The 72,089-nt window shown below is 45.4% G+C and overlaps 1 protein-coding gene across 1 annotated transcript; it reads right to left on the reverse strand.

The window, feature by feature from the left end:
• Positions 1-7,007: 7,007 nt before the first annotated feature.
• LOC126418848 (4-pyridoxate dehydrogenase-like) lies at positions 7,008-54,921 on the reverse strand. The gene is made up of 9 exons (XM_050085836.1): positions 54,508-54,921; positions 51,766-51,925; positions 39,195-39,358; positions 32,361-32,465; positions 25,818-26,033; positions 18,998-19,240; positions 15,582-15,718; positions 7,350-7,416; positions 7,008-7,298 (listed from the first exon to the last, which is right to left on the reverse strand). Exons 1-9 carry the CDS (start codon positions 54,919-54,921, stop codon positions 7,008-7,010), a joined length of 1,797 nt encoding a protein of 598 aa, XP_049941793.1.
• Between the last annotated feature and the right edge of the window lie 17,168 nt (positions 54,922-72,089).

Consider the following 72,089-nt stretch of genomic DNA (forward strand, 5'->3'; position numbering starts at 1 on the left):
TCGGATTTTAGTCTTAACATGAGATGTACCCGCATAACGTGAACATGAGCTAGAGCACGAAATGTGCAGTTTCACTGCAGTTATGCTGACATATGATGTGACTGATGCTGCGTTCGTGCAATTTATTGTTCTCAGAGTTTTAAAATGAAATGTTAGGCAGTAAAAGACCATTTCTTTCTTGGAAAATCTATGCTCCACATAAATGTAGCGGTATCAGTTAAAAAATGTAAAGTCCTCGTCGCAGTAGAGCCGAATAGCAACTAGATAAACGGTTTCGATTGAGCGACAATCCTCTTCTGTTCATACTTCCACTGTAGTTGATTCCTAAACATAAGACAAACTACCACAAAACCGTTGCTATCAGTAACTTGCCAAAACATCCAAAATATGACCCACAGCATGTCTGTCGGCGTATAGTACCAGATCACAAATGTTACAACACAGTTGCGTCAACAGCATCCGGACACTCCATGTAACGCGGAATTGACCACTAGATGTCGCGAGAGCCGAACACGTCAATATAATACAGAAGCAACAGCAGGAAATTGGGTCGGTAAGAGTAGCCCGGTGACTTCGAACGTCGACTGGTCATTCGGCGGCTGCTGAATAACAAGTCCATTAGTGAAATTTCAACCCTTCTAAAGCTGCCCAAAGCTGCTGTTGATGTGGCCGTGAAGTAGAAACGCAAAGGGACGACCAAAGTGAAACCAAGGCAAGGTACGCCTCATGTACTGGCGCACACAGGCCGTCAATCATGCGGAGGGCGGTTGTAAAAAAAAAAAAAAAAAAAAAAAAAACAAAAAAAAACACTCGAAATCAGAGGAAGGAACCATTTGTGAGATTCGAAGTGCTGCCAGTACTTCAGCTAAGACACTGACTGTCCGTACTGAGCATTTATGTGATCAGTGCTAGGCGACGCTTGGGATGATGTAAAGAGCGGCGAGACTGCACAGTGACTGGCTGGACTTCTGAATCACGCTATGTGTGGCAATCTGATGGTAGGGCATGGGCCTGGCGAACACCTGGAGAACGTCAACTGTCATAATGTGTTGTGCCAACAGTGAAGTACGGAGGAGGTGGTGTTGCGGTTTGCGGGGGCGTTTTTCGTGGTTAGGGTGTGGTCCCGTTACTGCGCTTAATGACGTGGTAAATGCAGGACTACATTAATACATTTTACACCAGCATTAGATACTGCGTACAGTGGAGGAACAGCTGGGACACGACGGTTGTATCGGTATGACAGTGCGTTCTGTCGCAAAGCAGCGTCTTTCAGGCACTCGCTTGTGAACAGTAACATTCTTGAACAGACTGGCCTACCCAGAGTCCCAAATTGAACCCAATGGAACAGCTTTGTGATCAGTCAGAATGTCCACTTCGTTGCAGACCTTAGCGTCCAACATCACTACCTTCTCTAGTTCCGGCGTTTGAGGAAGAGTGGGTTACCGTTGCTGCACATGCAGCCAGACACCCAACAGAGTTCAAGCTGTCATAAAGGTGAGGTGTGGACAGACCCGATATTAATGTCCACTAATAGGTGTCCCGATACTTATCACCATATGAGGTGAGGTGTGCAAGAAAAGTAATGAGACTGACAGCACAGAGAGCGATCTGGCAGCGCTGTGTCCTGCTTGTGCAGACCGCTCTGTTCGTCCCCCAGTCCGAGTTTCAGCTCCGTACTGCCATCACGCTATTTTTGTGAGCGCCATCAATGAAGTCACGTTTTTGTTGTGCGTTATTAAAATGGAGCAGCGGAATTTAGACCAACGTTATAACATCTCATATGCTTGGGAAATCCACGGGTGTGACCTTTGAAAAGTTGAAACAGGTCTGTGGGGGACATTTCTTGGAAAAGCACAAGTTTTTCGCTGTCACAAATCCTGTTTGGAAGGCCGAGAACACGTTGAAGATGTACCTCGCTCAGGCAGGGAGATCTTCAGCTTCAAAAACCAACGAAAACGTTGAGCGTGTGCTTGCTGTTTTGAGATCAGACCGATGTTTAACAATAAGGATGATGGGTGATCTGTTAAACTCACGCTTTCACCGTACATCAAATTTTGACCGAAGACTTGCACATTCGATAGATTTATGCCAAATATGTGCCAACAAACCTCACAACTGAGCACAAGTACAGTCTTGAGAGGGTTGCCAATGATCACGAACGTGATCACAGGTGGTGAATCCTGGATTTTTAGTACGATTCTTAGACAAATTTGCAGAGTCAGGACAGGCACACTGAGACATCTCCTCGACCGAAAAAAAGTTGGATTTAGCAAATCAAACATCAAAACAATGCTCTTTTTTTTTTGACAGTAGGCGCGTCATGCTTGAAGAATTTGTTGCTCCAGCGCAAACTGCCAACCGAGTGTTTTACAGAGAGGTGTCCTGGAAAGGCTCAAGTCAAGGGTGACTCAAGTGAGACTGGACATTCCAACAAGTGGATGCCACACCATGACAAAGCCCCGTGTCACACGGCCACTTCCATCATGGAATTTTTGACCTCAAAAAACATTACTGTTGTTTCACAGCCATCCCATTCACCTCATCTGAGTCCGTGATTTTTTTCTTTTCCCGAAATTAAAAAATCTCTCAGAAGGACGTAATTTTGGGACTCAGGAGAACATTCAAAAGAATGTCATCGACATGCTGAAGGCTCTGTCAGTTGTCTTTCAGAGCTGCTGCCAAGACTACTCCGCCGGTGTATAGCTGCCGGAGGGAACTACTTTGAACTGGACAAGGTAGCTGTTTTTTTTTTTAAAAAAAAAGCCTGGTAATCAAAAAGCCGGTGTCTTCATAGCAATGTTGCGAGTATTCAGCCAAGTTGTCAATCGTGTAATTATTGCCAAACATGTTTCGGAACAACATTATCCCATTTTCAGGTGCTTAATGCCATTAGGCCTCGTCACAAGTTGAAAACAAGCTGCATACGTGCATTTTCATCTCAAAACATAAACATAAAACAATGCAAGACGGAGCATGCATCGTTCACGAGATCCAGTTTGCAACTACTAAGTTGTGACAAGGCGTAATGACATAAAAAAACTTTTTAAGCACTTGAAAATGGGATAATGTTATCCCGAAACATGTTTGGCAATAATCGTACGATTGATAACTTGTCTGAATGTCGTCAATATTGCTTGAATAACAGTTGTATGATGGCTGCACATCAGTTATTGGTGTCATGACGTTTCTCACACCTCCAGAATGAAATATTCACCGAGCGAGGTGGCGCAGTGGCTAGCACACTGGACTCGCATTCGGTTCAATCCCGCGTCTGGCCATCCTGGTTTAGGTTTTCCGTGATTTCCCTAAATCACTCCAGGCAAATGCCATGATGGTTCCTTTGAAAGGCACGGCCGGCTTCCTTCCCCGTCCTTCCCTATTCGGATCAGACCGATGAGCTCGCTGTCTGGTCTCCTCCCCCAAACAATCCGATCCAATGAAATATTCAGTGTGCAGCGGAGTGTGCGCTGATATGAAACTTCCTGACAGATTAAAACCCTGTGCCGGACCGAGACTCGAACTCGGAACCTTTCCCTTTCCTGGGCAAAGCGCTCTACCTACGGAGCCACCCGAGCACGACGCATGTTCCCTCTTCACAGCTTTACTTCTTCCAATGCTCCATGTCCTACTTTCCAAAATTCAAACTTCACAGAAGCTCTCCTGCGAAACTTGGAAGATTAGCACTTCTGGATGAAAGGATATTGTGAAGACGTGGCTTAGCCACAGCCTGAGGCAAGTTTCCAGAATGAAATTTTCTCTCTGAAACACATTGTGTACAGATATGAAATTTCCTGGTAGATTAAAACTGTATGCTGGACCGAGACTCGAACTCGGGACGTTCGCCTTTCGCGAGCAAGTGCTCTACCTACGGAGCCACCCGAGCACGACTCGCGATATATCCTCACAGCTTTACATACGCTAGTACCTCGTCTCCTCCCTTCGACATTGTAGAGAAGCTCTCCTGCGAAATTTGCACGACTAGCAATCCTGGAAGAAATGCCTGTGCGCATACACGGCTTAGCCACAGCCGAGGCGATGTTTCCAGATTGAAATGTCCACTCTGCAGCGGAGTGAGCGCTAATCGTAAAGGCCGGTTCCCACTAGAGCGCGGCGGCGCGGCGTGCGGCAACGGCAGCGGCAGCGGCAAGCGTTTTCCGGTTCGACGCGGCGGCTCGCGGAATTGGCGTTCCCATCTGGAAGCGGCAGATTTCACTGGTTGTATCAACCGCAAATTTCGTAAACGGTTCAAGAAATCGAAACGTGGTTTTTTGTAAACGATAACTTGTAAAAAGTCATGTATTTCGTCGCAAGATGAATATCCAAAATCTGTTTATCTACCGAGATATGAAAGTAACTACAGTTTTGAAGGGATGGATGAATTTTTGTAAACGGCATTTAATAGCATGTGGAATGAGAAGTTAAACCGAAACTAATTTGCTGATATGTCATAAGATGTAGTTTGCTAAGTATCTACAGCTATTTATTATTTCCTTTCGTAAGTAACAAACGTTTTTATCTTTATCCAGTGTACTTTATTGGTTCAAGACAAGTTTCGCCTTTTACTTTAAGGCATCTTCGGTGGAATCTAGAATGATTGTTTTGATATGTGATACTTGCAGATTATAAAACAGTTCACATCTTTTTTTACATGAATAACTGATTACTTACAGTGAATCGAGTTTTTGGCGGACATCTGCGTTTCGCCTCACCTGGTCTCATACTGGAGGTTGAACTGAAACTTAGTTTGTGGAACATGAGCACATTTTCATGTTCGCTCTTTTTTCTTCTGTCACTAGCTGTAGGCATTTTACCGAAAACACTGATTTGAAGTCGTAACTGCAGTGTGTTCACCTCATGTCCCTTCCTGTTCGTTTATGTACATGTTGCCAACCTAAAGAATTATATGCTGAATAGTAATGTTTCTTTATTTCTGTTCTCCTTATATCTGTATGTGTGTGTGGCTAGCCAGTGATAGTTATAGATAATTTCCTCTGCCTCCTCTAGTTACATGATCCTCATATCCAATCTTCAGCATTCTTATTGATCACCACATTTTGAAAGCGTCCATTGTCTTCTTGACAGAACTGTTCATCGCCAAAGTTTCACTTACATACAAGGCTGCACTCCACACAAATACCTGTGTAAAATAGTACCCAATCATTAGAATTTATATTCGATGTGAACAAATTTTCTTTTTCAGAACGCTTTTCTTACTATTCAGTCTTCATTTTATATCGTCTCTACTTCTGTCTTCTCAATTACTGCTTTCAAGTCACTGAAGTCTTAGAAATGCAGTTTGGTTTCTGTACAAGTTGTAGATAATCTTGTGGCCCTGTGTCCTATCAATGACATCACCAGAGCTTCAAATAATATTTTAATTAAGATTGTCAAAACCTTTCTCTAAACATGCAAATGCTATAAGCACAGTTTCGCAGTTCTTCAGTGTGTCTAGTTAGCTAAGTGGTAGGATCAGTATTGCCTTGCGTGTTCAGACATCTCACAGGAATCTAACATTGTGCTTATGTTAGTTTGTACAACCCCTCCCCCTCTCCTCTCTACATATTGCTTCCACTTTCTAGCCTTCTCTTATTTACTTAGTTCTGGCTTGCCGAATGAGTTCCTGACAGTTGCTTCTCCTTTGAGCAAAGTTTTCTTTGTTCTTTCTCATTTTCATTCCCCTATGTTTTCCAAGTGCAAAATGGCGTTGCAATTTTGGACTTTCTGTCGACGTCATGTATAGACATTTCTATTTCCCATGGCCTACTTTATTTGCTGCATTTTTATTTTTTTACCTCTTGTAAAATGTAATATATCACGTTTTATCTAACGATTTCTGCTGTGCTTTCTTCCCGTTCACATACTCTGCTGCATTGACCACTTCTTCTCTCAAAGATATCCATTCGTATTCTACCGGATTCCTTCCTCTGTTGCAGTCAGTCATTGCATTGCGGTAACTTCAAGATTATCGAAAAACTGCGGGTCTTGACTTATTCAAGTTCCATATCCTTAATTTGCTACCGTTTACTGTCTCTTTGGTTTTAAACCGCAGCTCGTAACCAATAAATTATTGTAGGTTTGCGTCTGCACCGGGAAATGTCTTACAATTTAAAATCTGGTTTAGAAAACTTTGTTCCAAGTATGTATTATTCTTTCATGATTCTTAAGCAAGGTGCTGGCGATGATTATATTATTCTCTGTGCGAAATTCTATCAGGTGGCTTCCACTTTCATCCCTTCCCCCAAGCCTTTGTGTTCTTACTGTTTTCGTGTACCTGCTACGGTATCACATTTTAAATTTTTGTCTCGCTTAACTATCTGAATAATCTGTTCTGTCGTACGTTGTTTCAATGTGTTAGGAGATAGTGAACTATCATCATGAAATGAGAAAACATGAAAAATGAAATATGTGAAAGAGTACATTGCACAGAAAATGAAAAATTTTGTATGTCTTCACGCGACTTCGTCTTTCCTTCATGTAGGTGTAAGATATAGTTAATCAAACGCACAGGGCGTTTCAGTGGGTCCCGCCCCGTACCTCAGTGGCTGTCCGTCATTGGCTACCGCTATCGTCTGCCGCTTCCAGATGGGAACGCCAGTACCGCGAGCCGCAGCGTCAAAGCGGAAAACGCTTGCCGCTGCCGCTGCCGTTGCCGCACGCCGCTCTGCCGCGCTCTAGTGGCAACCGGCCTTAAGTCGTGCTGCGGTAGCTCAATCTGTAGAGCACTTGCCCGCGAAAGGTGAAGGTCCCGAGTCCGTCTCGGTCCGGCACAGAGTTGTAATCTGCCAGTATGTCTCACCTCGTATACTGTATTTTGTAATACACTAAGTAATGGAGATCGTCGTGTCATCTTCGTGTGACGGTGTGTGGCATCTGGCGTTATTGGCATCTGTGCGATTGTCACAGACGATACGTCGTCGGTGTCGGTTGAAACAGTAAAGGAGACGAAGGAAATGTCTGAAGGCGTCGCACAGTGGACGGTGAAGCGGTCAGCGGCGGCCGGCTGCTGGCTAGGCCCCCTGGTGGTCCTCCGCGATGAGGTCCGCGGCGCGCTCGGCCAGGGCGATGACCGGCACGTTGGTGTGGCCGGAGGGGAGGAGCGGCATGGCGGAGGCGTCGACGACGCGCAGCGCCGCGACGCCGCGCACGCGCAGCCGCTCGTCCAGGACGCCTCGCGGCCCCATGGCCGCCGTGCAGCACTGGTGGTAGATGGTGAAGGAGAGGTGGCGCGCGGCGCAGCGCCAGTGCGCGTCCGAGCCGGCGGGCAGGCGCGCGCACGCGGGCACGGCCAGCGGCAGGGCGCGCGCCCCCAGCCGCCGCAGCGCGCCGCCCCCGGCCACGCGCTCCGCCGCCCGGACGCCCGCCACCACCAGCTCCAGGTCGCGCGGGTCGCTGAAGTAGCCCATCTCCAGCACCGGCCTGCGGGCACGCCGCACAGTCTGCCACTGCTAGCTCCACAGAGCCTGTCCACATGTCACGACTTCCACTACGGGGAAAAATTGTCACTGCTGCATTATTCCTCTAGATCTATACAGCGTGCAGGGACATCGTAACTGGATACACTGCCCCACATTTGGCTCCCACTACGGGGAGAAAGTGCCACTGGTGCATTATTCGTCTAGGTCTATACAGCATGTCGACATGTCACAACTGGATATGCTGTGGCCCACATTCGATTCGCAGTACGGAGAGAGACTGCCACTGCTGCACTGTTCATCTAGGTGTATACTTGGTGATATTGCTAAGTGGAGTGTGAACTGTAGGAAACTATCTCTGAGAGCATACGATGCTGTCAAGACCGTAGAAAATGTGGTCAAAACGTGCCTGCGAGCACTACATTTGACATCTTGCCAGCAGCGCCGAGGGTCGGGGTCGACGGAATGACGGGGTACTGTCCAGCGTGAATAAGGGAAGGATGTCGAGTTCACTTTAGAATGATAGTCAAAAATAAAGACGATGACGTGTCGAGGAAAACATCGAAGAGAAAATCCCCGACAGACATAGCAGAGATGGCTATGTGCACCCATAACCAATGTAGAATGGAATAAAACCTCAGAGAGGGGCTGATTAAGAGAGACTAGGGATTCCGTGAGTAATCCGAGCAGCTGGAATGCAGTGAATGCCCCTCAGCAGCACCTGATGGAGCAGTAGGCACGTCAAATACGAGAAGCTGGTGATAGAGACTCTGGTGCACGCTTTGCAACTCCAAGCTATGTAGCTATTTTCAATATTGATTGGAGAAAGCATTCCACAGAGACTGCCTGTCTCTGTCTCAAAGAATTAAGTTACAGGAATTTCATTGAAGATCAAGAAAAAGTTACTCATTGGATTTTGTATCGTGTACTATAGGGTAAATGGCTCTTGATTGATAGTGAATTACTTCAAAGTGTTGATAATTTATGATGTAGGACAAGTAGCCAGTAGGTAGCACACTGCGTCGCAGTGAAAGAATGTCTGAAGAAGGTCTTCCTAATGATTATTGAACGAATCCGACATTCTTTAATCAGTTGCAGTCTGACATCCCAATAAACCAGTGTGTTGACAGAAAAATAAACCACTTAACTATATGTAATAAGTTGCTACGCCACTTGATGAGTCCTCTCAATTTGATGAAAATTGACAACCTGTTGTAACTGGACATCCATCCCACCCAGAGACATTTCCTCTCTTTGATCTCTGCTCTAAAGGTTGACAAAAAAAACCACTAAACCCATATAATCGTTAACGTCCTGATTGTGCTGTGCAGATAACATCGAAACCAAAAGAAAAAAATAATTGGTGTAGGGAAAGTGTGCTGGGATATGACAAAGCTAAAAAGGTCATACGGCTTATGGACTTAGGTCCAGAAATGCGTTCCGAGAGGGGTACGCCCACTTGAAGATCTCTGCAGTGTATGTTTCAGTAATCTAAAGCACTCACGAGAACGTCCAAGGCAAGTGAGAATTCTCTGTCTGTACTGCTGTTCCAGGTCCACACTCAACAGCGTAGTGAGCTGGAGCACCGTCATGTGGTAGCCACAATCCCTGTGTGCCACCAAAGGTGCTTCTTGCAGCAGAATGTAAAGATATCAGTCGGCCCGTAAGGTCTTGTGGAAGGATGACTGGTCCCATGACGCATTCGCCTGTAATCCCCGCCCATACAGTGAAGTTTAATCAGTGCTGATCGTTTGCTACCACAGCACCATCGGGATTATCCGTAGCCCACAACTGGTTGATCTGAAGGTTGATGATATTGCCCCTCCTAAAGGTAGTCTGCAACAAATTTCCGGCCCTATGTCCAAATGAGGCTCTTTTTTTCTCCTTATCCTGCAAGTGCTGGTCCCCTGCAGTATGTCCCCATTTAACAAAATCACGCTGCATATAATCAGCAAGTAGACTCGTAAAACTACGGTAGGCTACCCCTAGACTATCACACTAAGTAGCTGTAGCCTGCTGTAGTTTCCCTAATAGATTTGGTTGGTTAAGGTCGTACCTGCGTTACCTGTATGTTAGGTATGTCGCATACCTGTAAGGCGTTACGTCATAACGATCGATTTGTTTGTGTATGCCATCACTGACTTACTAGATTTCCCTAGAAACCAGAAATCCTGAACTGTCTAGAAACAGAGAGAGGATGCATAGGTGATCTCGCAACCTAAGGACATTTTTGTTCTGCGTAGTTAACTTCGTGTCTGTTACTTAAAAATAAACAGTATTTGTAGCAAAATTGAAAATTTCAATGTTTAACTCAGATTTTTATTCGAAAATTCTTTATTTATAATGTCAGACAGGGGGATAAGGAAAACAATACAGTTACATCACGTAGTGCTAGAAAACGCAATTCCCTCAGAAACAAAGAAAAGGTAAAGTAAAAAAATTCAAACAAAAGATATCAAACATCGCTTCAATATTTCGTCGAACTTACATAAAACATGTTTTTTTTGTTCATAAACGACTTTCGCATTTCTTAGTAATATAAGGAAACTCTTGCCATTTATTATGTTGATGAACATTCTGTTGAGTACAAAATAGCAACCGGCCGTTGTGGTCGAGTGGTTCTAGGCGCTCCAGTTCGGAACCGCGCTGCTGCTACGGTCGCAGGTTCGAATCCTGCCTCGGGCATGGATGTGTGTGAGGTCCTTAGGTTAGTTAGGTGTAAGTAGTTCTAAGTTCTAGCGGACTGATGACCTCAAATGTTAAGTCCCATAGTCCTCAAAGCCATTTGAACAAAATAGCAAATATGTTTGTGCGTGTAAACTCTACTTGCATCAAAAGTAATTGCTTTGGTTACATAAAAGTATAAGAAGAAGAAGAAGAAGAAGAAGAAGAAGAAAAATAATGGGTATCTTTGAGAGATGAAATAGTGAAGGCAACAGAGGATCAAGTAGGTAAAAGGACGAGGGCTACTAGAAATCCTTGGGTAACAGAAGAGATACTGAATGTGAGTGAGGAAAGGAGAAAATATAAAAATGCAGTAAGTGAAGCAGGCAAAACGGAATATAAACGTCTCAGAAATGAGATCGACAGGAAGTGCAAAATGTCTAAGCAGGAGTGGCTAGAGGACAGATGTAAGGAAGTAGAGGCGCATATCGCTAGGAGTAAGATAGATAATACCTACAGAAAAATTAGAGGGACCTTTGGACAAAAGAGCTCAGATGGAAAACCAGTTGTAAGCTAAGAAGGGAAAGCAGAAAGGTGGAAGGAGTACACAGAGGGTCTATACAGGGGCGATGTGCTGGAGGGCAATATTATGGAAATGGAAGAGGATGTAGATGGAGAAGAAATGGAGAAACAATACTGCGGGACGAGATTGACAGAGCACTGAAAGACCTGAGTCGAAAGAAGGCTCCGGAAGTACACAACTACTGATAGCCTTGGGAGAGCCAACCCTGACAAAATTTTACCATCCGGTGAGCAATATGTATGAGACAGACGAAATACCCTCATACTTCACGAAGAATATAATAATTCCAATCCCAAAGAAAGATGTTGACAGATGTGAAAATTACCGAACTATTAGTTTAATAAGTGATGGCTGCAAAATACTTAAACGAATTCTTTACAGACGAATGGAAAAACTGGTAGAAGTCAACCTTGGGGAAGATCAGTTTGGATTCCGTAGAAATATTGGAACACGTGAGGCAATACTGACCCTACGACTTATCTTAGAAAGTAGATTAAGGAAAGGCAAACCTACATTTCCAGCGTTTGTAGACTTAGAGAAAGCTTTTGACAATGTTGGCTGGAAGACTCTCATTCAAATTCTAAAGGTGGCAGGGGTAAAATACAGGGAGCGAAAGGCTATTTACAATTTGTACAGTAACCAGATGGCAGTTACAAGAGTCGAGGGACATGAAAGGGAAGCAGTGGTTGGGAAGGGAGTGAGACAGGGTTGTAGCCTCTCCCCGATGTTATTCAATCTGTATACTGAGCAAGCAATAAAGGAAACAAAAGAAAAGTTCGGAGTAGGTATTAAATTCCATGGAGAAGAAATAAAAACTTTGGGGTTCGCCGATGACATTGTAATACTGTCAGAGACAGCAAAGGACTTGGAAGAGCTGGGGTTCGCCGATGACATTGTAATACTGTCAGAGACAGCAAAGGACTTGGAAGAGCAGTTGAACGGAATGGACAGTGTCTTGAAAAGAGGGTATTAGATGATCATCAACAAAAGCAAAACGAGGATAATGGAATGTAATCGAAGTAAGTCGGGTGATGCTGAGGGAATTATATTAGGAAATGAGACACTTAAAGTAGTAAAGGAGTTTTGTTATTTGGGGAGCAAAATAACTGATGATGGTCGAAATAGAGAGGATATAAAATGTAGACTGGCAATGGCAAGGAAAGCGTTTCTGAAGAAAAGAAATTTGTTAACATCGAGTATAGATTTAAGTGTCAGGAAGTCATTTCTGAAAGTATTTGTATGGAGTGTAGCCATGTATGGAAGTAAAACATGGACAGTAAATAGTTACGCAAGAAGAGAATAGAAGCTTTCGAAATGTGGTGCTGCAGAAGAATGCTGAAGATTAGATGGATAGATCGCTTAACTACTGAGGAGTTACTGAACAGAATTGGGGAGGAGAGGAATTTGTGGCACAACTTGAGTAGAAGAAAGGATCGGTTGGTAGGACATGTTCTGAGGCATCAAGGGATCACCAATTTAGTACTGGAGGGCAGCGTGGAGGGTAAAAATCGTAGAGGGAGACTAAGAGATGAATACACTAAGGAGATTCGGAAGGATGTAGGCTGAAGTAGGTACTTCGAGAAGAAGAAACTCGCACAGGATTGGGTAGCATTGGGAGGTGCATCAAATCAGTCTGTGGACTGAAGACCACAACAACAGCATAAAAGTGGAGAAGTTGTGTTATCAACCAATTTTTATTAATCATAAAACGTAATTTATATTGTGTAAGGATATAAAATATAGAATGGACTAAAACTGAGGTGTGTGCAGTTCTCTAATTATGTGCAAAACAGACAGCAGACAAAGAGAAGTCGTCAGCTTCCACTTCCTGTCTTACACATTAATTTTTCTTTCCCTACCCAGAATACCAGTAACCCTACCATTTACTGCTCAATTTAATTACTCAACCAAAAGCACGAAACTGCAGTTTTGGTAGAGCGCGACTCTATCCGGAAGCCAACACACAGTGTGTCGCAGAGGGTGCAGTAGTGGACCAGTATGAGTTTCGCAGACTATGAAAGATTTTCGGTACCCATACATGCTGAAACTTGTCTTACTTTCGTTTTCTCGCAGCTTCCGTCGTGTCGAGCCAAGTGAGAGTCGCGGCCGCGGCTGGTAGCGATGTGCGCGGCGCCGGCAAATCACGGCAGGTACTGCTCTGCAGATTCACTCGGAAGTATTTACCGCTGGAGCGGAATTAGTTCCCAGTGCTCCTAAACTAAAAGCACACCAAATAAAGGTCTGCGAGATGATGATAAAATTGTTACTGTTGCTGTTGCTGTTGCTGTTGTTGATGCTGTTGTGGTCTTCAGTCTGAAGGCTGGTTTGCTGTTTCACTCGATGCTGTTCTATGCTGTGCAAGTCTCTTCATATCCGAGTGACCTACTGCGAACTACATCCTTCTGAATGAGCTTACGATATTCATCTCTTGATCTCCCTCTACGATTTTTACGCCTCAAACTTCCCTCCGGAACTACAGTAGTGTTCCCTTGATGTCTCAGAATGTGTTCTATCAAGCAAGCCCTTCTTTTGGTCAAGTTGTGCCACTAATTCCTTATCTCCCCAATTCTGTTTAGTACCTGCTCATTAGATGCTTGATCTGCGCATCTAATCTTCAGCATTCTTTTGTAACACCAGATGCCAAAAGCTTCTATTATTTTCTTGCGTCAACAGTTTATCGTACTCGTTTCACTTGTATACAGGCTACACTCCAGGCAAATACTTTCAGAAAATAGTTCGTAACACTTAAATCTATATACTATGTTAAGAAATTCAGTCACGCGTACACTACTGGCCATTAAAATTGCTACACCAAGAAGAAATGCATATGATAAACGGGTATTCATTGGACAAATATATTATACTAGAACTGACATGTGATTACATTTTCACGCAATTTGGGTGCATAGATCCTGAGAAATCAGTACCCAGAACAACCACCTCTGGCCGTAATAACGGTCTCGATTGAGTCAAACAGAGCTTGGATGGCGTGTACAGGTACAGCTGCCCATGCAGTTTTAACACGATACGACAGTTCATCAAAAGTAGTGACTGGCGTATTGTGACGAGCCAGTTGCTAGGCCACCATTGACCATATGTTTTCAATTGGTGAGAGATCTGGAGAATGTGCTGGCCAGGGCAGCAGTCGAACATTTTCTGTATCCAGAAAGGCCCGTACAGGACTTGCAACATGCGGTCGTGCATTATCCTGCTGTAATGTAGGGTTTCGGAGGGATCGAATGAAGGGTAGAGCCACGGGTCGCAACACATCTGAAATGTAACGTCCACTGTTCAAAGTGCCGTCAATGCGGACAAGAGGAGACCGAGACGTGTAACCAATGGCGCCCCATACCATCACGCCGGGTGATACGCCAGTATGGCGATGACGAATACACGCTTCCAATGTGCGTTGACCGCGATGTCGCCAAACACGGATGCGACCATCGTGATGCTGTAAACAGAACCTGGATACATCTGAAAAAATGACGTTTTGGCATTAGTGCAGCCAGATTCGTCGTTGAGTACACCATCGCAGGCGCTCCTGTCTGTGATGCAGCGTCAAGGGTAACCGCAGCCACGGTCTCCGAGCTCATAGTCTATGCTGCTGCAAACGTCGTCGAACTGTTCGCGCAGATGGTTGCTGTCTTTCAAACGTCCCCATCTGTTGACTCGGGGATCGAGACGTGTCTGCACGATCCGTTACAGCCATGAGGATAATATGCCTGCCATCTCGACTGCTAGTAATACGAGGCCGTTGGGATGCAGCACGGCGTTCCGTATTACCCTCCTGAACCCACCGATTGCATATTCTGCTAACAGTCCCAGGAGCTCGACCAACGCGAGCAGCAATGTCGCGATACGATAAACCGCAATCTCGATAGGCTACAGCCCGACCATCATCAAAGTCGGAAACGTGATGGTACGCATTTCTCCTCCTTGCACGAGGCATCACAACGACGTTTCACCAGGCAACGCTGGTCAACTGCTGTTTGTGTATGAGAAATCGGTTGGAAACTTTTCTCATGTCAGCACGTTGTAGGTGTCAACCTTGTGTGAATGCTCTGAAAAGCTAATCGTTTGCATATCACAGCATCTTCTTCCTGTCGGTTAAATTTCGCGTCTGTAGCACGTCATGTTCGTGGTGTAGCAATTTTATGGCCAGTAGTGTGATTACGTCATCTGACAGGGAGAAAGAGTGAGAGTGAGAGCGACAGAGTGTGAGAGTCCGAGAGTGAGTGTGTGTAAGTATAAAGGCTTCAGTGCGCCGCAAGGCGTGGCCTGTCGCCATACTAACGTAACATAGTGACATTTCCAAACCTGACATCATCGCTTGCGATTAATCATACTGGTAATATAATATCAAACAATCATCGTCTTCGGGAGGACGACGGTTCAATCCCGCGTCCGGCCATCCTGGTTCAGGTTTTCCGTGATTTCCCTAAATCACTGCAGGCAGATGCCGGGATGGTTCCTCTGAAAGGGCACGGCCGACTTCGTTCCCCATCCTTCCCTAGTCCGATGAGACCGATGACCACGCTGTCTGGTCTCCTTCCCCAAAACAACCAACCAACCAATCACTGTCTTCATACTGCAAATTACTTCCATTCATAAGTTTAATGGTTTGCAGATTCTCACTAGGGAACTTTGAACTACTTACGAAAATTCAAGATTCAATATGAAGCTCGATTCCAGACAAGAAGAGGGCGTCAGCAGTTTGTGGACATTTCAGTGTTAATACCTTTCAACAGTAAAAATCATCTGTAAACGCCGTCTGGTTGTCAAATGTGATTGCGGCAGGTGCTTTTGCAACTGGTGTATTACTGCGCCTCCCCACATGTCGTACGGCTGGGTATTGTTCGCTGAGCAGGTAGCCTGTACTCTGGTGTGTTTCCTGCTGGGTGAGTGAGACGGCGAGTACTCACTGCTGGTGTGGATCGGACGAGGCGAGGCGCACCCTGCCGCGGCTGCGAGGCCGCAGGGGGAACGGCACGACGCTGAAGCCGTGCTGGCCCTCGTACGGCCGGAACACCGCGTCGTACACGTCGTCCCGCAGCCCCGACTGTCAACACACGGTCGGGGGCTCAACAGCGGAACGGCGTGCAGGGTGGGGCGCAGCACGCTACAGCGGTAGCTGCTGTTCGGTTCTAGTGGGTGCATCGTAACGTCAATTGAGCGAGGGCCTTATTGTAGAGCAGGGCTTCCCAACATTTTCAGCTGGCGGACCCCTTCTTCAGTCGAAAATCCATGGCGGACCCCTAGTCAGTCAAGAGCACAGTAACTTAAATTTTTAGAGCGAAACCCATGAATGAAAACAACTTGAAATTAACGATCCAATTTCAATTCCCACTGTATCCAGACACTTACTAGTGGATTTACTCCCTTTGTTCAGCACACTATAGCCTGATTAAAATTACTTGGTAATTGAAATTTCACACGATGGAGCTTTCTTCCTCCAAGAGCAACCAACGTCACGTCCAAACTGTTCGCTGTTGACAAACTGTCGCTTGTGGTCTGTTCACTTCCACTATTTGGCTACTGCTGTGTAAGGAGCACGCATATTTCGTAACAGTCGTGTGTGTGTGTGTGTGTGTGTGTGTCTGTGATTTTTCGTGAAATCCGAAGAAAAATGTTCAAATGTATGTAAAGTCTTCCTTTGGTCGTCTTCCATCCTCATTCATTTCAACTGGAAACTTCCCTTGTTGTGAAGGCGATGGACAAACTGCACCCTTCTTCAATGATCCTGACTTCAGCTACTGATCCATGTTAGAAGTAATAAACTGGTCAAAAATCGACTTATGAAATACACTCCTGGAAATGGAAAAAAGAACACATTGACACCGGTGTGTCAGACCCACCATACTTGATCTGGACACTGAGAGAGGGCTGTACAAGCAATGATCACACGCACGGCACAGCGGACACACCAGGAACCGCGGTGTTGGCCGTCGAATGGCGCTAGCTGCGCAGCATTTGTGCACCGCCGCCGTCAGTGTCAGCCAGTTTGCCGTGGCATACGGAGCTCCATCGCAGTCTTTAACACTGGTAGCATGCCGCGACAGCGTGGACGTGAACCGCATGTGCAGTTGACGGACTTTGAGCGAGGACGTATAGTGGGCATGCGGGAGGCCGGGTGGACGTACCGCCGAATTGCTCAACACGTGGGGCGTGAGGTCTCCACAGTACATCGATGTTGTCGCCAGTGGTCGGCGGAAGGTGCACGTGCCCGTCGACCTGGGACCGGACCGCAGCGACGCACGGATGCACGCCAAGACCGTAGGATCCTACGCAGTGCCGTAGGGGACCGCACCGCCACTTCCCAGCAAATTAGGGACACTGTTGCTCCTGGGGTATCGGCGAGGACCATTCGCAACCGTCTCCATGAAGCTGGGCTACGGTCCCGCACACCGTTAGGCCGTCTTCCGCTCACGCCCCAACATCGTGCAGCCCGCCTCCAGTGGTGTCGCGACAGGCGTGAATGGAGGGACGAATGGAGACGTGTCGTCTTCAGCGATGAGAGTCGCTTCTGCCTTGGTGCCAATGATGGTCGTATGCGTGTTTGGCGCCGTGCAGGTGAGCGCCACAATCAGGACTGCATACGACCGAGGCACACAGGGCCAACACCCGGCATCATGGTGTGGGGAGCGATCTCCTACACTGGCCGTACACCACTGGTGATCGTCGAGGGGACACTGAATAGTGCACGGTACATCCAAACCGTCATCGAACCCATCGTTCTACCATTCCTAGACCGGCAAGGGAACTTGCTGTTCCAACAGGACAATGCACGTCCGCATGTATCCCGTGCCACCCAACGTGCTCTAGAAAGTGTAAGTCAACTACCCTGGCCAGCAAGATCTCCGGATCTGTCCCCCATTGAGCATGTTTGGGACTGGATGAAGCGTCGTCTCACGCGGTCTGCACGTCCAGCACGAACGCTGGTCCAACTGAGGCGCCAGGTGGAAATGGCATGGCAAGCCGTTCCACAGGACTACATCCAGCATCTCTACGATCGTCTCCATGGGAGAATAGCAGCCTGCATTGCTGCGAAAGGTGGATATACACTGTACTAGTGCCGACATTGTGCATGCTCTGTTGCCTGTGTCTATGTGCCTGTGGTTCTGTCAGTGTGATCATGTGAGGTATCTGACCCCAGGAATGTGTCAATAAAGTTTCCCCTTCCTGGGACAATGAATTCACGGTGTTCTTATTTCAATTTCCAGGAGTGTAGGTAGTGCACTGACAAGGCAAGTCTAACATTTAATGATGCCTGGGGCCGCATACGTGCCAGCGAGCGCTGTGATTGGTCGACAAAGCTTGTTCCGCGCATGCGTAAAAGGTTTCAGCGCAGCTAGCGCCGTGAGCCGTTGCACAAACGACCCCCGTATTGTTGCTAAACAGTCGATCAGAGAAGCCACATTCTCCGGCACTGAACTGCGTATGCCTTCTCACTTAGGAACAGCAAAAGCTGCTTGGGGATACGACCTGAAGTAAAAGTGCACGTTTTTCGCACGAAAAAAAAATAGTGATGAAGTTGATTTTCACATTTTTATTCAATAATTTTACTCATTATTTTACACGATTTGGTGATTGGTGGCCGGAGACCCCCTACAAAGAGCCGGCGGACTCCTAAGGGGTCCGCGGACCACAAGTTGGGAAGCCCTGTTGTAGAGGAATCTCCCAAGACAAGGATCAGTACGTGTTATAGGACATTTGTGGTAGTGTAGCTCTTTGAGTTTGCTTATGGTATTCCAGCTACAAATTAAAAAGAGGAGGGGTCAGAGGGAAGGAGGAACAGTGAGGTTGAGGGGCAGGGAGTAAGGGGGAGGCTGACGTGAAGTGACGAAGCTCGGGTGAGGAATGAAAGGGGCAGACTGGGGATGAAACACAAGGAAGAAGCTGGGAGACTGGGGTTATGAGAAGGATCGAGGTGGGTGGCTGGTGTTTGGGTGGTGGTGATGGGCTGGGGGTGGAAGCTGAGAGACTGGGAGAGAGGAGGGAAGATGATTTGAGGATGTGTTTGGGGCAGGATCGTTGGAGGCTGAGCAGAAGGGGAAAAAGGTCAGGCACTGAGGAGAGGGGGAAAAGGAATGAGAGGCCAAGAGGGAAGGGGGGTAAAGTTGGAAAGTGGAGGATAGCGACAAGCTGGAAGGGGGGAAAGGGGAGGTGGAAAGGTGTGAGGAGAGGAGGAAAGTAAGAGGCCGAGGAACGGAGGTGAGGAGCTGGGGAGAAAGGGAGACAGGGGTCGGTGGCTGAGCACAGGGGGGTGGGGCAGGGGGTTGCGGATTGGAAGCACAGTGCTATAAAAAAAAAAGGAGAGTTTGCCGGTGGCTGGACTCACGGCGATCCTGATGAGGGCCGCGTTCATTTCGGTGACGGCGGCGAACAGCAGCTCGACGTCCGGGTAGCCGTCGCCGTCGGCGTCGTAGAAGGCGACCGCCTCGGTGCCGCCCAGCGTGGAGAAGGGCCCGCCGTGGCGGCGCAGGAAGGCCAGGTGGGCCGCGGCGTCGGCCAGCAGCCGCCGGTCCTGCAGGTCGCCCGTCGCGTTCACCAGGAACGTCAGCCCGCCCAGCGTCACGTGGTCCTGCGCACAGGCCGGCTGCTGCAGAGATGGGCTCAGTACGCAACCAGCCCCGGGAAGGGCTGCCGCAGAGCTGGCCAGCATCGAAAATGCACAAAGTCGTGATTTCCATGGTCAATTGGTGTCCACCTCTCCCACATGCTCTGTACGGAGTACTTCGCTATGTCTTTACGTTTGAGTCACTAAGAGGAACAGACATGTTTAGTTACCAGTTGAATGCAACACAAAGTGGTCCACACTACAAAACAGCCCGTGTTCATTGTCAAATATTAACAAACACACAATTCGTGAAACACGTGTGCGTTACTGTTTACACAATAATTTGAGACTTAAAGTATTTCTACAAAACCTCCGGCAAAGTCTGCATTGTAACACTTGTGACAAAATGGTGCGAATCTGGCTCTGTAGCGAAAGAAAGTGTACCGTCTGAAAATAGTTCGAACACAGGAAACATGACTCGAGTCTTATTACAAATGCCGGCCGGTGTGGCCGTGCGGTTAAAGGCGCTTCAGTCTGGAACCGCGTGACCGCTACGGTCGCAGGTTCGAATCCTGCCTCGGGCATGGATGTGTGTGATGTCCTTAGGTTAGTTAGGTTTAAGTAGTTCTAAGTTCTAGGGGACTGATGACCACAGATGTTAAGTCCCATAGTGCTCAGAGCCATTTGAACCATCTTATTACAAATACTTTTCAGGCCAGTTTTATTTTGATGACCGTGTACGGGCACACCAGCCTCTTTTTATGCGTCAACGTCGTTGTTAAATGTCAGATACGGGATGTATCGCTGCGTGGGTCACATATCCACAGCCTAAGAAAAAATGACAGAAAATGTGGTATTGGAGAATGACCGAAAATGCTTAGTCGATAGATAACATAAGAAACCACGGGGCCCGGGTTCCCGGGTTCGATTCCCGGCGGGGTGAGGGATTTTATCTGCCTCGTGATTACTGGGTGTTGTGTGATGTCCTTAGGTTAGTTAGGTTTAAGTAGTTCTAAGTTCCAGGGGACTGATGACCATAGCTGTTAACTTCCATAGTGCTCAGAGCCGTTTGAACCAAACCAGGGGGTCTTGAAACGAGTTCGGGAGAGAGATTTTGTGACAAATACCCTTTTCAGAAAATATAGCATTCAGGAGAAGTGTCTTACACGTGACACTATACAAAATAAAATCGAAAGTAAACTTGGAGTGAGCAGAAGATAACAACAGTTGATACACAAAGATCAACAGAAAATATTAGCAATTGAAAGAAGGAACTGAAGCTGGAGATAAGTGGAAATAATGAAGCTTAATTGAAGCCTATAGATGAAATGACAAACGCACTTTGCTGACTGTGGACCTGCCAACAGCCAGAACATTATTGATTATTGTGACAGGACGTGCCTTGTACGTGGTCATTAACTCCTCAACCTGTGGACAAACCGCCTTCTGCAGTGTCTCCCGCAGCTACAGCTCTGACGTGCGCACGCCAACAGATGGGTTGCCGACATTCACCGTAGCTGCTTTCACCAGTTGCTGCGAATGGTGAAGAGCGAATAAGATGCAGTGTAACAATGTTCCATACAATCAATGCTGAGAACCGTCGGTGCCAACACTGATGCGCCAATGCTTCACAATCAGGTGATGGGCAAATATTCCAAAAATCCATAAAGTCTCCAGTATGTCTAGAAATCTAGTTCCCTAAAATCCTGTAAATAATTTGAATTGTACTCATCTGCCCCATCATTTTATGTCTGTAATGTTTATTAACCCAATAAGTTGCTTCAAACAATACACTTTTCTTTCAGTAAATCAAATGCTGCTACTACAGGCTCGGCGCTTACTTACTCCATATACAATCCACGTACCTTTCTCATTTAGTCGTTGCCTTTGCTGCCCTCTGAGTGCCCCATTCAGTCAGGTGTTCATGCTGTACATCACTTCCGTAGAGGTACTCATTTTTTACTTTACGCTAGTGTGTTGTTTGCAAATTTTATGGTATCCATTACCGACACTCAGGGAGGGTTAAAAATTTGTAACGGCACGAAAAACTCGTTGGAATAGAATGAAAAACACATTAAAAATACGGAATTCAGACATCGCTCTCACGTACTTAAAGATTTAATAAAAACGGAACCAAAAGAGTCTACGCATCATGACTTCGAATAAACGACATGTTTCACCTATTCATGAACTACTTCCCGCCAACTTCATCCAATACAAAGTTCAGTGATGCTTACTGGTTACTGAAACTTAGGCCAGGGAGCCATTTTCCTGTCTACCTCAAAGAAAACATGAGCACACGGATCATCGTGTGTTGGGGCATTATCGTGTTGGAATATAGCAGCAATTATGTATACTGAACTGAGTTTCAGCTGCCGTACTCTTGGCTTAACCCTTGCTCTTGGAGTATGCGAAATTACAAGCACCCTTCTCCATCGATGATCATCAAGTTTCTGTAGCATCTTACCCTATTCTCATTGGGTAAAAGGTACTGAAACGCGCCTGAAGTATGTACTGGACATTCTGTAACTAATTCAGTGGAAGGCGTACGAATCAGCAGATAGTCGCACTGTCTGAGGAATGCCGCTCATCTGTGGTCACAGTGAGGACCACACAGGTATGACGTGGCTATCATTTTACGCACTTGCCGAACAGTGGTCTTGTGGAAATCTTACATGCGACGAGTTTTGTTCCCAGCAGTAACTAAAAAATGGCTCTGAGCAGTATGGGACTCAACTGCTGGGGTCATCAGTCCCCTAGAACTTAGAACTAATTAAACCTAACCAACCTAAGGACATCACACACACCCATGCCCGAGGCAGGACTCGAACCCGCGACCGTAGCAGTCCCGCGGGTCCGGACTGCAGCGCCAGAACCGCACATTTGCTAGCAATGTATGGAATAAAACAGTTAACGCGAAAATGTCTTCCTGAACTTAGTACCAGTGTACAATGGGGTCGAATCTATAGAACCTGAAATGTAATACCTTACGCTGTTCTCACACGGACGCGACTGTCATTGTCAAATAGACCGAACATGGTTTTCTTCTTGGTTGGTTTCCGGTAAGAAACAAATTGGCTCATATCACGGAACGTGCTCCTCATCGTGATTTCATTCGCGACCGAAACGATCTCCAAGGCAGTTTTCGGCTGTATCTGGAACAATAATAACATAGTTCGTTGGCGAAAATTGAAGTGCATAACATTTCCGCGTTGATGACATTAAAATGCACATTTCCTCACTTGACCGCATGCTATCCATGTTCTTTTGCTTGTATTATCCATGCAGCCATACCTATTATAAAAACAAATGTATGCATGTGTGTGTGTTCCACATCTCCTAAACCATTGGACCGAATTCAACCAAGATTGGTACATATATCCCTTACTCCCTTACTATCAGGCAACAATCGATGTGAAGACAAGAACCACATACTTAAAATAGTTGAGGAGATAAAAATAGTTGAGGAGATAAAAATAGTTGAGGAGATATAAAGTCATAAACATTGAGACGCGTCAAAAACCAGCGCGTCATGCATGACGTTTAAATTTATTACTTTGTTGCTACTAACTCTCTTCGTAACATACACTGAAGCGCAAAAGAAACTGGTATGGGCATGCGTATTCAAATACAGATATATGTAAAAGGCGGAATACGGCGCTGCAGTTGGCAACTCCTATGTAAGACAACAAGTGTCTGGCGCAGTTGTTAGACAGCTGCTGCAACGGCAGGTTATCAAGATTTAAGTGACTTTGAACGTGGTGTTACAGTCGGTGCACGAGCGATGGGACACAGAATCTCCGAGGCAGCGATAAAGTGGGGGATTTTCCCGTACGACCATTTCAGGAGTGTACCGTGAATATTAGGAATCCGGTAAAACATCAAATCGCCGACATCGTTGCGGCCTGAAAAAGATCCTGCAAGAATGTGACAACTACGATTGAAGAGAATCTTTCAACGTGACGGAAGTGCAACCCTTTGGCAAATAGGTGCACATTTCAATGCTGGACAATCAACAAGAGTCAGCGTGCGAACCATTCAACGAAACATCGGTATGAGCTTTCGGAACCGAAGGACCACTCGTGTACCCTTGATGACTGCTCGACACAAAGCTTTACTCCTCACCTGGGCCCATCAACACCGACGCTGGAGTGTTGATGAACGGAAACATGTTGCCTGGTCGGACGAGTCTTGTTTCAAATTGTATCGAGCGGATGGACATGTAGGGGTATGGAGACAACTTCATGAATCTATGGACCCTGCATGTCAGCAGGGGACTGTGCAAGTTGGTGGAGGCTCTGTAATGGTGTGAGGCCGACGGCCTTGGGAAATTCCAGCAGGACAATGTGACACCACACACGTCCAGAGTTGCTACAGAGTGGCTCCAGGAACACTCTTGTGAATTAAGACACCCCCGCAGGCCACCAGTCTCCCCAGACATGAACATTACTGAGCATGCCTGCGATTCCTTACAACGTGTTATGCAGAAGAGATCTCGAACCCCTCGTACTCGTACGGATTTATGGACAACCCTGCAGGATTCATGGTGTAAGTTCCCTCCAGTACTGATTCAGACATTAATAGAGTCCATGCCACGCCGTGTTGCGGCACTTCTACGTGCTCGCGGGGGCCCTACAAGATATTAGGCAGGGGTAACAGTTTCTGTGGCTCTTTAGTGTATTTCGCAACTGTATTCACATAAGCCGCTCAATGCACCTACCAAATATATCATTGTACGACACATAGTTCATGCCATATTATCGTGATAAACCCTGAGATGTGTGAAAAAATCAAGTTTTAGTAAATTTATTGTTTGCTACTAAGACACTGCTACAGTCCAGTCAACTTAAGGAAATCCCCGACACCTGGCAGCACTTTTGACAGCTTTCAGCTGGAAGGCGCAAACAGCTGTAGGTGAAAACAATAGCAGTCTATACAGCTATGAAGAGGCGTTGCCGCAGAGACGTCTACAAAATCACGTTGTAGACACACAAAGCAGCTGCGCTCAGCGTGCAGAAAGTGTTTCCTAACTTCAAAGGTGTTTTCACAAGCTCGTGGAAGTGAAATTTTCTCGATATCACACTACAAACACACCACTCATTTTTGTTTGTTTTTGTCTCTGGTGGAAAAGTGAATTCGTAGACAGTCTCAGGTTTGTCACATGGTACATAAACGTCAATATATGTGAACTTAACACAAGGCATAAAGGAAAGTTCCATGTTGTTTCATAGAAGATGAACATTATTCCATCATTTTCACTTTTTATTAAAACCCTAAAGGCGTTCGTATTACATCGCTGCTTCTATTCAGTTGCAGAATTTATAGAACATGTAAAACACAAGACATGAAACAAGATAGTGCGAAATCTTTTAGTGGAAGCAGTTCAAGCTCACTCATAGATAAACTAGTCTCCTTGGAAGATTAAACAAACGCTGAACAGCGATCGAATCAGTGACATCGAAAGCAATTGCAAAAAGTGAAAGAGAAGAAAAAATATTTGCAGATAACAGGATGCCAAGAATTAAATTTGAGTTCAAATTTCGCGCCTATTCATCGAGTACACTAAACTGAACTGGTGTTCTCGTATCTGTGTCTTTCACGTTAACATGTCCTGAAGTCTTTAACTGCCGATATGTTTTTAACTGACATTTAATTATAAGAAATCATACCAAGAATGACACGTTTTTGGTAAATCGTCAATCCGCCGTTGCATTGAAACGGCATACTTCCATAACACACACATTATAATTAGAAATAATTATTTAACCACCAATAAGACGTTTCGTGTTAGTTCATTAAATCAAATAGCCAACGGCGTTGCAGCGATGGTAGCACCGGTTCCCGTCCGATCATCGAAGGTGAGCCACGTTGGGAACGGTTAATACTTGGATGGGTGACAGTCCTGGGAAAACCTGGTGCCGCCGGTCTTAAGGACGTGCTAGTCGCCGGAGTGGCGTCCACTTGAAAGACTAGCACCAGGTCACTGAGCCACACGACTGTTGTTGGGCCCGGTGGTCTAGTAGTATAGTAAAGCGCTTCACTTGGTTCGTATCTCGATCGGACCCTGGATTTTCAGTCTGCGTTTCAACCTAGGCTTCTCCTCTCAGCGGTTTGAGGAGTCGCTAAAAACGACCCTTGGTTTCGGATTTCACGTTAAAATGTAGGTCCCCTTTTCCCGGCCGGATGAATGGGCTACGTTAGGAAGACGCAAGTCTCTAAATTGGCATCCGACTTAAAGACGTGCACGACATGAGTGAGCTATACGTTTTTTTTATTTTATATATTACGTAAAATCGCAACGAAGACGATTGTTTCCGGGATATCCTCAGTGTTCTGGTTTAATTTATAGCTGAAGTATAAAACGGACCAAATACGACGTTTAACTAAAAACAATATAATCCAATATGGCGTCTCCGAAGTCCAGCTTGTGACGTAAAACTTGATCTTGCGCCTCATTGGCGACATTCCTCTGCACGAAGCAAACGTCTGACTTGTGTTGTTCAGTATTTCGAGCTTCGGAATGCCCTGGAACGTCAAATTTCGCACTGTGGCGTCACAAAACTCGACCAGGTCAACGTCCAAGCGCGGGGACTGCCGTTACCTGCAGGTTGAGGCCGACGGGCAGGTCTCGCAACACGGGCACGCCGTGCGCCTCGAGGTGCTGCCGGGGCCCCACGCCGCTCAGCATCAGCAGCTGCGCCGTGTTGACGGCCCCCGCCGACAGCACCACCTCTCGGCGCGCGCGCACACTGCTCCGCCGGCCCTGGCGCTCCAACTCCACCCCGGTCGCTCTGAGGGTCGTCCCGTCGATGACGACCTGCCGAGGAGGAGAAGAAACACAAATACTGCGCGCCATCCCAGTAGCAGCTGACTGCGAATATCAGCACGCAGGCGACAGCATCCGCAACTTACGTGTTCCAAAACGCCGCGCATAATAACGGCTTTTCCGATGCTCGTACCTCGGGTTCTATTGGTGATAAAAGGGAAGGATGAAGTATTCTGGACAGCCGTTCGGCTGGGGACCAACAGAAGGATCGTCTAGAGTACAGGGTCAGACTATGAATATACACACTTGCTCCTACTTAGGCAAATGCAGCAAATCGGTTCGTTCTTTATGCTTTTAATGTGGTCTACGGTAGACTTGATGGGAGGAGGCACCATTACTTCATAGGTGGTTCTTCGGAAAACGTACAAAAAGTTTTTCTACTATACTATTGCCGTCACCAACGAGCCAAAGCCCAGCAGAGGATTTCAACACGGGTATGCGCAGCACATGGCTGAAATTTGTACAAAACGTATATTCGTAAGAAATATTACAAGTTAATTATATCTGCAAATAAGACAAAGTGATCGCTTTCAAAGGAAAGAAGCCAGTCAGGTGGAAAATAATAATATTAATAATAATAATAATAATAATAATAATAATAATTAACCGGACTTAACGTCTGAGAAAGTGAAGGAAATAATAATAATAATAATAAATCCCGTGGAGGCCCGGGAAAAGAATGGCCTCCGGTATGTTCTGCCAGTCGTAAAAGGCGACGAAAAGAACAAACCACTAATAGGGCTAACCCCCCTTTTAGTGTGATTACTTGGTTCAGGACAGAACTAAAGAAGCCTCGGACAAGCGCCGTCATGGTCGGGGACGACGCTTGAACCCTATGCCCGCCCACAATGGTAACGACACTGCTAGCCAACTGGAAAATGATTTAAATCCAAATAGAGGTGTTTTGCAGGATATGCTTCCTGCTTCCTAGTGTGGTTACACTAGAGGGAAAACAAAGACAGAGGATGAGATGGTCAGATGAAGTTAATAGACACCTCATGTTCTGTTATTACCAAGCAACAAACCTAGGAACCAACACAACTGGATACAGATCACAAGTATACACAACATTTATTACCAGATACCCGGAATTAAAATTTTTAACAGAACAACGACTAGCTGATCAGACCCGTGTAATAATAAAAAATAACAGGATACCCGAGTCAGAATTAGAAAACATCAAACAACAAGTACAGCAAATACTGGAACAAAATAATGTGCAATTAGAAGAAGAAAATACAGTAATGGACTCAAACATCCCAGAGAAAACAAAGAACAAAACGCGTCAATTAAACAATCAGAGGAAAACGAAATCTTAAGACAGCCACCAGAACAAGCACAAATAGAACATGAAGTGACACACATGTTAGATATAGAAGAAAAATTTCAGTTGACATATATAGAATACAAAGACACAAATACAGACATTAGACCATTCTTGCATAGACCACCAAATAACCCACAAGTCGAAACAACAATAACAACTATCAACACAATCATACACAACAATATAAATGAAAATACAACTATGGAAGAGTTACAACTACTGGTTTATGTAGGAGCACTCACTACACTAAATATAAACACTAGGCAGAGATCAGAACCAACCAACACACAGAAGAAACCCACAAAACCAGCATGGCAACACAGGCTACAGATCAGAATAGAATTACTGAGAAAAGACATCGGACAGCTAACACAATTTATAAGAAACGAAATATCAGACAAAAAACGAAAAAGGTTAGGTAAAATCTCACAACAAGAAGCAATAGAGCAGTTAGATGAAAAGAAGCAGAAATTACAAGCATTGGCCAAACGACTTAGAAGATACAAAAAAAGTGAAAATAGAAGGAAACAAAACCAAATATTCAACACAAACCAAAAGAAATTTTACCAAACAATAGATAACACACACATAAAAATAGACAATCCACCAAACATAACAGACATGGAACACTTCTGGAGCAACGTATGGTCAAACCCGGTACAACATAACAGGCATGCACGGTGGATACAAGCAGAAACAGACTCATACAAGATTATACCACAAATGCCTGAAGTGATAATTTTGCAACATGAAGTCACCCGAGCAATTAATTCTACGCACAATTGGAAAGCCCCTGGAAATGATAGAATAGCAAATTTCTGGCTAAAGAAGTTCACCTCAACACATTCACATCTAACTAAATTATTTAACAGTTACATTGCAGACCCATACACATTCCCTGATACACTTACACATGGAATAACCTATCTGAAACCTAAAGATCAAGCAGACACAGCAAACCCAGCTAAATATCGCCCCATAACATGCCTACCAACAATCTACAAAATATTAACTTCAGTCATTACACAGAAATTAATGACACATACAACACAGAACAAAATTATAAATGAAGAACAAAAAGGCTGCTGCAAAGGAGCACGAGGATGTAAAGAGCAATTGATAATAGATACAGAGGTGACATATCAAGCTAAAACCAAACAAAGGTCGCTACACTACACATACATTGATTACCAAAAAGCCTTTGATAGTGTACCCCACTCATGGTTACTACAGATATTGGAAATATACAAAGTAGATCCTAAATTGATACAGTTCCTAAACATAGTAATGAAAAACTGGAAAACCACACTTAATATCCAAACAAATTCAAATAATATCACATCACAGCCAATACAGATTAAGCGTGGAATATACCAAGGAGACTCATTAAGTCCTTTCTGGTTCTGTCTTGCTCTGAACCCACTATCCAACATGCTAAATAATACAAATTATGGATATAATATTACTGGAACATACCCACACAAAATCACACATTTGCTATACATGGATGATCTAAAACTACTGGCAGCAACCAATCAACAACTCAACCAATTACTAAAGATAACAGAAGTATTCAGCACTGATATAAATATGGCTTTTGGAACAGACAAATGTAAGAAAAATAGCATAGTCAAGGGAAAACACACTAAACAAGAAGATTACATATTGAATAACCACAGTGACTCCATAGAAGCGATGGAAAAAACAGATGCCTATAAATATCTAGGATACCGACAAAAAATAGGAATAGATAATACAAATGTTAAAGAAGAACTAAAAGAAAATATAGACAAAGACTAACAAAAATACTGAAAACAGAATTGACAGCAAGAAACAAGACAAAAGCTATAAATACTTATGCTATACCAATATTGACCTACTCATTTGGAGTAGTGAAATGGAGTAACACAGATCTAGAAGCACTCAATACACTTACACGTTCACACTGCCACAAATATAGAATACATCACATACATTCAGCAACAGAAAGATTCACATTAAGCAGAAAGGAAGGAGGAAGGGGATTTATCGACATAAAAAACCTACATTATGGACAGGTAGACAATTTGAGAAAATTCTTTCTAGAACGAGCAGAAACTAGCAAAATACGCAAAGCAATCACTCATATAAATACATAGGCTACACCACTGCACTTTCATAACCACTTCTACAACCCTTTAGATCACATAACATCAACAGATACGAAGAATCGGGATCGTGGATTATCATGACGCAACTGGTACACATCAGTTCGCTACAATGATATGTCCTCCATTAAATTGCGGATCCATCATTTCTGGCCGGTTTTTGCCGATATCGTTTCATGTCATTTCAACAGATGCAAAGAAAGCAACGCTTATACCCTAAAGAAGTAACGTTATCATTTAATGACTGTGTAGAAGAGTGCTTCACTATTGCTCATTTTTTTTTCTTTCTTCCACATCGGTGATCAAGTGATCTGTTGAAGGAAGGAAGGAGAAAAAAGAAAAGGAAAGAAACGGATGAGGCGAAGAGGAAGGAACAAATGACATTTGGTGCACCTGCGACGGGGTGGAGTCGGTCGTCCGCGTTTTTCTTAACGCTATCTCGTTCAGTCCACCAACTTCGATGAGATTCTTGCCAATGTCCTTTCACTCTGTGCTAGCAGATACGTGCTAGGCAGTGTAAAGCAGCGTTGATGAAACCACTACCTAATACCTACCACACAGAGGCCGCGTAATTCGAGTTGAAAGTCAGTTCCTGAAAGTTCATGATTAAAAAATTGGGCGTTCTGGATCTCCAGTCTACTTGCACAAAAGCGTTTAAATTACATTAACTCTGCTTTTTCTTCATTTTGAAACACATGAAATGGCTATCAAGTACGTATTTAATATGGTAAAATGTTATCATCTAAAGTTCACTGCCTGTATAACAAATATTCACTCGAAAAGCAGCCAGAATCTTAGTTAGTTCGATCCGACTAATTTTCTCCTTCTACCAGTCACAGACCCACAACTATTCGCGAGTTAAACATTCGCCCGTTTCAGTGGTCTTCTTCGTAAAAGGTGCTCTCCAAACTATTCCGTACAGAGAACGAAACACGCTATGCGGAGTTGTTACTACGATCAGAAAGTTCACACGCTCATCTCTCTCAAACTATTTAACTGAGAAACAGCACACTTTCATTAAAATGTTCGTAACTCCAGTCGCGTAAGTCACGATATGTTCGAACCGAAAGTAGCTCACTATTTCCTCATCGTACAGAGTATTTTTAAGGAGCAATCTGACATCGTGTTATCCGCAGGCCGGCTATCAAGCGACTCCTCTCGAGGTACTGTCCTCTATCCGCGCGGGAACAGCTTAATTCTGATTGGCTGTTGTTCTACACGACCAATCAGAAAGTTCCTACCAGATCATTCTCGCGGCAAATCTTGCTTATCCAATCACTGATTGGATGGTAATTAATGTCAGCAAAACTTCAATTTATTTTATTATGTTTTATCAAAATAAACGAAGTGCGAAATATTCTTAAAATTGATAAATAAACTTATTCCGCCTCTAACTTCCATTCTGGCTGCTTTTATACAAAAGCAAGCACACAACGACATACGTCACCTGAATCGTGGTTGCAACGTAAGTTTCCTAAGGTTCGTTAGTACAAGGTTTTACGTAAAATGAAATATTAAATGTTAATGTATGTCCCACATACACTCAATCATTCTCACGCACTCACGTGGCAAAATATAATCAAATAATAATTTTGACCGATTTTGGTATTACGTAATGCACTGTGACTAAACTTTTAGAAAGAAAATTGTAATTAATTGATTTTTATGCAGTGATATCTTTGGAATCACTTCAAATGATAATGAAAGTCAATCTTTTATTGTTCCTAACTTGGTTCAAAAAAACAAGCGCAGCTTTTAGGAGTTTTAGTTAATTGTCTCTATCTCCAGAAAAATAATAAATAAAAATCTGAAATTTTGACAGCATCATTCCATCAATAACAAAAGGCTGTGTACGAAATTTGAACAAAATCGGATAATACCTAATATGGATTATTTAGATTCGTAGAGGGTATGAATCTTCGTATCGACTGAATGTTACGCTATGCAGTTCTCACGGCAGGCAGCGTCAGCTGTGCTGTGAGCGAAGCGACCAAAAAAAAAATAAATAAAATAAAATAAAAAAGAGCCAACGTGCAGCCACTGTACTAGACGGCTGCGTGCCTTACTGCAACGAGTTATCTCGTAATAAGTTGCTGCGCGTTACACACTATACTAATGATATACTAGGGGAATATCAATTTTTACAGAAATTGCACTCAGTGTTCGTTAAAAGCGTGCTTTTTTCGGTGGGCCCTCAGTTTTTTATCTTATTTGTATACAACGACTTCGTAAGGTAAATGAGAAAACCAACTATGTATGTTGCCTGCTGTGTTCTACAGAGAGAGCAGTCTGTAAGTTGCAGGTATTGTATTATACATGTTAACCGGGGACCTAGAAACGACGGAGAGGCTCCGTCCCCGCCGCAGCCGCAGTGGTCCACGATCCCACGACGACTACCGCAGTCCACTTCACCCCTCCGCCGCCCCACACCGAACCCAGGGTTATTGTGCGGTTGGGCCCCCGGTGGACCCCTCAGGGGAACGTCTCACACCAGACGAGTGTAACCCCTATGTTTGCGTGGTAGGGTAATGGTGGTGTACGCATACGTGGAGAACTTGTTCGCGCAGCAATCGCCGACACAGTGTAACTGAGGCGGAATAAGGGGAACCAGCCCGCATTCGCCGAGGCAGATGGAAAACCGCCAAAAAATCATCCACAGACTGGCCGGTTCACCGGACCTCGACACAAATCCGCCGGGAGAATTCGTGCCGGGGAGCAGGCGCTCCTTCCCAGTCCGGAAAGCCGTGCGTTAGACCGCACGGCCAACAGGGCGGGGCAACTTGCAGGTACTGCAATGATGCTGTAACCGAAAGGTGAGTGTAATGAGACAGGAGGGAGGCTTACCTTGGTGACGAGGGAGCGCTTGCTGACGTGCAGGTTAGGGCGGTGCCTGGCCGGCACCAGGTAGGCCCTGGACGTGCTGCACCTCGTGCCGTTGCGGGTGGTGCCCTGCACACGTGACAGGTGATGAGTGACGCAGCGGCGCTGGAACTCGTGGTCACTTATCAAAGAGATGAATAAAAGACAGGCGAAAGTAGGTAAATAGATAACAAGTGGATTAGGATAGTGCAGAGAAGATTTTGTTCACACCTCATCCACCCACCCTCCTGCCGGCCCCTTATATTAATGAAACTATTGTGCAGTGTCTTAACTGTCACGTGTGTTGCGCTACCTCTGTGAAAAAGTCCCTCCCTGTCGATGTACACCGTGACAAAAGTCACGGGATACCTCCTAATATCGTGTCACACCTCCGTAGTGCAACAACTCGACACGGCGTGGACTCCGAAAGTGGTTGGACGTCCCCTGCAGATATATTCAGCCGTGCTGCCTCTATAGCCGTCCGTAACTGCGGAAGTGCTGCCAGTACAAGGGTTTGTGCGCGAACCGACCTCTCGACTACGTCCCATAAATGTTCGATGGGAATCATATAGGGCGATCTGCGTGGCCAAATCATTGGCTCCAGTTGTTCAAAAAGTTCTTCAAGCCATTCGCGAAGCGTTGTCGCCGCGTGACATGGCGCATTGCCATCCATAAAAAATTCCGTCGTTGTTTGGGACAATGAAGTCCACGAATGGCTGCAAGTGGTCTCCAAGTAGCCGGACACGACCAGGACCCACTTCATTCCATTTAAACACAGCCCACACCATTAATGAGACCGGCCTGCGCGGTGCCGTGTAGACAACTTGCGTACATGAATGCGCCACACTCGAACCTCACCATCAGCTCTCACCAACTGGAACCGAGACTCGTCTGACCAGGCCACGGTCTTCCAGTGTCCAGGGGCCAACTGATACGGTGACGACCCCAGGACAGGCGCTGCAGGCGAAGTCGTGCTGTTAGCAGAGCCACACGTGTCGTTCGAGTGCTGTCGTAACTCACCAACGGCGCACTGTAGTAACGGATACGTTTCTCGTATATCCTCTCATTGATTGCTGCCATTATTTCGCGCAGTGTCGCTTGTGTTTAGCACTGACAACTCTACCCAAACTCCGCTGCTCTCGGTCGTTAAGTGAAGGCCGTCGGCCATTGCTTTGCCCGTGGTGGGAGGTAATGCCTGATATCTGGTATTCTCGGCGCTCTCTTGACACTATGGACCTCGGAATATTGAATTCTTTAACGATGTCGGAAATGGACTGTCCCTTGCGTTTAGCTCCAGTTACCATTCCGTGTTGAAAGTCTGTCAGTTCACGCCGTGCGGCCACAATCGCATCGGAAACCTTCTCACTTGCATTACCTGAGTACAAATAGCAATTCCTCCAGTGTACCACTCTTTTACACCTTGCGTACGCGATAATACCGCCATCTGTCTGCGTGTATATCGCTCTTGCACGACTTTTGTCACCTCAGGATCCTCCGCAGAATGTAAGAGTCGATGCCTACAAAGAGGTATCTGATTCTCTCCTTAAAGCATGCTGCAAATGTAAAAGGGGAAATTCAAGAATACGTAAGCACGCCCATCCCTAGCTACTCGCGAGGGATAATTTGACGCTGCGTTGTCCCTTTTTCTTTCACCTTTCTTCATTTATTCTGGCTGTCGTAGAAGCGGTGTCTTAAGTTTACATTATTAAACATGGTTCTTTCCTGTTACGGCTTTAAAATAACTTATTTTTTATTTATTTTTGCTGAAATTTCCAGTATTACCACTCATCATTAGGCAGAAGTCTCAAATATGAATATACACATTGGCCCAAATATAGCCCCTAGTCCAAGCATCAGCGGCTATATGAATCCAGTAAATAAACATTAAATTGACTGCTGTAACGGAAACATTTATGTTGAATAACTTTACGAAGCCTGTGGACCGACACTACTTCAAATTATTAGTTTCCCTGCGTCGTTCGAAAGAACAGACACCACTTACTCGTATAACTAACTGAAGCGGTTGGGTTTACATGAAGAGTGCTCGCATAACAATGTATTGGCAGACGCGTAACGCGAATGACCAAGAACTGCAAACTGTGGGGAGCGAGCAGACATGGTGCAGAAACTCCTCTGGAGGGCGTGAGGGATCCGGGCCAGGTGACTTCAATGTCGGATGAAAAATGCTAATGTGACTATAACAGATAACACTGTTCAGTATGAACTCACAAATAAATTTACTCAGTCTCTGTCCGTTTTCCAGTTCCGCACTTCGATAAAACTTTTACTCATTGTCTGTAGACAAAGTGGTAGTCGACCAAAGAACTAAATCCGTCTTTCCAAGGATTGTGATAGGGACAACATTTAAACGTGGTAGAGCGTGTCGTAAAAAAATTTATAATATTTCCGCTGACCGTTCGCTATTTTGTTCTGGACACTGAAAAATGCTTTTGGATGAAAATTTCGTTAATCACTATTGCCACTGTATTGGCAGTAAGCAGTTAGACAAACCAACAATATCACGCTGTACACATTCATTCGAAAGTGCTGTTACTAATAATTTCGCGTGTGTTATGTCGGAAGATATACATTCACTACACTTTCGATTTTAGGGAAAGTGCTTTATCGTATTTTGTCACATATTGTGGTACAAAAATAAAAAAATGATTATAAGAAAGAATAGAAACAAGCGAGATGCCACACTGGAGAAGACTTGGGCTCCCATTCGGGAAGCCGAGAATTCCGATTCCTTCTGGTCCATCCATTTTTAGGTTTTCAGTGGTTCCACTATATCAGTTAAGGCTTATGCAGCGATCATTACATTCATAAGAACACGGTCGATTCCGCTCTCCAGTGCTTGTTCTATCCCAGTTTGTGTTCTATCTCGAATGACTTTCGTCGATACGACGGCAAATCCTAATTATTGATCCTTTTGATAATAATGATATTATTATTATTGTTACTGTAGTTGTTGCTTTACCTACATCGTTGTTTAGTTAGGAAGCGGTTCACTGGGCATTTTGAGGAGGAGATAAAATTTCCTAAGCAGTTATTGAGTTCAGATATGAGTCGATTGTCTTGCAAACAAATTACTCTTAGTGACGCCTGACATCAGGAATGGAGAAGGCGATCTTTATGTAGTTTGTTGAACTTCAATTTTCTTTACAAAAGTTTTTAATACCCAGATCGCATTTACGTAAGAAGATTAAAATGTCATGACTAACTAGCTTCGTATAACTGCGTAGGCTCCGCGGCCAGAGCCATTCGACATGAAAGTGGGTATGGTACCGCGTCATGTTGTATAAAACTACTGGTGGAGACGAACCAATGTTTCGACCACGGTTGGAGCAGCCTTTTTCTGGGTATCGACAGTATTATTATTTTCAATTCTGCTGATTCAAATAAAATACCTAATGGGATGAGAAACAGAATTTATCCCTTCAATAATAATTAGATCTAGACTATTACTGAAGATAGGAGGTGCGCCATTGCTTTTCTGATTCCCAGAAGTTATAGGTGCATCAAGCTGAAATAACTGGTTAACACTAATAACATAACAAGAATGCCGCTGTAACCGTTGCCGAAACGTTGGTTTTTCGCCAGGAGTAGTTTTATACAATATGACGCGCTACCATATCCAGAGATCCGTAACAGCAATTTTCAGATGTCTGAAGAAGCAAAATACCGAAAATGGCATTAAAAAGAAACCTAATTATAAAGTGATATTCAAAGTATAATTTTTTCAAGAAAACACAAAATACAAAACTAAAGAGACGTATATAAAAAGATTATGTGAACGTGAACAGAATTGACTGTACAGAGTTACACTGACAAAAAGTTTAATGCTTTTAGTATTACGTGCCATGGTCATATTGAGTGCAGGTTAAACGCTAACTGAATATACCAGTAATAAACCTCGAACAGGGTCGTGCACTAGTGTAGAAAGCAACATGAATAGGAAATGTAATTCTAACAACAACAACAGAGGTCAGCCTGGCTGGACTACACAAAACAGCAAATGGCTTACCGTAATTTTGTCCATACTGTATAATCTTCAAAATTTTGTTCAAAATGTGAGTGAAATCTTACGGGACTTAACTGATAAGGTCATCAGTCCCTAAGCTTACACACTACTTAATCTAAATTATCCTAAGGACAAACACACATACGCATGCCCGAGGTAGGACTCGAACCTCCGCCGGGACCAGCCGCACAGTCCATGACTGCAGCGCCTTTCAAAATTTTAAAATGACTGAAGGGAACATCATGACTTGGCTATCAAACCATCTTTCCTAGTAAAAACGGCGTGACACTGTAGTCGAGTGTCATGCGCGTAGACATAAATTTTTATGCTCGGCTTTTTTACCTACGTTGTTATGTATTGCCGTTCCTTCCAGATTATTAGCTTTCAGCTTCATATGTCGTGCTTTATTCAAAGATTTCTACTTTAAAGATTTCTACTTTGAAGATCACTTTATAAAGAGGTTTTTCTAAGGCGATTATCTGTATTTTGATTCTTTACGGATCTGAAGACGATTGTTACTAGCAACCGAAATTAGGTAGTCATCATATTTTAATCTTCTTATGTGAGTGTGATTTAAAAATACTTTTGTAAAGAAATTTTAAATTTTCCAAAACATATTACTCTGTTCGATAGCCACATTTCAGTGCGGTTAACGAACTTGGCAGCTATACTGAGCTGCCATTGCTTGTAGCATCGGTATTAGGGAAATAAACACGCTTAACTTAAACGCAGATATTTGTTCATCTTGAGGTAAAACTATCGTCTGCCTGAAGGCCGATTTGAACAGAGCGCTGCTTTAGTCGGGGTGGTTCTATTGGAGATAATGTGCTGCTTTCCCCACTGAGTAACTTCCGCAGCCAGTCACAGCCAAAGTTGGAAGTGTAACTGGCGGGAAATAGTCGTACGACCGACTGGGGATGCAACGCCAAGTCGTCTGGGTTTGTAATCGGATGTACACCCCCCCCCTCTCCCCCATCCTGAGCAACGTCGAGAACAGTGACATCTGGATAATTAAATAAAGATTTGGTCACAATTTAGCGACACGTCCGATGTTTTAATGTTTATCTGATTGCGTACGGGAAAGTTGTAAGCACCTCCAGAAGTTGTATGCGTGGCGCGTACCTGTAGACGCTGTAAGATGTCGTGGTCTCCTGACCTTCATTGCTTACATATTCCGCCCTCACAATCATATTCCGCACATCAAGACGCGTCATTCGAACCCAAACTCGATAAGATAAAGTCAATGTTGTATGAATTCATGTAAACGATATGAAAATAACTAATAAATCGCAAATGCACACCGAGATTGAAATACTCGAGGCTGGCGTACACACACACACACATTCAAGACACGACGGTCGCAGGGGCTTTTAGTTCGGGAGATGCAAACCACATGCTGGGGGGCCGGTCCCTTCAGAGGACGACTCAGCCTATCTACGTTGGCGCACGACCGCCTGTGTAGCGGACAGCGTGGGCCCAAGTGAAAGGGGGGAACAACCCTCTGTTCAGCTTAAAAGCAAATTCCGCTACATTGTGTGGGAGTGGCCAGCCTATGCATTCTTTACAAAAATAGCACACAGTTTGAGATTTTCACAGGGAGACAGCAAACGCCAAACGCCAATGCTACAGGTTTCCGGATTGGTCGCCTTAAACGAAACGTCATTCTCCCGTTTTAGAAGAGCAATGCTGATTGGCAGACGATATTTCTGACACGTTGAGCTGAAGGAATAATGGAAGAGACCGAAAGATATACCCCTTCACGTCTGGCGTGCAGAGGCGCCATTCCGCTCTCGCTCTTGGAGCGAGGAACAAGTCTCTCCTCAGTACTTCACTGGGAGAGCACCTCTGTCGAGAGCGAATCGAAATGCTACTCTATATCGAATCCTTGCGATTAAGCGTTGTTCACTGTGTTGGCTGACACACTTATTGTGCGGTGTGAACGGACAGATTTATAGTTAAACGCCTGGGAACGAATTTTGAGTGGCATCGCGGTGGACTGGTTATCTGACCAGTGTACCACGCCAATAGTTAGACTAGGGGCGAATAGGAATCCTCGACTTCATCAAGGCGTAGGGAGAGTTTGATTGGCGAAGGTCAATCCAGATAGAACGAGAGTTATCTTATTTGTCAGCAGCGAGCGGCGCAGACAGCAGTAATCGCAGCTTACGGTATTGTGCGCTACAGATCTTGTGAGACCCATATTTCCTCCACAACAGTACACTTCACTGCATTTCTCACGCGACATTCTCGACCGTACCTAGCAACATTCTAAAGTATAATTATTCAAATTGAGTAGGTGCGCCTCTCAGCCATTCTGCCAAGTCAACAACCATCTTAAACTTTCAATAGAAATTTCATTAGCGAATCCTAACCTTGAGAGGTAAGTTCACATTCCGAAAAGAACCAGGATATAACTTGTTCAATTCGTAACTAAAAGTCCCATTGTGATTTCTCAGAATTTTTGCAAAATAAGTAATAACTTTCGTTAGTTTCATGTTTTTCTTACACTAACTAGCACTACTAGTTACGTAAAGAAATTTTGTGAATTTTTGTGTCATTTCCTTACAGCGGACGACTCCACAAGATATTTATTGCTGAAAGTTTGTCAGGCATTTCTCTTTAGAACGTTAGGAGCGTCTGTCTGACTTCTGTAATAGTGTGGGGGTGGAAATTGCATCTTGCAGGAGCCACAGGGTAAAGGGTACATCTCAGATTAAGCCGTTGCTCAGAATAACAGATCAACCCCACACATCAGAACGCTGTGCCAGACGAGGCGTGTGGTTTTAGTGGTGTACCTGCAGGAAGCTGACGGCGGCCTGGTCCGCGGCGTTGTAGTCGGCCAGCGGCAGCCGCAGCTGCTCCTGAGCGGCCGACACCCACGCTGTGGCCAGCGGCGTGCGGAAGGACGGCCGCTCCACGGAGACGGGGCCCGACGTGCCTCGGAACTCGACGTCCGCCGCTGCGCACAGTAGCAGAGGGGCAGAGAGACCAGGGGTCAGGCGGGGCAAGGTGCAGGCTGCGGAACTAGGGAGCAGACTCTGATGAAGACGACAAGTCAAGTGCCGCAACCCTCTCAGTGGAGGAGGGGTCAACATAAGCAAACACTTGTCCCGGCGTATCCACAGATAATCGACCGTTTTCGAGAAAACGACCGTCGAAGTTTTCGAGGTAATTTCTGTGTCCTTTACGGAATATACAGTCAGCCGAAGCTGCTGCACAGTGGCTAGAGTCGCGGCTTCACAGTTTCGCGTCCATTGTTCGATACCCGATTATTACTTTTATTTTTGTCGTTCATTCATCTAACCAAGTCCATAGAAGATTAAAACACAAATGTTTCCCAATGTGTACTGAAGCAATGTTGCTTCTTTTCGTTTACTATCTCTATATGTCTCGTGAAAGAATTGAAAAAAAAAACTATGGAAAAACATTTAGAATTGTTTTCGGTGAAATTCCTGTGGTGTACACTGATTCATGATCAACTGCATGCGCCAGTTTTCGGAGAAGTGATCCATTATGCGACGTTAGCAGTTAAATTACTGCCAACGCGTGCAGTCTTCAGCAGTGTCAATGACGTTTCTTTCCCGAGTGAAATTCGTACGAGTAGAGGCAAACGTGCCTTCGCGCGATGCTCGTACTGTTGGGAATTTCTCTATGTCGATTGTTTGTACGATCAATATCGTCGAACCGAATGCACCGAGTCGTCCTGAAGAATAAGCATATAAATGAAATATAAGAATTGGAGAATTAAGAACTGATATAAGAATGAAATATAAGAATACGAGAATTCAAAAACATACCTGAAGATACCATACACGCATTTATTAGATAATATATGTATGACAGTTATAGTCTAACCCAGTTCTAATTTTACAATTGATACAACGCCCTTGCATCTCCTGTCTTGATAAAAACACTCGTGTAATGACCTTCTAAGGAAACTTGCCAGTCATACAGGAAACTCTTCCCATCGTCATGATGAATAACTTGTTATTGAGTATAAAATAACAATAATTACGTACATTTTTAATGTTTGTACATGTAAACAGTACTTCCATCAAAAACAATTGATTTGGTTACATAAAAGTGCAGAAGTTAAAGGGCTAACACTAAACGATGTGCGGTTCTAATTAAGTGGAGAACAGACAAGGATAAGACGTCGGTTCCCTCTTTCTCTTTCACATTTTATTTTACATTTCTCTCCCTACCAATGCTACCGGTAATCCTACAATTTACTACATCATTCATGTACTCTACCAAAACTACAGAACCGTAGCTTTGATACAACGCAACTTCACGCTACATACATTACAGTTTTTTAATGTGGTGAAATTAGCTAATCGCTAAATTATGGAATAAACTGGTTATTGCAGAAGTTAAACAGCCTACGCAGGAAAATAACTTCACTCAGGAAATCCACAGCGGCTGTGTATCCGTCGATTGTTGGTACACCACGTGATCAGAAGTATCCGGACACCTCACTGAAAATGACTTACGAGTTTGTGGCGCCCTCCATCGGCAATGCTGGTATTCAACATCGTGTTGGCCCACCCTTAGCCTTGATGACAGCATCCACGCCGGCCGGAGTGGCCGAGCGGTTCTAGGCGCTTCAGTCTGGAACCGCGCGACTGCTACGGTCGCAGGTTCGAATCCTGCCTCGGGAATGGATGTGTGTGATGTCCTTAGGTTAGTTAGCTTTAAGTAGTTCTAACTTCTAGGGGACTGATGACCTCAGATGTTCAGTCCCATAGTGCTCAGAGTCACTTGAACCATTTTTGAACAGCTTACACTCTTGCAGGCATACGTTAAGTCAGGTACTGGAAGGTTTCTTGAGGAATGACGGCCCATTCTTCACGGAGTGCTGCACTGAGAAGAGAGGTAACGATGTGAGTCGGTGAGGCCTGGCACGACGTCTGCGTTCCAAAACAGGTCGGCCTGTACGCTTTTGTGCTGTACGTCTCCCTTCACGCTTCGAGTTCACTATCACATCGGAAACAGTGGACCTAGGGATTTTTGGGAGAGTGGAAATCTCGCGTATAAAGGTATGACGCAAGTGACACCCAATCACCTGACCACGTTCGAAGCCCGTGAGTTCCGCGGAGCGCTCCATTCTGCTCTTTGAAGATGTCTAATGACTACAGAGGTCGCTGATATGGAGTACCCGGCAGTAGGTGGCAGCACAATGCACCGTCACCTAATATGAAGAAGTATGTTTTTGGGAGTGTCCGGGTACTTTGGATCACGTAAAGTATATGTGGTAGTTCCATTTGAAGAAGCAGTGTCGGTTTCACAATTCGGCAGCTATAAACGTTAAAATTGCTTGCGTACTACGGAAAATGCCCCATACTGCATGCTGTAACTTAGCGCAAACGACACCTCGATAGATTTACTCACTCTGGGCGTAATACCAAGCGAGATGGCACAGTAGTTAGCGCACTGGACTCGCATTCTGGACGTCGGCGGTTCAAACCCACGTCGGCAATCCTGATTTAGGTTTTCTGTGATTTCCCTCAATCGCTTCAGGCAAATGCCGGGATGGTTCCTTTGACAGGGCACGGCTGACTTCCTTCTCAATCCCTCCCGATGAGATCGATGACCTCGCTGTTCGGTACCCTCTCCCCAAATCAACCAACCAAACAGCCTGTTCGTGGCTACCCCATCGTGTTTGAGGTCAGTTTCCGCTATACGCGAAAGGCTGTTCCTCTGCCACACGCGTGCCTTTTCTTTATTTTAGAAAGCTGTAATACAAACTGGGCTTCTTACTAGATTCATACACTAGGCAGATGGAAGGTATGATTGAGTTTTGTAGATAAATGTAGCACTGCCTGCCATCCAAGATAATGGACGCACACAGGTAATGCTAGAAGCTAAATATTAATTACTAGTCACTCCTCCGTCACTTTCTCTCCTACTTTTGCCTCACCATAACTTACACGCCCTATAAACAGTAAAAAACTCGAATGAATATTGCCACCAAAGCACAAATACCGTGACAGAATGATCCACCTCGTTAGTTGGCAATACTTCCTCATGTAAAAACATGTAAAAACGGAAAACGTTTAGTGGGGATAGGAAAACATGCACATAAATGCTCCCAATAGGACAGCCTAGATTTTAGGATATAACCAAATTCAATTCCACAGCGGCATAGTTTTGAGGAAAGTACACACTTAATCTTAGTGGATTATTTAAAAAGTTCTGTAATTGTTTTTATTGACTTGACAATAGGAGTTTAATTTAGAAATGCGTTTAAAGATGTGTACCTATTTTATAAACACACCAAAACCAAATTACATGTTACTGGACACAAAGTGTGTTCAAAACTAAAACGGGCAAAACGCATATGACTGACAGTATAAAAGCTGTTTATTTAGTCGCTGAGACAAATGTTGCACACGAAGAAGCAGTTATCAAGTTAGCGGCTTAAGGAACCAAAGACGATATACAAGGTAATTGAAATAAAAAAAATTACAAACTGGCATGACACATCGGACTACAACAAGGATCAGTACCAGGGTCGCAAAGTCCGTCCGGGGCTACTAAACGGCGTTGCAGTCAGTCATGTGCCACAAATTGACTCTCGCTACAGAAGACGCTCCAAGTTTTGCCCAGATACATCGAGACACGCCTCACATCGACGCTGCATTGAACGGCTCATCCTCTCAAAGATACTTGATGTACCTCGAAGATACCCTGCTGTTGATGTAGCAGGTGTTCCATACACAAGGCCCTCCAGATACCCCCGATTGGAGGCAGGTTGGCTGGCCGTGGCGGCCGTGCGTCAGTGCCACCGTGGCCAATCCACCGACCGGGAAAGGTGGCCTTCATATGTGCTCTCACTTGTCTCTGCGTCGAATCGCATGGGAACATCATTCAGCGTGTCCGACGGAACCTCTCGCAGGAATAGAAGATACGTGCGACCGTGAAATCGACCCGGCAGAATGTACGGTCAGATCGTAGTCTCCGACGATGCCAGTCTACACGTTACAGTATCGCCTTTTCGTGGATTTTGCCACCCAATAACCGTTTATAAAACAGGGTACGTGTAGTTACTTGTTTCAGGCGATTTTGTAACCACTGCAAGTTTTACGTTTTTCAAGAATGGGGATAATACGGAGTTATTACTTAGGGTAAAATGGTACGTTTTTCGGAGTGCAACCCTAATTATTATAAAAGAGGACTTAGTTGGCATTAAAGGAGTCTTCCGCTTTGTTTTCTGCAGTGTGTCCGTGTATCCACTGAAAGATAGTCTTCACAATGTGATAAAACGTGTGCGACTGCCGTGATTGTGGCAAAAATTCATAACGGCGTACGTACTAATTGCCGGCTGAAGTTACGTGAACTCGCAATGAGATACCCAAGATACCGACACACCGTGCCTACCACATTTAACGCTACGGTTTGGATATGACAATGCTTTCCGCTGGCCGCCGCCTGTTAATAATCAATGCAAGGATGCTTTTAAAGCCAAACCCAACACGAATACTACCTGCCGTCACACTCAGGTGCCATTGCAAACGGTCCAGACACTTGGTGCAATGCAGCGGGGCATTCTCTTCGAATGGTGCATGTCATCGTCTTCTTCGGATTTGCTTCTATGCATTACATTGCCTTATCAAAACTTAAGCAAACAAAAGACAAGATAGACAAAGACCTACATCAAATGATGGTCATGTAGAAGAGAGAGACGGATTTTTTGCTCCTGTGGACAAATAATAATCTACTGGTCGCACTGACAAATTAAAAATTCGGTGGACTAAATTTAATAGTGTACAAGATGACCATATTCATGTATTAAAAATGGGAACCTTAACCTGCCCATTTACTTTATCCCTCGCAATATCATATTCACGATGTGACACAGAAGTAGCATCGAGATTGAAAATTACAGGCTCCAAGTCAAGTTTTCGACAAGGGACTAACGCAGCTACGATCACGTCATTGAATCTCTCCTGGGAGTCCAGTAGCTTGTATCCGACGCACCACCGCCCATTTACATTATCCGTCGCACCCTCTCCGCCTGCAAATAAAACAAAATTTCAGACGGAGAACATCTTGAATTTCCCTCGTATGTGTCGACATGTGCTTTCGTTCCTTGCGAATGTTTGTGAAAATATTCTGGACAGAATCATGTGAAGCCGTTTGGTTCAAATCAAATGATTCAAATCGCTCTGAGCACTATGGGACTTAACATCTGAGGTCATCAGTCCCCTAGAAATTAGAACTACTTAAACCCAACTAAGGACATCATACACATCCATGCCCGAGGCAGGATTCGAACCTGTGACCGTAGCGGTCGCGCGGTTCTAGACTGAAGCGCCTAGAACCGCTCGGCCACCCCGGCCGGCGAAGAATCAGTTTGGAATCGCATCTTTACTTTGTCAGCTAGTGCAGGAGCACTGCTTTAAACGTTTTATCGGCGTCTCGCAACACTTACTTTCCACAAAATTCATCTGCGTTATTCTGTTATCAATATGTGTCTAATTGCTTTAATATAAACATCAGTATCTCTCAGTTGTGCATATGACCGCATCGTCAGAATCTTCTTGTACTTGATGTCCGACGTCCTAGCACGCACGGTGTTGTTGCTGTTCGCAGATGTTACGTTACGTTCCATGCAACGAATTTCTTCGTTTGTGTCTCGCAAAGATCCTGCGCATGTCGATCAACGTTTCATAACCAGCAGCCTCCACGCCTCTTAATTAGGGCTTACTTCCGTGTCAACAAATCAAGGACGTTCCTACTTGAGTGCCTGATAATTTAAAGGAATATACACGAACGAGAGGAAGAAACCTGTTAATTATGACTGCATTACAGGTATATCTGTCAGTATGAAATCCGAAATATCCCGATATTTCACTTCAAATTCGCAACACCAGATCATGTAGCTATCAAGAAATGTGTTCCGTGGTGAAAAGAATAAATGTATTGAGTGTGGTACGCATTTAAACGTTCCTAATCTAGTGTGACGCATTACATTTTTTTTATCACATAACTGTGCTTCCTTAAATGTCCAGTACAACAATCTATCAGATGTCTGTGCTTCAACTAAAGTACTCTTATGGACGAAATAAATGCACCACAAAGTGAGAATGACAGTTTCAAACGGGGTGGGCATTTTCTGAATCGGAAGACAATTCAATAGTTGTACTTCTACTTCTGCGTAACGCACACCTGAAAGGCACTCCCATGTGCCCTGTAGGTCACCCACTGTTTGATATTTTATTTTGCCTTGGTCGCATCCTGATACATTTCGGCGCTTGCTGTCGCCCTGGTGGATACTGAACTCGGAAAGAAAAGAATTTCTCACAATTAAATACAATTCTTTGGCAATAGTTACTCCATTTGCGTCTTTTTCGTACAAGGCAAGAGCGGCTTGCACGATTGTCTTGGAAGATTTCTCCGGTGAGCGGCACACCTTGTTCCTAGACCAGCTTGCGTAACACGGCTCATGATGGTCTCAGCTGACGGTCCGGTGCAGTCTTCATTAGTGCTGCGGTCTCAGTACGGTCAGCAGTGGCAGCTCCTCCCACCTGGTGGCCCACGCGTGTGTCTGCACGCTGGAGCCAGGGCGATGGGCAGTCGGCAGCAAATGTGATAATCAGGTGACCCATCTCGTCCGAGGTGTTGGGCATCTAGTCGGAAGGCCTATTCAGCTTCCAACTGGCCAACACTTCGGCATGATTGAAATACCTTTAATTCCATAAACTGTGGTCGTCAGCTCCATAACGGCATGTTTACCATATACTAACTCAAAACGAAACTCGGTATAAAAGACCACTCACTGAAGAACTCGGATACATTTGTCGGGGGCTTATTGTTTTCCTGCACAATGCAAGTTTCTTACTACGTCCTCGACATGGCACTTTAGACCATTACCCATGGTCAGTTCGCCATGAAAAATATGTCGTATGTCGTATCTTTACATGTACCTACACTGAAGCGCCAAAGAAACTGATGTAGGTATCCGTATTCAGATGCAGAGATATGTAAACAGGCAGAATACGGCGGTGCGGTCGGCAGCGCCTATACAAGACATTGAGTGTCTGGCGCAGTTGTTAGATCAGTTGCTGCTGCTACAGTGGCAGGTTATCAAGATCTAAGTGATTTTGAACGAGCAATGGGACACAGAATCTCCGAGATAGAGATGAAGTGTGGATTTTCCGTTCGACCATTTCACGGGTGTACCGTGAATATCATGAATCCGGTAAAATATCCAGTCTGCGACATTGCTACGGTCGGAAAAAGATCCTGCAAGAACGGCACCAACGACGACTGAAGAGAATCGTTCAAAGTGAAAGAAGTTGCAACCATTCCGCAAATTGCTGCAGATTGCTCCAATCAACAAGTGTTAGCTTTCAAACGATTCAACTAAACGTCTTTGATATGGGCTTTCGGAGCCGAATACCCACTCGTGTACCCTTGATGACTGCACGACACAAAGCTTTACGCCTCGCATGGGCCGGTCAACACCGACATTGGACTTTTGATGACTGGAAACATGTTGCGTGGTCGGACAAGTCTCGTTTCAAACTGTATCGAGCGGATGGACGTGTACGGGTATGGAGACGACCTCATGAATCTCGGGACCCTGCATGTCAGCAAGGGACTATGCAAGCTGGTGGAGCCTCTGTGACGATATGGGCGTTGCGGCGTGGCGGGTTAGGGATGATTGTTTCGTCGTAAATGTTTCATTACTGTCTCTCGTCGTACTGTTCACTACAAAAGTTCCACCTACCTCACTACGGCGACATATCACCCGCCCGTTTCTCTGCATACGTAGATACTGTTCAGACGATGTTAAAAGCAGTGTTGAAGGAAAACACCGTCAATACTTCCGTTTGCAAGTCCGCGTAAACTCTGGTAGCAAGCTGCCCTGTAATATCTTATAACAAATTTCCTGTGGAGGGCGATTGCTTCATCTCTTTTTAAAGATAGCAAAATTCTGCAACGAGTTCTTTTATTTCTTTAGGTTCAAAACTAAACCCTTGCCATCAGCTCGTATTTAATTAACGAATAATATCAGTGTCCTCAGATCACAGTCCATACAACACAGTACACACAAAAGACAGCCAGGAATGTACTTAAGTCCGACCTGAATTACTACGCGATTTACAGTCATTACTCTGCTACAATATACGAGTTTCACATTTGGTCCTTTTTCAGTGGATTTCTAATAAATTGCTCGCCAAATATTCCATAGACGAATATGAAACATGTCACGCGGAATTTTACAAAGGCGGAAACTTCACACGCGGTTCTCTTTCCAACAAAACAATCCAAAAACTTCCAAACTTCACAAACCTGTCGGTAAATGCATTTGCTATTACGGTCACTCAATCTGGACACGAAAAGCCAATTATTTCTTCATTTTACACACAACAAAGACTGAAGCGTTCAGCATGACCTGCACGTCCGATAGCTGACTGGAGACTCCTCACTGCCGTTCCTTCCGGGGCCTATAACTACTTGCAATGCGCGGGAGACGATTAACTCTGATTGGTTGTACAAAATGACCAGACAGTCAAAACAATCGTTCGAGTTCTTTCTCGCGCTGAAACTGTCGTACGCCTGTCAGCATTCACAGATGCATTTGCGACACTTCATCATGCAAATAAAAAAAATGTTTAACAAAACCAAACGAAAAGAAAACTAATCTTCTTATAACTTTAGAAAACTATTACTCTGAAAATGGCTATTCTGGCTGCCGTCTTAGAAAAGCAGGTACCCTTGGGCATACGTCATCACCACGGTGGGGAAATTACATTTTTCATTGCAACTTGCTTGCTTAACACTTTCCCATGACATAGTGACGTAATGTTTAACATGAGATGGGATGAATTTTTTCGTATGTCCCACATACACACTCTGTCATTCTCATTTGCTCACGTAGCAACACATTAAATAAATACTGATCTTTTCTGCATTTCATATTAAGAAAATGAGAAATAGTTAACGTTTTTAATTACGAAAATTCAAACAAATTGACCTAGCATTTTGTGAAATTCAGTAATGATTCCAAATGACACTAAAAGACAAACTGTTATGAATCCTAACTGACTTTAATCTTACAAGTCTCGGTTTGGGGTGTTTTAGGTAATTTTCTCTAACTCTGAAAGTATGCCAGCTAGAAAGCTGAGATTTTTACACAATCTTCTTTTTAATAACAAAGGGCAGTATATTGACTTTTAAATATATTGAATAATATTTCATATAGTTTATTTAGATTCTAAGGGGTTGAGTATTCTGTCGCTCGAACTGACACAGGTACCGCTTCCCACAGCTAGGCTAGCTACAGGAGCGTTCGAGTCACGCTGAGATACAAGCGGCTGTTTCTGCCACCGCCAACGGCTCCAAAGCTACGAGCCGTACTGAAAAGTAGTGCAATAAATGCTGTTGCGTATTGACTCGCGACGTGACAGCGTGTGAAGTTGGAGTGATATGGGACTCCTGACACGTCTAGATACGACTCTGATAGGTGAAACGTACGTAAGCGTACGTCTGACCACCTGCATCCATTCATGTCCGTTGTGCATTCCGACTCACTTGGGCAATTCCAGCAGGACAATGCGATACCCCAGGCGTCCAGTATTGCTACAGAGTGTCTACAGGAACACTCTTCTGAATTAAGACACTTTCCATGACCATCAAACTCTCCCGACGTGAACATTATTGAGCATATCCGTGACGCCTTGCAACGTGCTGTTCAGAAGAGACCATCATCCCCTCATACTCTTACAGATCTATGGACATCCGTGCAGGATTCACGGTGTCGCTTCCCTCCAGCAGTCCTTCAGACAGTAGTCGAGTCCGTGCCACGTCGTGTTGCGGTACTTCTGCGTGGTCTCAGGGGCCCTGCACGGTGTTGTGCAGGTGTACCAGTTTCTTTGGCTCTTCTGTGTATTTGTCATCATACGCTAGTGTACTCTTTCTTAGTATTATGTTATGAGATTGTACACTAAATTCTTGACAGGTTCTAAGGTTGTTACGTGCAAAGAGCATGAGCCAGTTGTCAACTGAAAGGAGCGTATCAAATAAATTAGCGATAAAGAACGTAGTTGTATAGTGAGAGAAACACATACGATCGGATTTTACAACTATTGTTAGATGCCATCGATGAAACAGATTTAGTTTACAGCTTCAGTGGGATACGATCGACTCAGGTCAAATGTTGGTTTTCATATTAATTTTCAGCTGTTGGAGTAGTTTTTGATATCACACTTTCTGATGTCTGCCTTAATCACACCTACAATGGATTTCAGTATATAGCAGTATGCGGTATTTTTTCTAAGTTTTAGTATGTGGCAGCCTTTTTTATACTAACTGTCAACATGTATTCAAAATGGTTCAAATGGCTCTGTGCAGTATGGGACTTAACTTCGGAGGTCATCAGTCCCAGAACTTAGAACTACTTAAACCTAACTAACCTAAGGACAACACACACATCCATGCCCGAGGCAGGAATCGAACGTGCGACCGTAGCGGTCGCACGGTTCCAGACTGTAGCGCCTAGAACCGCACGGCCACTCCGGCCGGCAGCATGTATTCTTTCATGTTTTTAGGGTTTCATGCATCTGATCATTGTCATCGACAGCATTAACGTAAGGGTTCCTTCGTCTGGAGTTAAGTCAAACTGACGATTTAAAAATCAATTTTCCTTATAAACTAATCGATCAAATTTAATGAGGTTTCTGTGATGATCTCTGCCGGCACTCGTGTCTCAAATTTATGCTTTCGTCTGGGTACCACGGCCTGAAAATTTACGCTCCCCCCTGACTGCTGATACTGGGTTCAGTCATTTGAGGTACAGGACCCTGCGTTACGGGCAGGAAGGTACACTTAGCGGGTTCCAATCAAAGCAACAACTACAACTGCGGTTGCTGCTTGTAAAGAACCACACGGTCCAGTCACATTAATGTCACCACCGCCTGTGTTCGATGTCAACTCGCAGTGACCCCTCACAGACAGCGGGTCGCAGCTCCACCACTGGAGAGCTTCGGGGTGGAGAGCGGGACGCGGAAGAAAGTGCAGCCTTTGTCAAAATGCGGAAATGAATTGCGTGACGTCCAAAAGGGCACGATCACTGTCTTTCGAGCTAAGGGTGGAAACGTTGCCGAAACGGCTAAGTTTGTAAGCTGTTTGCGTGCCGCCGTGGTTAAAATGTGTGGGAAAATGGTGCTATTTATGAAACTTCCGCCGAGGCAACTTTGGTGCAACATGGGCCGCAGATGACAGGGCTGAACGGCTGCTGCGGAGATGTGTACGGGCGAACAGACGTGCAACTGACAGCCCAGATGAACCGAGGGGCTGCCAACAGTGCCTCGTCAGAAAGCATACATCGAACGTTGCTGCGTATGTGCCTCTGCAGGAAGCGCCTGATTCGTGCACTCACGTTGATAGCTGCTCACCGGCGGCGAAAGCTGGAATCTGCACGCCGATACCGCATCAGGACGCCCACTGAACAGCGACAGGTGGCCGTTTCAGATGAAACAGTGTTGTGCTCCATCGGATGGATGCCTTTCGGTGGACTTGCCCCTTCAACAATCGTCGCAAAAATCGAGAGTAGCGGAGGGAGAGTTGTGTTCTGCGGAGTGATTTTGTGTCACTACGTGGGTGATTTCGTCATTGTGGAAGGCACTGTGGATGAACTCAAGTAAGCATCTATCCTTGGGGACAACGTCCTACGTGGAGTTTGGCGATCTACCAACAGGACAATGCAGTGTGTCACACGGCTCGCGGTTTCCTTGCGTGGTTGGAAGAGCATCAAGATGATTCTGCCGTACCCTCCTAGCCACCAGACCCCTCCCCCCCCCCCCCCCGCCTTTTAAACCCAGTTGAGAATCTGTGGGACATCATGAATCGGGCTGTTGGCACCATGGATCCTCATCCGAGAAACCTATTGCAGCTGGCAGTAGCACTGGGGTTGGCATGACTGCACGTCTCTGTTGGTACCTTCAAGAACGTCACTGACTATCTTTCTGCATGTTTGCTCTGCAAAAGGTGGTTATTCAGGCTATTAACCGGTGCCCACATTAATGTACAGGACAGTGTTTATTAAGCGTCAATCCTTTCCGTTTCGGATCTCGTCTGATTTATTTTTATTAAAATGTTACTGCATTTCTGTTGTAGCAGTGTGTTATTTTTCTTGCTGTTTGTAATGATCATTTAAGTATGACTTTATAATAGCTTAGGCCGATTGCTAATGGCCTGTACTAGCGTATTGTGGATGTTGAACATAAATGTGAAACTGCAGTATGCCTGGTGCGTCATGTAATGCGCGGAGAGGATTCTGTATTCGCCAGACTTTTCAGTCCAGTACTGTACCCACCCCGGTGCTTGCCAGGGTGGCAGGCTCTCGGCAGTACTCACCCAGGTCTGGAACGCCGGAGACGTTCTCCAGCTTGCGGAAGTAGGGGAGGAGGTCGTCGTAGCTCCAGCCGGGGTTCCCCAGATCGGCCCAGCCGTCGTAGTCGCGCCGGTTGCCGCGCGTGTGGATCATGTAGTTGACGCTGCTGGAGCCGCCCAGCACCTGGACAGCGGCGGGGGTCTTAGCGCTACTCAGTGGCGCAGGTGGCGTCTGTAAGGGAGTCTCTGTAGTGCAGCGTGTCAACACACTGAGGTGACAAAAATCACGGGGTAGCGATATGCACACACACACACACACACACACACACACACACACACACATGTAAATGTCGTGTGACTAGGGCCTCCCGTAGGGTAGACCGTTCGCCGCGTGCAAGTCTTTCGACTTGACGCCACTTGGGCGACTTGCGCCTCCATGGAGATGAAATGATGATGATTAGAACAACACAACACCCAGACCCTGAGCGGAGAAAATCTCCGACCCAGCCGGGAATCGAACCCCTTAGGATTGACATTCTGTCGCACTGACCACTCAGCTACCGGGGGCGGACTGCACACGTACAGAGGGCGGTAGTATCACATACATGAGGTATGAAAGGACAGTGCATTGGCGGAGCTGTCATTTGTACTCAGGTGATTCGTGTGGAAAGGTTTCCGCCGTGATTATGGTCGCATGATGGGAATTAACAGACGCTGAACGCTGAATGGTAGTTGGAGCCGGATGCATTGGACATTGTTTTGGAAATTGTTAGGGAATTGATTATTCCGATCCACGAAATCAAGGGTGTGCCGAGAATACTTCTCACTAAACCAACGAGAGTTGCGGCTTTTGCGTAGAGTTGTTAGTGCTAACAAACAAGCAACACTCCGACAAGAAACTGCAGGAATCAGTGTGGGACTTACGATGAAGATATACGTAGGACAGTGCGGCGAAATGTGGACTTCAATAGGTATGGCAGAAGACGACCGACGCGAGTGGCTTTGCTAACAGCAAGATATCACCTGCTAAGCCTCTCCTGGTCTCGTGACCCTGTCGGTTGGACCCCGGCTGGAAAACCGTCGTGCGTTCAGCTAAATCCCGATTTTAGCTGGTGAGAGCTGATGGTAGGGTTCGAATGTGGCACTGACCCCACGAAGCCATGTACCTAGGTTGCCAGCAAGGCGCTATGCAAGCTGGTGGTGGCCCCAATAATGGTGGGTGCTGTTTTTACACGGATCAGTCTATCCATTATTGAAAACCGTATACACAGGCAGAAAACGCCGCAGCGAACTTAACAATGAGGTGATGAAAGTAATGGGATAGCGATATGTGCACATACAGACGGCGGCAATATCGCGTACACAAAGTGTAAGAGGGCAGTGCATTGGTCGAGCTGTCATTTGTACTGAAGTGAGTCATGTGAAAACGTTTCCAACGTGATTATGGCTGCACTTCAGGGACTAACAGACTTAGAATGCGGAGTGGTAATAGCACCCAGACGCATAGGACATCCACTTTCGGCTGTCGTTACGGAATTCAAGATTCCGACATCCACAGTGTCAAGAGTGTGCTGAGAATACCAGATTTCAGGCATTGTCTTTCACCACAGGCAATGCAGTGGCCGAGAGATTTCACTTAACGACCGAGAGCAGCAGTGTTAGCGTTTAGAGTTGTCAGTGTTAACAGACAAGCAACACTACGTGAAATAAGCACAGAAATCAACGTGGGATGTACGAGGAACGTGTCCATTAGGTAAGTAGAACTGAATCTGGCGTTAACGGGCTATGGCAGCAGACGAATGATGCGAGTGCCAGTGCTGACAGCATGGCATCGCCTACCGCGCCTCTCGTGGGCTCACACCCGTATCGGCTTGACCCTAGACGACTGGAAAACCGTGGCGTGCTCAGAAGAGTGCCGATTTCAGTTGGTAACAGCTGATGGTAGGTTTTGAGTGAGGTTCAGGTCCCACGAAGCGCGGACACAGGTTTTCGAGAGGGCACTGTGCAAGCCCGCGGTGGCTCTATAATGATTTGGCGTCTGTTTGCATGGAATGGACTGCGTCCTCTGTCCAACCAAACCGGTCATTGATTGGAAATGATTATGTTCGGCTACTTGGAGACCATTTCCAGCCAGTCATGGACTTCATGTTCCCCAACAACAGTCATGTGTCTGGACCACAATTGTTTGCGATTGGTTGGTTCAAATGGCTCTGAGCACTATGGGACTTAATTTCCAAGGTCATCAGTCCCCTAGAACTTAGAACTACTTAAACCTAACTAACCTAAGGACATCACACACATACATGCAGGATTCGAACCTGCGACCGTTCCAGACTGTAGCGCCTGGAACCGCTTGCCCACTGCGGCCGGCGTTTGCGACTAGTTTGAACAACATTCTGCACAATTAGAGTGAATGATTTGGCCACTCAAGTCACGCGACACGAATCCCATTGAACATTTATATGGCATAATCGAGAGGTCAGGTCTTGCACAAAATCGTGCACCGGCAACACCTTCGGAATTTTGGACGCCTATACCGGCAACATGGGTCAATGGTTCAGCAGGGGACTTGCACCAGGCAAAAGGAGGTGCACACCGTATTAGGAGAGACACCGTGACCTTTGTCGCCTCAGTGTATGACATGCATAGATCAGACCGTGACCTGTACCACCAGTGTTTAGAATTGCCACACAGATATCTAACTTGAAGGACAGCAGTGGAGTGTATCGCAGTGCCTGGGCAGCCGCCACCCACCCACCCACGCACCTTGCCCCTGGGCAGGTTGCACTGCTGGCCCACGTAGCCGAGGCAGGCGGCGGCGTCGGGGCGGCTGCGGTATCGCCACACCTGCGGGCCGAGCTGCAGCAGCGGCGCCAGCAGGGGCACGCCGCCCGGCACCAGCGCCTCGTCGCCGCCCGCCTCCAGCAGCAGCACGCTGCTGTCCGGCCGCTCCGACAGCCGCGCCGCCAGCGCCGCCCCCGCAGAACCCGCCCCCACCACCACGAAGTCGTACTCGGCGCGCGGCTCCGCGTCCGCCGGCTGCGCCCCCGCGAACTCGCGCGCCTCGCGCAGCAGCCGCGCCGCCGCCCCCGCCAGCGACTGGCGCGCCGCCCCGCCGCCCCCGGACAGCACCAGCAGCAGCTGCACAGCTGCCAGCCGCCCCAGCACGGCCCCGCGCATCGCTCTGCACACGAGCACAGTGGACGCATTTGAAATACCCCCGTTTAAATTCTTTATTGGGTTTTGTATAACTTTCCGAAGCCGCCAAACAGTTAATTATATGATTATATGACCGTGTGCTTAATGGATGAAAGGCTATCGGTTTTTCTGCTGTGGTTTCGGGGGTATTTCAACCGAGTGCGGCTGTTTTGCAACTGAATAGTGGAATGATTGAAAGTTTGTCTATTATTAAGGACCACAAAGGTTGCGATGTGCAAACTGATACGTTTTTCCTGCTAACACACAAATTCTGAGGCAGTTGCTACCTTCGACTTACACGTTTAATTACGGTTATATCTTTTATTAGTTGTTGATTTTAGGTACTTCGTCACACGCAATGATGATGGTTAACATTCACAACAATCCTCACTGCAATCCACGGTTGTTGCTGGCCGACACGGTTCACGCGAAACACGCGATTCGGCACTTGCCACTTCCTGTTTCATATCACTCGCGAATCGGTATCGATGAGGGTCCACCCCACGACGATTAGGGGGACGCGCTCATCTGTCACAATTCGGTGAATTTACTCGACCACCATTCTTGCCCGTCTCTGCAGCACTACTTCTCACTCGACCCTCTTCAGTGCTACTCCTCGGTCGACACTAGTCTCACTGCCTCCTGCAGCACTTGACAATCGACTCGTGTCTACTATCGACCTGGGCGTCGGATACTAGCGTCTATGTTCGTGGGACCACGGATCCCTTACACATTTCCGTCAGCACAGGGTCTGCTGCTGGCAGTGCCGTTACCCGTCGTCACTCTGTTGTTCCGCTGAGACGTCCTCAGCCAAACAACGTAACACTAAGGGTGCTGCTGCCCGTGCGAGGCAGCACAGAGTGGCAGCAGGGTGGCCGCGCCGCGCCGCGCCTGTCAGCTAACTGGAATGACTGAGACATTTGTTGACCACTTTCTGCACGCTGCTTGGCGACACCTGCTGAAAGAATCGAGTCGCACGTCCTGCAACGTTTCTGAAAGATTTCACAGAAACTAATCGCCAAAAAAAATTTTTTTTTTTGACGTTACCTGTATCTTTACTTGTCAGCTTCTGGGTGAAGGTCCCAAAATTTCGATAATGGTCATATTTTACTTGATTTTTGCATCTAAGTACGATTCTATGCGAAATTCGAAAAATTTGCAATGAAAAATAGGGGTTGTTATGATTTTGTTTGGTGCATATTACACTATATGTACCTGTGAATGAAATTTAGCTAAGAATTTTTTTTTAAAGACTTGCCATGTCTCTCTCTGTCTTCATTCTGGAGAAAATAGGATTTATGTAACGCCCTCACTTCCGACTGCACACGCCCGTGAATGAAATATTCATAATATCCCTCAAATATCCTAAACCATTGGAAAATATCGATACAAGATGTAGGCAAGTGATAGCACGCAAAGAGGAGAGAATTTTTCTGTAAGATTAACACCCAGAACTTTCTTATCTATGGCGATACAGCACAAGCTATGGCCTTTATTTTCGATCCAGTGCTGTAATTTTACCTATGATTCTTCGATAGCTGTTGAAAAGATACATGCAATTTCTTATCTTACGTTACCGCAGGCCGAAACAATCAGTTTTCCATAAGCTATTGACCCTTCTGATCGATGCCCAGTCGCAGCTGATGTCTTTACTTCCCTTGTGTCTCGATTCATAGTGGCTGCAGGACATGTCTGAAAGAACGACCACCACTTCTGTATGATTCTTTGTTTTAAGAGGGTCTCCCTAGTGGCTACCCAGTTTCGCAATTTTACAATAAATAATTATTATCAGCCAGACGAACCGTTTGTAGTACGCGCAGACGTAGCGCCGCCTCTCACTTACTACAAAACGACTGCCCCTACCAGCGAAGGATGCTGACGCCTGACGGACCAGCTCGACTCGGCTCTCTACCTCGCCCGCCCAGCTGTCAGTTGTGTCCCCACTCGTCGTCTGGACGACGCATCTGGAGCCGGGGCAGCGCTGAGCGCTTCTTGCTGCAAGCCATACAACTGCAGAAAAAAACGTGTCTGGTCTCCATTGTGTGGGAAGTAATTTACGTTTCCCAGTCACACCGATCGTTTACTTTCACACAGTGCAGGCAATTCCTGGTCGACCGGTAATTAAATTTTAGTAGATGTGGAAGTCTAGTCCATGTCTTGTCACTCTTTGGCGATATAAACGGACAGAACGTTTTAGTTTTCCGACAGGAACAGGCACCACAATCCTGTCTGTTATTGACACGTCCCACGTTACCACGCATCTGTTGGAACATATCCGAGCGTCGCTGGGAAGAAGAGCTACTGGTGAACGCAACTGCCATATCTCCTCTTGTCCACTCGACGAAGTAAGGCACTTGCTCGGAGGCCTGCCAATGGCGCACAACCTGTTCTGCTCACGTGATTAAAAAAATAAAAATAAAAATGGTTGAAATGGCTCTGAGCACTATGGGACTTAACATCTAAGATCATTCCAACTAATCCATTTTCCGAGATATTCGAATTCTTTTACTACTTCAATCTTTTGTTCTTGAACTTTGAGGTATTTACACGAGTCCTTGATGTTTGTCAATATCATGGTTTCTTCAAAGAAGAAGTGATGACCTATTTCACCTGCTTGTTTCTTTAGCTCAAGGATTTGCTCCCGTGCTTCTTCCATTGCTTCAGCAAACAGGGCCATATCATGCGCAAAATCAATGCAATTTACTTTAAGGTTCTTCTTTTTGCAACCCAGTCTTATACCACTCTTAACTGTGAGCGATGGTCCCATTTATATCTCGAAATTGGAGGGTGGGTGCTTTGTATCTTGATAACATTTGTATGAAAGTTCTGTAAAAGCTTCTTGTGTTGTTTTTAGTAAATTCTTCATCAATTTGGAGGGGAGTTTTCTTTTCATGTGACGTCTTAATCCTTTTTATATTTTTATCTACCAATTTTCTAACTGTAATGAAATTCAATCTGCTTTCTTCTGTTTTCTGTGCTTGCCAGTTTTGCCATGCCTGTTTTCTTGTTTCAATGAGGGCGTATTTCGTTTTACTACAATACGTGGAACAAAAACATACCTTACACTTTATAACAGCTCGGCCTGTGTGGCCGAGCGATTCTAGGCGCTTCAGTCCGGAACCGCGCGACCGCTGCGGTCTAAGGTTCGAATCCTGCCTCGGGCATGGGTGTGTGTGATGTCCTGCGGTTAGTTTGATTTAAGTAGTTCTAAGTTCTAGGGGACTGACGACCATAGATGTTAAGTCCCATAGTGCTCAGAGCCATTTGAACCATTTATCGATCGAACAGCTAAATTAATTACTAAAGATGAAAACATAAGGTTCCAAGACAAATATATACAAAAGTCCAAACCGTTCATCTCGGAAGAAGAGAGGAAAGGAAGATCAGAAAGAATGAACAAATACTGGGCCCTAAGAAAAGAACAACGCATAAAGAAATGATTGATCCAGCGTACCCCAAAGAGGGTGAAACGAAAAAAGAAGAAGAAGAAGAAGAAGAAAACGAAATATTTATGTTCATTGTTGTATCATGCTACTTAAATATTTTTTCTGTCAATTTCAGTGCTACCCTATTGCAGATCCGGAAATGGTAACATAGTACTGCCGAAACCGCTCACGTAGATCTAGTAAATGCTTTATTAGAGATTTTGGCATTTGAAAGTATCTTGGCAGTCTACATTTAATGTCCAAACCGCCGGCGAAGATTCAGCTTAACAAAAGGAAAAGCGCGTGGTAACGGAAAAACACTTTCAGTGCGTTCATAGACAGTACTAATATTAATAAATTTCCCAGAAACTTTGGAACCGAGCGAGGTGGCGCAGTGGTTAGCACACTGGACTCGCATTCGGGAGGACGACGGTTCAATCCCGTCTCCGGCCATCCTGATTTAGGTTTTCCGTGATTTCCCTAAATCGCTTCAGGCAAATGCTGGGATGGTTCCTTTGAAAGGGCACGGCCGATTTCCTTCCCCATCCTTCCCTCACCCGAGCTTGCGCTCCGTCTCTAATGACCTCGTTGTCGACGGGACGTTAAACACTAATCTCCTCCTCCTCCTCTCCTCCAGAAACTTTGGAAGATAGGACACGAGGTACTGGCGGAATTAAAGCTGTGAGGACGGGGCGTGAGTCGTGCTTGGTTAGCTCAGATGGTAGAGCACTTGCCCGCGAAAGGCAAAGGTCAACGAGTTCGAGTCTCGGTCCGGCACACAGTTTTAATCTGCCAGGAAGTTTCATTAATAAAGTTGTTATCCAGCACCCTATTACTATGGCACCATAGGCTACAGAGCTTATAGTATCCGCACAGAGGAAAAGCTGAACAAACAAATGTCGATTACCGTTGTCTCTTTTCAAAGTATCACATCACTCGCGACGTAGAACAACTTACGATGCTGCAGTGCATGTGTTATTCCGAATTACGATCCAAAGTTCCTTATGACATGCGCGTATGTCGTAATGAACAGGCACTGCGACTACAGCCTTTATGAATACATCAAATATATTCGCACTTGCGAATGTGGATAACCATCAGCTGTATAACTGACTGACGACAATGAAAACTTGTGCCCGGTCGGGGCTCGAACCCCGGTTTGCCGCTTACCGTGAGCGGTCGCCTTACCATTTGGCTGTCCGAGCACGACTCACGGCCAGACCAAAACATCCTTATGTCGTCAACCATGTGTCTCTACAAACTGTACTCGTACATCCATTATGTATGTTCCCGTACAGAAGAGACATTTTACTTGAAAGTGGCTTGCCAGGTGTTGGTGGATAAATAAGATATTGCAGTGCTTATGTTATTCCGAATTACGGTGCAAAGTTCTTCGGACACAAATTTTCATTATCGTCATTCCATTATACAGCTGATGGTTGTCCATATTCGCAACTGCGAATATATTTCATATATAGAAGAACTTTGACAAATTCTCTAAAATAGACTCTGTGTCAAATCACCTGCCAATTTAAATGCGATATACGACAGGTAACGACACACAACAAACACTCCGCGTAGAGGACAGGTAATGCGCGACAGTGTAGGATGTGCGGTATAAATGATACTCGCTGTCTGATGTAAACTCACTGACATACCAAACAAAAAGCAGTAGGCACTTCAAATCTTCAAGAAACGAATGACAAGCGTAATGAGTAACTGCATTTCGCTGCCAGCGCCTTCTGCACTGTCGTGCCACTCTACCTTCGGTTTAATGCACTCAGAGGCGCGGAAATCGAGCAGCACACACACACGCTGCTCGTCTTCCACTCGCGTTGTTCAGAGGGCTGGGCGGAGACCTCGGCTGCTGCACGAACAGCCGTGGACTGCAGCCGGCGCTGACCCCGGACGCTTATATAAACAGCACGCGCCTGCCGCCGCCGACGACTCGGGGGTCGCTCTTATCTGCCAGTTAGCAGGTAATCGTCGTCCTGTTTTAATTGACGTATAATTATCAGCGTCCCACATTGCACAACCACAAAATTAGAAGCAGAGCAAAACTAGAAGCAGAGCTGGACGGGATTTAGCAGCACGCATATGCGTGCTACATGTTCTGTAGGAAGCAAAAAAATGCCTCGAATTGATTGGGAACTGTATTGCATCTTAACACGCGTACCAACTTGACGTTCACTAAGTCTCATATTACGCAAATTGTTTGCTTATTGCAGAAAAAATATTTTTGTTCCTGGTGTGAGTTAAATTTAAGAACAAATTAGATGTTTGACGTAAGTGAAGTTGCAAAACTAGCGATACTTTCCATTGTGCACACGCAATTTCCGCATGTTCTCACGTCATTTAAACATTTAACTTTCGGCACTGTGGCACTGGTAATTAGATTTGACGTTCCACTTAGTGACGCGATTGATACGTACATCTTGTTGTTAGTTTTTGGCATCTAGGTACAATAGAGAAGTGTTGGACTAGGTTTTGATTTTTCAGATTAGGGTGTTCAATGAAGTTCATCACGTAAGTTACGCCACTAATTTACTTCATATCCATTATGAAGAGAAAATTTTAAAAGCTGATTCAACCTACAAATGTTTTAAGCTTTATTAGTCACTCATGAATTCATTGTTGAATATACTATGCAATCGAATATCTTGAGTGAACGACATTTCCTTCCACGTTTCAGACAATGGACGTCTTCGAAGGACTGTGCAAGAGGAATAAAGTAAAAAAGAGGAATAAAGTAAAAAAGAGAAAGTAAGCCAGTAAACTCCATTCGGCGATGGTGTGCGCAGTTTAAGGCTTCTGGATGCCTCTGTAAGGGGCCTGCAGTGAGCGAAGAAACGGTTGAACGCGTGCGGGCAAGTTTCACGCGTAGCCCGCGGATGTCGACGAATAAAGCAAGCAGGGAGCTAAACGTACCACAGCCGACGGTTTGGAAAATCTTACGGAAATGGCTAAAGCAGAAGCCTTACCGTTTACAATTGCTACAAGCCCTGACACCCGATGACAAAGTCAAACGCTTTGAATTTTCGGCGCGGTTGCAACAGCTCATGGAAGAGGATGCGTTCAGTGCGAAACTTGTTTTCAGTGATGAAGCAACATTTTTTTCTTAATGGTGAAGTGAACAGACACAATGTGCGAATCTGGGCGGTAGAGAATCCTCACGCATTCGTGCAGCAAATTCGCAATTCACCAAAAGTTAACGTGTTTTGTGCAAGCTCAAGGTTTAAAGTTTACAGCCCCTTTTTCTTCTGCGAAAAAAACGTTACAGGACACGTGTATCTGGACATGCTGGAAAATTGGCTCACGCCACAACTGGAGACCGACAGCGCCGACTTCATCTTTCAACAGGATGATGCTCCACCGCACTTCCATCATGATGTTCGGCATTTCTTAAACAGGAGATTGGAAAACCGATGGATCGGTCGTGGTGGAGATCATGGTCAGCAATTCATGTCATGGCCTCCACGCTCTCCCGACTTAACCTCGTGTGATTTCTTTCTGTGGGGTTATGTGAAAGATTCAGTGTTTAAACCTCCTCTACCAAGAAACGTGCCAGAACTGTGAGCTCGCATCAACGATGCTATCGAACTCATTGATGGGGACGTGCTGCGCCGAGTGTGGGAGGAACTTGATTATCGGCTTGATGATGTCTGCCGAATCAGTAAAGGGGCACATATGGAACATTTGTGAATGCCTAAAGAAACTTTTTGAGTTTTTGTATGTGTGTGCAAAGCATTGTGAAAATATCTCAAATAATAAAGTTATTGTAGAGCTGTGAAATCGCTTCAATCATTTGTAATAACCCTGTATTTGCGATTATTTTAAACTGTCCTTGCTAAGGCCATACTTTAAAAATTGCAAAAGGGTATTACTGCTAGCGATAATGTTCAGCTGTGTAGTAACGCGAGACTCGGATGAGGAGAAGCCGGAAGTGATAAGACACTTGCTTTACCTCGTGTCATGTTCACTCTCATTTGGGTATAAAGTAAATGACCTAGTGTTTGACCTTCAGCAGCAGCAGCAGCAGCAGCAGCAGCAGCAGTCGCTATTTAATATCAATTTCTGGATAAAGGCCTCGGCAGCAGCTTTCCTTGCACTGCGGTTTCCAGCTACACGCATCCACGTTGTTCCAGCAGGTTTTCTAGTGCCCTCTTCTCACATCACGCAAGGTCCTTTAGAAACGACAACCTTTTTCGCCTACAGCTTCGGTAAATGGATTTATTTATTTTCGATCGTATTTTTGGCTGTGTAGCCATTTTCAAGTAACAGATCAGCACATTAAGAAGTGCGTGGAGGTATGCTTATTTCTCTTACGAACACATCATTCATGTTAATGTTTTTTATATGCGTAACAGAACGGGACGTACCACTTCATACAATCATTCTTATCGAATTATGAACTGCCCGATGAGTAGCATGTGCACATTTGTCACATGAGTACCCACACTTCTCCTTTATGACGGCTTGAACTCTGGTGGGGAGGCGCTGTCAGTGAAGGTCTGGATGTCTGCGGAGGAATGGCTGCCATTCGTGCTGAAGAGCCGCCGAGACCAGAGTAGGCAGTGACGTTGGACGCTGGAGTCTGGGGGGAAGTGTGCGTTCTCGCCCAATCCAAAGGCACTCCATTAGGTTCGGGTTGGGGCTCTGGGTGGACCAGTCCATTTCGGGAGTGTTGTTGACCACAAACCATTGCCTCACAGATGTTGCTTTTTGACGGAGTGCATTGTCATGCTGATAAAGTTATCGTCTCCGAACTGTCTCTCTACTGTACGAACGTCACAATGTTCAAAAATTGTATTTATATCCTTCCGCGTTTAGCGTTTTCTTGGTCGCACCTAAGCGGACCACACCCTGACACGAAAAACACACCTGTACCGTACCACCAGCTCCTCCGTACTTCACTGCTGGCACTGCCCGTGATGTCAGTTAACAATCTCCAGCCATTGGCAGGAGCCAAATAATTTCATCGCATTACCACAGGGTATAGCGAGATTCATCACTCCGATTGACTCGTTTCCGGTCATCCAGTTCAGTGGCGTCACTCTTTACACCGCCTCAAGCTTGGCTCAGCCGGGAGCACAGAAATGTGTGGCTAATGAGCAGCTGCTCGACCACTGTGTCCCATGCTCACCATCTCCCTACGCACAGTTATCGTGTTACGCGGACTGCTGCAACTCATGAGTAGTTGCTCCTGCTGCTCACTCCTCGTCAGCGCGTGAGATCTGTCTGGTCTCGGTATATCCGTGGTCATCCCCTCGCGTGCCCACTTCAGAACCGCATTACCAGCAGTCTACTTGAGCAGCTTCAGAAAGGTTGGAAGGTCGCTGATGGACAGTGACTGGCCCACGTCAGAGATCATTGACTTCTTCTGACGGTTCTCCTGTTGCTGCTTCTCTTGTGACGTCACAATAATCAGTACCTGCTTTAATAATGGCGCGTCCGCATCTCGTGACATATGGTGGTCAATTCCGCATCACATAAGAGTTTCAAGATACTTTTGATCAAACAGTGTAGTAGAAAAGCTTACGTCATCTGTTCAAGAGGCTGTAGCATGTCACATAATTATTCTGATCGAATTATATGAACTCCTACATCCTGTTACATAGGCGAGGAATCATCTTCTGTTATACATGTGAAAAATATCAAGAATGACACAGGGATGATGTCCTCCTCCTGAGAAAAACGAATCTGAAGTGACACACATCGTAGTGAACTGTTACTTGGGAATCGCACAATAAGCGAAATAACGATCGTAAATAAATATTGACATCTAATAAAGATTCCCGCGGAAAATAATGTGATTTCTAAAATATTGCAGAACTGTGGTCGCAACTAAACAGACAATTATATAAGGTCATCGCTCGTTGCCTGTCTCCTCTTAAGTATTGTAATCCAGCAAGGAACTTGGTTGGTGCGTCTACTATCCATTTGCCTGGCTACGTATCGTGTCCATATACATTTCATCTTCGTTGTGGTCCTAATTAGATTTTACTGCGGATATAGGTTACGGTAAATATCCGGTTATGTAAACGGACTGCATACAGCTCTGGTCACAAAATTCAAGTTTTTCAATCGAAAAAAAAGACTCTTGGGTGTAATAAGAAATAACAATGCGAAAAGCTAATTTAAATGACAGTCTGAACTGTTAAGCGACAACCTATGAAGACTGAGGGAAGAGAATGAAATTACTTGGTGAAAACTGAAAGGAGAGTCTGACAACCATGTGAGTTCTAGAAAAAATTTGAAAATGTGTGTGAATTCCTAAGGTACCAAACTACTGAGGTCATCGGTCCTTAGACTTACACACTACTTAAACTAACTTATGCTAAGAACAACACCCTCCCCCTGCCCGAGGGAGGACTCGAACCTCCGGCGGGAGGGGCCGCGCGATCCGTAACATGGTGCCTTAAACCACGCGGCCACTCCGCGCCGATGAGTTTTAGAAACAGAACTTCATTTATAATCTGTAGTGACCACGAGTCGTAGGAAGCAAAGGGGACGTAAATCAGATACTTCTGTGTCGTGTATGCACTCGCAGATGATGCTTACGACGTGATGCGTGAAAACCCCTGGCGTATTTCTCTGTGCAGTCGGGAAATTTTCCAACGTTCAGACCGAGGATAAATGATTTATTGCGAAACTGGTGACTCAGTATTGCGTAAGAAAAGTCTTGTCACGGCTTAACAAGGTGCTAGAGATAAATGTCATTAGGCAAACTGGTTCCTGCATAATGTGACTCACGTGTCGCTTTAGTCAGTTCTCTGGCGTCACATGTTAAGTGCTAGATTTATTCTAGATATTTCCGACTCACGTGGAGATGCCTTAGGGACCCTTTCGTCCAGCCCTTGCAAAGGAAGAGTACCGAGTTATCCAGTCTTCAATCTACAAAGAAAGTGCAAATTTGCTCTATAAAATCAGTTTTGTTCAGGATTCTGAACCGATGTGTTGCTGAAGTAAAGGACGATTGGATGGTAAGGTCAAAGTAATTTTGATAATTGCGAAGTGTATAGTTTAAAAAGTCGTTAGAAGACAAAGAGCTGTTCAGTTCAAATTGGCTCCGCGGCCACTTCGGCTCCGGGCAAGACTTTCTTTTTCCGTTCGTGTGCTCGAGTGGGACCACTTCAGAATGGCGAAATCTGACAGTCTGCAAATCGAGTCCTGAGTGCAGCTTTCCGTGTAAGGTTCGCTCCAGGAAAAGTTTAGTCTCTTGTGGGTGCACGGCGCCTGGACACGGAACCTACTGGAAACTCGACAGTTCCACTCTCACGCGGGCCGTCATAGATGCTGTTTGTTTCCGGTTCGTTCGTGAAAATAGGCGCGGGAGTCTGCCGCTGTCTTAGCTATTGGTATGTATTGGCTCCCATCATGTTGGAGTCAGATGTGCACACAGTCATCGTGGTGAGAATACGGTCGCGTCGCGAGAGGATGCACACGACCACCGCGATCCCCGGAATGAAGAGTGCACGCAGTCTGCTCTGAATGAGAGAGCAGACTGCACACCAAGCCACGATGCTACTGCAGTAAGGCGCGTACACACCATCCCAAAGAAGGCCAACGAACGTCAAAGAGTGGATTCAGCCGAACGTTGGTCGCCAGAGCATTGGCGTTCGGCTGCTCATCCACACCAAACGAACGGCTGTGGGCCAAGGGATTCGGCCACGTGGAATCGCAGTTGGCTGTGGTAGCTTGCCGACGTTGCTCCCGTCTCGTTATTGTTATAAAACAGCGTTGTAATCACAATTTAGTAGGCCGGTATTATAAGGAAGCAACGGGATTTAGCGGTCGTCGCATGTACAGCGTTTATTTCACTGCAAGAAGGTAGAAAAAGAACAACAAAGGACGCTGGTGGACGACCTCCCTTACAAAGATCAGTGAGTGGTGTGTTGGGACAAAATTAATGTCTACCTTAAAGCTGAATTGGAATATGGGCTATTTAAAAACTTTTTTCCAAATGAAAGGTACAGATGTCGAATTGTTGTTGAGTTGTGTGGGCCTTAAAATTTCCAAGGATAACACCTGTTTTAGGAGAACTGTTAATAGTCACTCATAGTCTTGCTTGTTTCTCTTTGTCACTCACGTCGAAAAGATCTCAGTAAAGACACAATATTCTTTTTCACATCGTGCTTTCCACTTGTTGACATCTGAGTTATTTTCCTCCAAGCGTCTAGTCTTTTACTGTGTTTTTATAACCGCAGTTCGTTGGTGCCACAAACATTCCCGTTCACGCTAAAACTCAATGCTCTTTCCATATTCCACTCTGTACTCCAGTATTTTTAAACACAATAGACACCCTTAGCGAGAGCAGGCACTGCCTGCAGAGGAAACAGCGAATGTTGATTTAAGGACAGCCAGAGGTCGTGCTCAGTAGGTTTCATTGACTGTTTCCGCTCTTTAACAGCCGACTACTGTGCTTTGAATTCTAAATTCCACAGTTTGTCATGATTTGTTAAATTAAATAGTGAAAATGTTAAGTAAAAACATAATAAGTGCGAATTGTGCCCGTTCTGAAAAAATAGGCACCCGTTCTAGAGACACAACAAATGGCTAATGCACCAAAGAAGATTCACACAGTGTCCACACGAGGAGACGAGTCTCAACGCCTACCGACCGCCAACGCTTTGTTGTTACCGCCAGCAGACCGAACCGCAACCAAGGCCGCCCACTTCGTTGGCTCCGACTTGCCGCCCCCTACTCACCGACGAAATCTCGGCTGTCGTTCGTGAACCTAGTGTGTACGCGGCTTAAGAGTTCCCGCATTTGCATTCGAAACTCATTCATCCTCATGGACAACAATGTCTCCTCTTTTTCTCTGAAGGCTGTTTCTCACTCTTTTTACAAGCTACAACTCTATAGTGGCTGGACGATTTTTGATTCATCTTTCGTGTTGTTTTACTAATTCATAATCCCGTAGAGAATCGGCGCTTACTGTGGACAATAATGCATTGAGAATTGGTAATGTCCCGGGTTGTAAAGGTTTCCTCGCTTTTCATTTGTGTTAATGTCTCAATATCTAGAAAATATTATTTGACGTTCTACCTCCCTGTTCCGCGTCTGTGGCTTTCTCCATGTCCCTTATTCTGCAGCGCTTTCTGGCTGAAACACCTCCTGTAGGTTTCGTTCTCCAATGCTGCCTTGGCCGCTGAGACAAAGATGTCTCCGGTAAGCTGATATTTACCTGAAGATAGAGCAACGGAGCTAGTTAGGTCACCAGATCCGACAATCAACATCAAAACTGTTCCATGTCAACTTGCTGTCTCATTGAAGTGTTTCTATTGAGACTAACGTAGCTAACTTTCATTTAATACTCGGGTCTTGATCTGCCGACTAAGTGGCGAACCCCTTTTAAACAGCTCAAGCTTAGGGCGTTCGGAAATTCCGTTTACAAACTTGTAGGACTTGCGGAGGGGAGTGAGTACGTAACATTTTGAATAGGAAATGTTCAGAAACTTACCGTTTCCGTGCGTGTTTGCAAACGTGTTTGCTAGGTGAGTAAGCAACAGGGTATTCGTGGTGGACGGCGGTTACGTCAGATCGGCTGATGTATTTTGATGCCTGTCCTACCTCTCTGACCTGGTTCAAACCTCATTCACGTGTCTGTGAGTGTTAGAGCTACGTGGGTGAGCACACGTTCGCGGAATACACCGACATGATTTTTCTGAACTCGAGGAGGAGGAGATCAGTGTTCAACGTCCCGTCGACAACGAGATCATTAGAGAAGGCGCATGAGGTCGGGTTGGGGAAAGACGGGGAAGGAAATCGGCCGTGCCCTTTCAAAGAAACCATCCCGGCATTTGCCTGAAGCGATCTAGGGAAATCACGGTAAAGCTAAATCAGGATGGCGGGACGCGGGTTTGAACCGTCGTCCCCCCGAATTCGGGTCCAGTGTGCTAACCACTGCGCCAGCTCGCGTACCATTTTCGCCACAATTACGCAATGGCTTCGAGAAAAGATACATCACCGTGAGCAGGCGTGGATGTGGTGCTCCAAGGAGACACCGCACATCCGAATTGGAAGAGGGCGTACCGCATCACGTTGAAGAGGTTCCGTCAAAGACTACACTATCAATTTCTTTGGTTATTAATGAGTGGAATTATAAAACAAGTAATACGTCACGACTAATCGATTACTTGCAAAAATGGTCGCGTTACCAACATGTTTTGCATTGGTTGTATCACGGAATGACATCGGCCATGAGTTCCATTTCAAAATATTATGTACTCAATCTCCTTTACAAGGCATAGATGTTTATGACAGGAATCCTCGAACATGGTGTATACAGGGTGTTACAAAAAGGTGCGGCCAAACTTTCAGAAAACATTCCTCACACACAAAGAAAGAAAATATGTTATCTGGACATGTGTCCGGAAACGCTTACTTTCCATGTTAGAGCTCATTTTATTACTTCTCTTCAAATCACATTAATCATGGAATGGAAACACACAGCAACAGAACGTACCAGCGTAACTTCAAACACTTTGTTACAGGAAATGTTCAAAATGTCCTCCGTTAGCGAGGATACAAGCATCCACCCTCCGTCGCATGGAATCCCTGATGCGCTGATGCATCCATGGAGAATGGCGTATTGTATCACAGCCGTCCACAATACGAGCACGAAGAGTCTACATTTGGTACCGGGGTTCCGTAGATAAGAGCTTTCAAATGCCCCCATAAATGAAAGTCAAGAGGGTTGAGGTCAGGAGAGCGTGGAGGCCACGGAATTGGTCCGCCTCTACCAATCCATCGGTTACCGAATCTGTTGTTGAGAAGCGTACGAACACTTCGACTGAAATGTGCAGGAGCTCCATCGTGCATGAACCACATGTTGTGTCGTACTTGTAAAGGCACATGTTCTAGCAGCACAGGTAGAGTATTCCGTATGAAATCATGGCGGTGAATCGAGCAAGTACAGTACATACTGACGAAACTAAAATGAGCTCTAACATGGAAATTAAGCGTTTCCGGACACATGTCCACATAACATCTTTTCTTTATTTGTGTGTGAGGAATGTTTCCTGAAAGTTTGGCCGTACCTTTTTGTGACACCCTGTACATTGTGAGTCAGAACTCCACCTACAAAATTTGTAAGTTGTTCGTGGACTTTTTTCTGAGTATTCTGATACAAAGAGACCAGTGGTCTCCGGTGGCGCGTTACACAATAATTGCATTCCCTTTAATTTCTTGCCTCATCTGTCTTTGTATCCATGTTGTACTGAAGATAGCTTCCTAACGCTTCAAATGTCGACGGCATCCACTGTGTGTCTCCTTGCGTTCGGTACTGTTCGTTTCTGATTCTTTTTTTCGGATGAGTTAGTCACTCGTTAACAGTGATACACAGCAGTACGGATGGGTTGACTGACGGAGAGTTTGCCGAAATTACGTGTACGGCTTCACTGAATGCGGTTGAACGGCGGCATGACGACGCTCGGCTGAGGTGTTCTCCCATCGAAGCAACCGCAGTAAAAAGCTTTAGGGTCTGCGACAGTGTTGTTGCATGACTCTGTCGTCGTATTTAAGTCGTTTCCGATGTTGTAAAGGTATTTTCCCATAAATAGAAGTAACCGGTGTGACATACTCCACAAACGACCGAAGCCAACATATAACAGAAACCGGTATGCTGTCCACGACAGCAAGTGCTCGTCAGAGACAATAATACGATCAAGTGCGCCCAGGGAAGTGCGGACCGCAGAGTTACTTCCTGTATACATAAATGATCTGGCGGGAAAGGTAAGCAGCAGTCTGACGGAGGAGGATACAAGACAAAGTTTGTAGTTCATGTGATGAATGGCAGCCAGCTCTAAATGTAGAAGTAGGAAAAACAAAGCCATAATGTTTTGAATACAGCATTGTGGCGCGCTGCTTAACACAACCACGTCGATTAAATGTCTGGGCGTAACGTTGCAAAGCGATACGAAATGGACTGAGTGTGTGAGGACTGTAGTGGGGAAGGAAAATGGTCATCTTTGGTTTAATGGGAGAATTTTAGGAACGGGTGGTTCGTCTGCAAAGGAGACCGCATATAGGACACTCGTGCGACCCACTGTCCGGTGCTGTTTCCGTGTTTGGGATCCTCACCGGGTCGGATTAGAGGAAGCAATTCAGAGGCGAAGTACTGGATTTTTTTACTGGGGGGTTCGAGCAACTATTACAGAGCTGCTTCGGGAACTCAAAATGGGAATCACTGGAGGGATGGTGATGTTCCTGTCGGACAGTTTTGGGAAATGTAGAGAACCGACATCTGAAGCTGACTGCAGAACGATTCTACTGCCAGCAACGTACATCTCGCGTAAGGACCGTGAAGAGAATGTTAGAGACATTAGGGGTCATGCAGCGGCATATAGATGGTCGTTTTTCCCTCGCTCTATTTGCGAGTGGAACAGGAAAGGAAATGACTAGTAGTGATGCAGGATACTCCGGGCCAAGCGCCATATAGACGCTTGCGGAGCAACTACGCAGATGAATAAATGATAACTCTCTCATTACTCTGTTACGAGCCGCTGGACACAACGGCTCGTATTCCCCGGAAGAACCTCCGAAATTTTGTCTGTGGCCTTATAGTTCACCCTGTTTACCAACACCAACTAGAACAACCACCACCACCACCACCACCATATTGTAACGTACTTACCTTTAAAGGTCGACGTTACATTACAGTCACAGAAGCTTCTGAAAACCACACTGAAGGACAGAATGCAATCTGTCAAAGAAACACGACTATGATGTCTTCAGTTTGTGGTTTAAAGCTCAATACACGAATTGTTATTCCATCCGTGCTATCGGTACAATTTACAGTTAAAGACTTCCATTCGTCACTCACCGTTTTATTCCTGTGGGTCTTCTCTTCCAACTGACAACTGAACGCTTCTGATTACTCACTTCTTTTACCTCTTTTCTATCTTTGTTTCGAGGTTTTGCTAGTTACAAAATATCGAAAATAGCATTCTGCTTCTCTAAGTTTATTAATTAACTAGGCAAATGAACTAAATTAACCACGAAATGCTTCACTGCTAAGTACACTGAAGACTCAAAGAAACTGATACGCCTGCTTAACCTCGTGTAGGGCCTCCGCGAGCACACAGAAGAGCCGCAACACGACGTGGCGTGGACTAGACTACTGTCTGAAGTAGTGCTGGGGGGAATTGGCGCCATGAATCCTGCAGGGCTGTCCATAAATCCGTAAGAGTACGATGGTTGGAGATCTCTTCTGAACAGCACCTCGCAAGGCATCTCAGATATGCTCAATAATGTTCATGCCTGGGCAGTTTGGTGGCAAGCAGAAGTGTTCAAACTGAGAAGAGTGTTCCTGGAGACACTCTGCAGCAATCCAAGAAGTTTACAGTGTCGCATTGTCCTGCTGGAATTGGACAAGTTCGTCGGAATGCACAATGGACATGAATGGATGCAGGTGATCACACAGGATGCTTACGTACGTGTCACCTGTCAGAGTAGTATCTAGACGTATCAGCTGTACCATATCACTCCAACTGCACACGCCCCACGCCATTACAGAGCCTCCACCAGCTTGACCACTCCCCTGCTGACACACAGTGTCCATGGATTCATGAGGTTTCCATACCAGTACACGTCCATCCCCGCGATAGAATTTGAAACGGGCCTCGTCCGACCAAGCAACATGTTTCCGTTCATCAACAGTCCAATATCGGTGTTGACGGGCGCAGGTGAAGCGTAAAGCTTTGTGTCGTGCAGTAATCAAGG

The sequence above is a fragment of the Schistocerca serialis genome, chromosome 9 (genome assembly GCF_023864345.2).
Source record: "Schistocerca serialis cubense isolate TAMUIC-IGC-003099 chromosome 9, iqSchSeri2.2, whole genome shotgun sequence".
Taxonomy (NCBI): Eukaryota; Metazoa; Arthropoda; class Insecta; order Orthoptera; family Acrididae; genus Schistocerca; species Schistocerca serialis.

Excerpts from the sequence above, each read along its gene's own strand:
- LOC126418848 (XM_050085836.1), bottom strand. The coding sequence starts at position 54,921 with ATGCGCGGGGCCGTGCTGGGGCGGCTGGCAGCTGTGCAGCTGCTGCTG. Across the intron at positions 7,417-15,581 it reads TCGTCCGATCCACACCAGCA|GCCGGTGCTGGAGATGGGCT; the intron begins GTGAGTACTCGC and ends GCGTGCCCGCAG. Across the intron at positions 7,299-7,349 it reads TGGTGGTGGCGGGCGTCCGG|GCCCTGCCGCTGGCCGTGCC; the intron begins GCGGCGGAGCGC and ends CTGGGGGCGCGC.